The 64,127-nt window shown below is 41.8% G+C and overlaps 2 protein-coding genes and 3 non-coding genes across 6 annotated transcripts in view; 4 read left to right on the top strand and 1 right to left on the bottom strand.

Annotated features, from left to right (window-relative positions):
- Window positions 1-3,966: 3,966 nt before the first annotated feature.
- On the bottom strand, window positions 3,967-31,023 carry dennd3a (DENN/MADD domain containing 3a). 2 transcript variants are annotated; one of them, XM_071911550.2, is made up of 30 exons: window positions 30,912-31,023; window positions 27,199-27,299; window positions 25,698-25,853; window positions 25,314-25,449; window positions 24,545-24,660; window positions 24,246-24,376; window positions 23,994-24,105; window positions 23,650-23,769; window positions 22,814-22,912; window positions 22,464-22,583; window positions 21,243-21,358; window positions 20,700-20,855; window positions 20,315-20,411; window positions 20,118-20,221; window positions 18,961-19,163; window positions 18,696-18,855; window positions 17,833-17,989; window positions 17,267-17,489; window positions 15,212-15,291; window positions 14,646-14,825; window positions 14,055-14,225; window positions 13,036-13,165; window positions 12,502-12,609; window positions 10,114-10,214; window positions 7,957-8,111; window positions 7,638-7,704; window positions 7,082-7,154; window positions 6,671-6,789; window positions 6,322-6,459; window positions 3,967-6,141 (listed from the first exon to the last, which is right to left on the bottom strand). In XM_071911550.2, exons 2-30 carry the CDS (start codon window positions 27,277-27,279, stop codon window positions 5,947-5,949), a joined length of 3,804 nt encoding a protein of 1,267 aa, XP_071767651.1. In that variant the 5' UTR covers window positions 27,280-27,299; window positions 30,912-31,023; the 3' UTR covers window positions 3,967-5,946. The 2 variants fall into 2 exon arrangements, with proteins under 2 accessions (XP_071767651.1, XP_078146531.1); XM_078290405.1 differs by lacking the exon at window positions 30,912-31,023 and having other exon boundaries at window positions 27,199-27,373.
- A 14,626-nt stretch (window positions 31,024-45,649) lies between these two features.
- trnah-gug (transfer RNA histidin (anticodon GUG)) lies at window positions 45,650-45,721 on the top strand. Its single transcript has one exon. It is a non-coding gene; the product is annotated as a tRNA-His (tRNA).
- Window positions 45,722-46,714: 993 nt separating this feature from the next.
- Window positions 46,715-46,786, top strand: trnah-gug (transfer RNA histidin (anticodon GUG)). The gene has a single exon. It is a non-coding gene; the product is annotated as a tRNA-His (tRNA).
- Window positions 46,787-47,535: 749 nt separating this feature from the next.
- Window positions 47,536-47,607, top strand: trnah-gug (transfer RNA histidin (anticodon GUG)). Its single transcript has one exon. It is a non-coding gene; the product is annotated as a tRNA-His (tRNA).
- A 1,576-nt stretch (window positions 47,608-49,183) lies between these two features.
- Window positions 49,184-64,127, top strand: part of ptk2aa (protein tyrosine kinase 2aa) — a 70,052-nt gene continuing 55,108 nt past the window's right edge. Inside the window, exon 1 of the mRNA XM_078290453.1 lies at window positions 49,184-49,358. The gene's annotated coding sequence lies outside the window, so the exon portion shown is untranslated. The remainder of the gene's footprint in view (window positions 49,359-64,127) is intronic.

Genomic DNA, 64,127 nt, shown 5'->3' with positions numbered 1-64,127 from the left:
AATTTTAAACTCATGCGACACTTTCTAATTAGAGCAACCTAATTATGCAACCTGCCGTGTCAGAGGGAAACTGTCTGCACCTTCAGCCTCTCTCTCTCTCCTCCTCTCTCCTCCTCTCTCTCTCTGTCTGTCTCTATTTCTAACTTCTCCGCTGCTCCATGTACGGACTTCACCGTGACAGTCCCCATGCAGGACAAAACACATCTTTGCTGCATGCTTGCCACATTAAGGACGATGTTCCAGCCTGTTACTGTTATGACACACACTGGCACACACTACTGTAAATGCTCTCTCTCTCTCTCTACCCCTCTCTCTCTCTCTCTCTCTCTCTCTCTCTCTCCCTGCAGCCGCAACCTGAGATGTTGTGTGTTCGCCTGCCAGAAGCCGAGTAACAGCAGGTCGACATTTCACGCCGTATCGTCCTCGGCATTTCACCGTGCACCGTGCTCACCTCGCCGGGTTATTTCAGTCCGTGGGACGCCGGGAGCTGTCGCGGTGTCTTTTCGCAGTCGCGGACGTGAACGTTTCCAGGTCGGTGCGGGAGCTTTTGTTTTGGTGCATAGGTTTCTCTGGCGGTCCTGCAGCTGCAGCCGGGGCTTTAAGTACGCCTTTAAAGGAATATCTGTCGGGAGAGGGAGAAACCCAGCGCTGGCTTCCGCCGACGTCAGGGGCGCGCGATTTGCATAAAGGGGCGGGGCCTCGAGGTATACAAAGTGAGGAGGTTTAGTTTTTAAAGGGGAAAGGCAGTGTAGGCGTGCCTCACGTTTTGGTGCATATGCATGCAGGAGCTGTTTCCAAGGCCTGCAGGCTGTCAGCTGGGCCGTCTGTATCTGTTGTTTTTGTATCTGTATCTGTTTCTGTGTATGTATCTGTATCTGTATCTCTCTCTCTCTCTCTCTCTCTCTCTCTCTCTCTCTCTCTCTCTCTCTCTCTCTCTCTCTCTCTCTCTGTGTGTGTGTGTGTGTGTGTACACAAACACCCATAATGATTAAAAGCGATGGGTTCTGCAGCCCAGTTCTATTTATGGTGAAGAAATAGAGGATGAACGAATACCGAAACACACACACACACAGAGAGAGAGAGAGAGAGAGAGAGAGAGAGAGAGAGAGAGAGAGAGAGAGAGAGAGAAAGAAATAAAGAGAAAGTGGAGAATTGATGAGAGGAGGGAGGGAGACAGAGAGAGAAGGAAACAGAAGAGAGAGAGTGAGAGAGAAGCGTGACCCGCAGTGCTAAGAATAACACCTTTTGTGCATTCAAATGTCGACTGAGACAACTTGTCTCTGAGGAGGACACACACACACACACATAAACATTCACACACACACACACACACACACACACACACAGGCGATGGCATTGGACAGCTATATCTAGGGTGTTAAGCAGGAAAGCGAGTGCGTCTTCAGTCTAAAGTCAGGCATTAACACATTAAGAATGGGCAACATTTTGATACAACTGAGATGGGCAAATATTGTAATATTTAATCCTAGTATTATCAACATTGACTTTGTATCAGTTGCCTTCCCATCGCTGTTGGAGGCAACATTGTTCATCTACCCAACAAATTACCAGCCTGTCAAAACCCGCAGGAACAGCAAGTGTCATTAAAAATATGATTGTGTAATATTGTGTGGGACAGTGACTACTGGAGGGCAGGGTGTTGCCCAAGGACACTTCAGTAGGACACGTTGTTGTTGTTTGTGACAGTCTGTGTCAGTCCACTTACTGCTCAATAAGCTCCAAATTTACATGGAAACTGCAATTTGCACTTTGCCGATGAAAGGGCATTCAGTTAATTCTTAATAAGGTTAAGACAGGCTTCTCATGTCAAAGGTTTGTCATCGTTTAAATCTGGGGAGAAACATCATCACACCTACTGAATTGACTAGATAGAGTGTGAACTGAACCCAAACCTTTCCTTTAGTGCTTCATTCACATGCTTAATGAGAGATAAATATCCTCCATCAGTACATTATTCATCTCAAGGTGAGGCAGAGTGGATGAGATTCCAGTGGTAAACAAAAGAGCAGCTCCACCACTGAAAACAAAAACATGGGATTGAAGACTTCTTGTCATTCTCTCCTCTGAACTACAGACATTTTTTTATTTTGTTCTCTTTTCAGCAACCAGAAAGGGAACGGTCGGGCCACCAGGTCACTGATGCATAAGTTTTGTGTTTCAGCATGCATATTGAATTCCACTGTGCAAGAACGGTGATATAAAAGGCTGCAGTACCAGTGAAGGACTTCTCAGACAAGAACAATAAACTCTAAAATCTTTTACTCTGCAGTTCTTTTCATTGTACTTTCAGAGTGCAGTGCCTTTGTTCAGGTTTTTCTTCCAGCATTCGCTTCCTGGTGGCAAAAGTTTGTGGATTAAAGGAAACTGGTTAAGAGCTGCAGCAGAGACAGAAAACAACTCAACTTCCACCGGAGCTGAGGCATGAGCAGACCTGCATGGTGAGAGATTAACAAGTACTTATGGCTTTATGTAACAGCAAAACAATGTCCACACACACACACACACACACGCTTGCATGAATACAACAAACACCTCAAAGTGCTTGACTACAATAACAAAAACATGAAAACACAAAATAACACACTCATGCAACCATGCACATACACACACCATGTTTGGTCTGGGCAAAGGGAAGGGGGGATTTGAATGGGGCTTTAATGTAATGATGATAAATGGGAAGATCTCCTTTGCCTTGCCTGGCAGGGAGGTCAGAGGTCAGAGGTCGAGTACAGAGCAGCAGCCCTACAGCTGGTAGGAATTCAGTGCTTTGCTCAAGGACACTTCAGCAGAGCGGATGCTTGCCAATGGGGACTTTTAAAGAGCAAATCAACGCTAAATTATACAGGGCAGGAAATTGCCGCTGCACTGTTCTGATTATCAAAACCAAGAACGGCAAGTCGATACTTGTGTCCTTGTGGAGAACGTTCTTCCCAAGAGAACGATCTTCTAATGAAAGTAAGCACAGAGAAGTTTCCTCTTAAGACACATAGCTGTTCATTTTCCCAGCTGTTAACTGGCTCTGTACTGCAGACTACAGCGCTGCTCGCCGTTGTCGCAATGAATCTTGGGGCTTTCAATTCGTTCTCGTCGGTCCTCAAGGAGGTTGTCTCCATCCGATGCATCCTCGATATTTTGAGGTTGGCAAGGAAACGTCCAGGGTTTCTATCCGTCCTCTGTCCTGTCGTTCTTTTGATTTGGAATGGTGCTTCGGCGGTTACATTTACGTAAACAGTGTCACACAAGAATGCACAAGAACACGAATAACTTTTAACCTTTCAAGCATGTAAGCCCCAATCAGTGATGTCACAGCAGGTGTTTTCCATCATCTGTCAAAGGCAAAACACCTGCTTTGACATCACTGATTGGGGTGAAACGAGAATTGCAACATGCTTGAAAGTTTCAAAGCCAGCAGTGCACCAGCATTTTCCTGCCCTATGTGGTTTAGTGTTGACATGCTCTCGAAACCCAGACCTTCCACTTATTATTGATGAAGTTATTTACTTCGTTGCCCTGCTGCTCAAGGACAGGGAGAGCTGTGACAGGTTTTCAGGGTTGAAAGTCTTGTGTCAACCAGCAACTCCAGTGAAATTGGTATTTTGGATACTAATCTGTAAAACTAAACTTGACCAACTCTTGTCAGTAAGCGCACCGCCACTCTAACTGCTCTTCTTATCAAACACCGCCCTCTTCTGGTGGACGTTGGGAAGTGCACAATGGGCTGGGGTCAATTCACTTTCAGTTCCATCAACACAAAATGTAAATAAAAGCTGTAATTAATTTGCTAATGGTACAACATTTATTCATAGTAATTTTATTCATAACTTTTGCCAAAGTTTTTTTTTTTTGGCTTTGGAAGAAATCCACTTCCTGTGTGAATTGAACCTTTCTCCGGTTGAAAATAAAGGAAACATAACAACTTAGTTTAAAAAGTGTATTCACTGTTTATTGGTGGTTAGAAGTTAGAAACTACCGTTAACGGACTTGGTGACAATATACAGGTTCCAATGAAGTCTTATAAAAGTCAGTAAAAACAACAATATTCATCAAAACATAAAATACATATCAATGGTTGAGTGAACATACTGCATTGCGATCAGTTTAGTTTACAAGAAGAATATATTTAGCTATTTTATGTACAGATTTTTAACAATTATGTGCAGTTCATAAATACAGTAATATAAGACATGTTGAACCTCTGAGTGAAGCTCAGTTGGCATCGTCTCCAACGTGTAGAAAACATCTCATGACCCTGGGAACAAATTATCCCACAAATGTCAAGACACACAGAGGTGTATGGATTTATTGATGAGGTTTTCAAAATTCAAATTCAAAAAAGGAAAAAGGGACTCTGACAGTTTCCTGTAGCTACTGACTGATGCAAAAGATGAGAAAAGTTAGTGTTCTTCACATGTGAAGATTGAAGACCAACACTGATCTCAAGTCTGTCCTGTTTAGTTACTCCCACTGGGATAAAACAAAAGTGTGCATATATTAAATATGAATACAAAGCGGCATATCTAATATAATACTAATGTAATAACTAAATAACTAGTTAGCGATCCTATTCTAATGTACAGAATATAAATATCTCTCTAAATTTCTAAGTAAATGGATAAAGGTATTTTATACCCTGGTATCTTGACTTTTAGTAGATTTTCTTTATTAGTCACATGTCAAGTTGTCCATCGGTTTCCATGAAAGGACTAATTAGCCTTCCTTGTTGAAACCAAGATGGACTACTAGAGGCTAGCTTGGAGCTAGTGGTGCCCCTTGGTAACTAAGATACATGGCAACAATGATAAAATGCTATCACAGGGAAATCCATGGACAAATGTAGAAACTAGTATCTGGTAAAGAAATATCACAGACTGAAATTGAAAATGTCAAACTGAGCCTTTAATCATTGTGACAGTCGTCTTGGCCGTGTGTGTTCATCATCCACAGATTCCAGTTGCTTCCAAAAATAAACTTGTTTCATTTGGCAGGCTCTGAAACGCATGAAACATACTCTGATGTATGTCATGTGCCGCTGGTGTGTCACGAGTTTGAGTCTGGCATCCCAACTTTTTATCACGTCATCTTTTCTCTCCATCGTCTTTCCTGGCACGCTCCACTGTATACAGTCCAATGAAGCAAAAATTCCATCAAAATAAACCATTTAAAAAGGCATCTTCCTACAGTGACAGTGAAATCTGGCATCACAGCGACTTCACTTTCAGGGTATCAGTCCCACGAGGTCGCCACATAATACTAGTCTGAGCAAAAGTAAAATAGGTTATAGAGTAAAATAAAGCTGGGGTGGCCCATATGAAAAATGTATGCACTCCTGGTACAATGAGTAATTTTGGATTAAAAAATATATATATATATCTTGACTTATCTTATTTCAGTCTTCATTGTCCCTCAGATTCCCTAAAAACAATTTGTTAGTACTGTTAGTATTCCTAACTGCGACTCACAACTTCACAGCAGCTGAGAGAAGCCGCTCAGTTGGTGCCACTTCATGTAAACACTCATGTAACTTGTTGCTTCATAAGACTGCCATGTGATTGGCAGCAGAGTCCAAATATCAACGGCTCACATGATCTTCATATCTTTGTGATCGTAATGCTGAGGCAGGCTGAGGTTGCGAGTTCGATCCCCCTATATTCCACCTTCCAGACGGGGATCTTGCCTTCATTTTCCATTGAGTACATAGAGATCCATGGGTTCTCAATGTGGGGTCTGGGGCAGCCACGGGGTCCTTTAAGAGGCCACAGGAGGTCCCATATCATTTAAACAGAACGATAGTAATGAGAGAATGTTATTTCTGCTTAAATATAAATACTAATTTAATGTTTTCCACCATCCCAAGAGTGGTGCATCTTGTCCCAAGACGTCTTCCTATTTATCGAAGTCAATCGTGTTGCGAGTTCGATCCCCTCTCTACTCCACCTTCCAGATGGCGATCTTTGCGTCGTGTTTGGCCGCTCCGCTCAGGACGTACCTATCCTCGGCAGAGCAGAGCGCCGTCACCCTGTCGTTGTGGCCGTGCAGCTCTTTCAGCACCAGGTGGCGCTCTGAGTCCAGTATGTAAATCTTCCCTTTGGTAGAACTGCGGCCCACGCCGCCCACCCACACCTGGAGAGACAGGGGGGTTTAAAAAGAGACAGATAATGTTGTGGTTTCATTTCAAGATGTTGCCAGGATTATGATCATGTGTAAGTGTTTTTTAAAGGTGTTTGTTTCTGTGTTTTTGTTTGTCTGAGTGTGTGTGTGTTGTCAGTGTGTGTCCGTGTGTGTGGGTGTGGGTATACTAACCTGGTTTTTAACTTTAATCATGCAGTAACACCCAGTGCAGTCTTGTAGTGTCACACAATGGAAGGGTCTGGTAGTGTCCTTTAGATGCCAAATACACACCTCCCCGGAGTCTATACACACACTCCATAGCTCCTCCCTCTGATACACACACACACACACACACACACACACACACACACAAGCAGAAACACCCAGAAAGAAAGGGTCCCACACAACACAAGTCAGATGTGCAGACCTACATATGCAAAAAAACACAAACAGTAGTAGTATAAGAGTGAAGAGAGAGTGTGTGGTGTGTGTGTGTGTGTGTGTGTGTGTGTGTGTGTGTGTGTGTGTGTGTGTGCAATACCTCATGTAGCAGCAGTATAGCGCTGAATGTAGCAGCAGATCCTCTTTGTTGCTCAGGGAGACTCAGACGATGTTTCAATGTGCCATTCCTCCATACCTCCATTATGCTGTCCCTGGAGCCTGGAGAGAGAGAGAGAGAGAGAGAGAGAGAGAGAGAGAGAGAGAGAGAGAGAGAGAGAGAGAGAGAGAGAGAGAGAGAGACAGATACAGAGACAGAGAACGAGAGAGAGAGAGAGAGTTCTCCTCAGTTTTGCTACTCAGGAAATCAGAAAGAATCACATCAAGTACAAGAAATGAACAGGTAACTGTGTTGTAACAAAGTACATACTCAAACTACTGTATGTGTGTTTGTGTATGTTATCTGTCAGTGTGTGTGCGCGTGCGGGTGTGTGTGTGTGTGTGAAAAACTTACAGCACCACAGGGTTCCATTATAGTTGTAGACAGACTGCAGACGATCGCAGGACAGGCGGAAGTGCTTCCTCACCTGAGAAACAGACACAGAAGACACACAAATTAAAGAAAATCTGCCAAAATGGGTACAAAACAGGCAGAAACAGGCCAAAAACTAGAAGGAGAGAGAACCAGGGCAGTGAGCTAATCTGACCAATGTGTTCATCTGACAAGCATGAAGGGAGCTCAAATGCAAAAGTTCTTTTTTTTTCTAATAACGGCAGTGACACAAGTTCAATCAATTTTAGGATCATCCCTGTAGAAAGCGGACATTCAACTATTATTTTAAGATGATTTTTAAGGCATTTCTGCTTTTTTGGACAGTATATATTGGGATGACATGTGACAAAAGGTCATGAGTCAGACTGGAATTTGTGAGGTGCATTCCAACGTCCCACCTCATCTTTATTCCAGTCACTCTGTACTGTTTGATCTAATGCTTGACATACAGCAGAAATGCCATAAAAACATCTTTAAACTCAGGATGGTATAAACTAAGCGTTGATTTGAGACTGACCTGTAGTGTGGCGACGTCCCACACCATGACGGTTCCCTCTGCGCTGCAGGAGTACGCCACCTTCTGGCTGAACAACACAACACAGAAAGGGATTTTCATTTACATTTTAGCCCTTTACCTGACACTCTTATTCAGAGTAACAGAGTGAGTGAGCAGGTAGAGAGTCAGTGTCTTGCTGAAAGACGGGACACACGGTTGCTGCGGAGATCAACCTGTCTCCTTTTGTCTTTCCTGATTGACTGACTATGTTTATGTCATTTTTACCTGTCTGCATTTGTGTGTGTGTATGTGTGTGTGTGTGTGTGTGTGTGTGTGTTACCTGTATTTGTCTGTGCCGAGGGCCAGGCCGGTGACCTCAGCTCTGTGCTCGGTCAGCTGTCTGTTACACACCATGGCCACCATGCTGATGATGTAGATGACCGAGTCCTCGGAGCCCATCCAGACCTGGTCCTTATCAACTCCCAGCATGCAGTTCTGAAAGAACAGAGATGGACAACAGACTGAGGAGGTGACGGTACATCTTCACACCAAGCATGCAGAGAGAGGGGCGAGAGAGAGCAAGAGTAACAGACAGAGAGAGAGAGAGAGAGAGAAACAGAGAAAGAGAGAGAGGAGGCCAGAAACTAAGTGACAGAAAGAAAGAGAGAGAGAGACAGAGATATACAGAGAGAGAACGGGAAAGAGAGACAGAGAGTTTTAAGTCAAGAACAACACATTTTCAACATTACACTGATTAGCATAAGGAGGGCTTATGCTAATCAGTGTAATGTTGAAAACGCCTGAACAGAGTAGTAGAGTAGTGAGATGCATCATTTCCACAAGTCTTTCTTCAAAATCTAATCAGGTGTCAGAGATACTGCATGTGACAAATGGGCAGACGTCAATAACAGCAAGAGTCAAATCAGTCCAGTCAGAAGGTGAAACTTCATTCCAATTAAATGAAAAACTTTATTTCCAATGTCAAATAGCAGTTTCTACTTACTGTTGGAACCGACTGAATGGAAAGTGAGTGCTCAGTGAGTATGTGTACAAACTGACAGAGGGGGAATGACAGACAGCTAAAATGACGTTTTACAGACTATTTCTTAGCAAGGGAGCTGTGTTTAATTAGTTTCTTCCAACACCTGCCAATGTGACGGCAGGTTGGCCAAACGATTAGAGAAACCATGCTGTAACCAGAAGTTTGCAGGTTCAACCACCTGTGACCCACCTGGGGAATGGAAGGGGGCAGGTGAAATAGGAAATGAAATGCTCTGTGCAGTACCCAACCTCTCCACTAGGTGGTACCACTGTTCCAATAAAATACAGCTTGGCTACTGTACTGTACAGTTAAGGATCTGCACACAGGGCCCCATTCCAACACCATTACATCCATCCTTCCTACGTCTCTACAGAAAACTTTTTCAGTCCCCAAAAAAATTTAAAAAAAGATAAAAATAGGATTTTCACAGTGGTAGTCTGTGTATTTTTCAAATTATAAACTTAAATAAATGACTAAACAATGTGAAAAATTGCTGTTGTTCGCAACTGCTAGCAATAATGCCCCCCAACTAAAGATTTAGGCTGTACAGGGCACTTTTGAATGTAGGAATGTAGCTTCCCTCCAGAACTTCACTGTTTCAGAGAGCTTTATCTGTTCAGTAGCTATTTTAATCAGCCATCGCAGTTTAAGTCACTGCTGTACTACATACACACACACACACACACAGATAGAGAAGTTAACGTATTTCATGTGACTGTGACCAGCATGCTTAGAGAGGAGGTGAGTGAATTAGCACAGTCCTAAGAAGTGGCTCAAACCTTTACACTCATCCTTAACCTCATTTACTCATAACGTTCCGCTTCAGGAGGCTCAGAGCCCTCCTGTCATACTAAAGCCTCTCAAATCTGAAGTTTTCTTTTGTCTGCTGGAATTCATGTGCTGAGGAAATGCCGTGATCCCAGAGTGCATGATAACTATTCAAAACACATTGTTTAGTTTCTAAAACAAGCGACTGTCATTCTGAAAATAGGGCTGTTTTTCTTAATTCCAGACAAGTTGACTTTGTGGAAATGCGGTACGAGGTTTCCATTCAACAGAAGTGAAGAAGTGAAGATGGGGAATAGGTCGAGTGTTCAGATATAACAAAATAACTGCTGTGGGATCACCAGTTAGCTCACATGAAAAAAATCACCTTCACTAAGACATTAGAAAGTATGAAATTAAAAAAGAAAGACAAACATGCAATATATTATAAATTTGTATGTGTGTGTGTGCATGCGTATCGTGTATGTGTGTGTGACAACTAAGGATTTACACTTGTTTGTGTAAGCCAATATGATTGTGTGCGTAGTTACATAATGTTTACTCACAGTGCATGTGTGTATGTGTGTGCCACTACTGTGTATCTATGTGTGTTCTCACCATTTGCAGCATTCACAGTGTGTGTGTGTTTGAATGTGTCTTTGTGGCGTGTGTGTGTGTGTGTGTTCTTACCACTCTTGCGTTCCCAACTTGTAGACAGGTGTGTGTCAGGGACCAACTGGAGGCATCAAACACCATCACCTTCCCCCCGCTCACAGACACCCATAACTGACCTGGAACACACACACACACACACACACACACGCACACACACACACACACCATTTGTGTTTCCCGGTTATCTCAATACCTTATCACAGACTTGTGACCTACAGTACAGCTGCCAAAGTTTAGTCTCTCGACAGGGCAAGATGAAATGTAAATATCCTCGCTAACTAACTGGTTGGTGAATTATTATTAACTCTGATAGAGACTGCATGTATCACCTACAAGTGAACTTGGAGTATTTCAAATCAATTTCATAACTCTTTGTGCTAATTCAAAAGCATGGAGCAGTGGGAAACCTGTGCTTTTGAAATATTAGTAGTAAGTAATTAATTAGGAGCTTTTTCCCGGAGTGACTAGCAGTTTGGATGGAAACCTTTCATATTTTTCTGCAGCCTGGCTCCACCCTAACTTTACCTAACGGTCGCATTTCCTCCAACGTATTCAGCGCTATTTAAAAACACCACTGGGGGAAAAACTGAAAGTAACATCCTGTATTTCATAGGTGGAGACAGGGAGGAAAGGCGGGAGAGAGGGAGGGAAGGAGGGAGAGAGAGAGGCATGGGAGGGCATTTGGAGGTAGAAAGGGGGAGAGAAAGAGAGAGAGAGAGGGGAGGAGAGGACAGAGGAGAAGGAACGAGGGAGAGGGGGACAGGACAGGAAAGGAGGATGGAGGAGAGAGAGAGAGAGACAGAGAGTGCGGGACAGTGAGAGAGAGAGAGAGAGAGAGAGAGAGAGAAGCGGGAGTGAGCTGGCCATGTGCCAAGGATTCAATTCAGTGACCTACATTCAGACCAGAGAGAGGGAGAGAGAGAGAGAGAGAGAGAGAGAGAGAGAGAGAGAGAGAGAGAGAGAGAGAGAGAGAAATGAATAGCAAGATTTGTTCTTTTCACCAACAGAAACCCCAAAGAGCTGACTCCTACAGAAGAACTGAACAGTACTCTGTATATGTATGCGTGTGTGTTTGTCACTGTGTGTACGTGGACATGCATTTGTGTGTGTGTGTGTGTGTGTGTGTGTGTCTGTGTGTATATCTACTCCTAGTGCCGGGGGTCAGTCTGCCACCAGCCGGGTTTCTAAGTGGTCACAGATGGTCTGTCCACTGAAGCCCCCGGCTGCGTACCATTTTTACAAGTTGTTCCCTTTCAGTCTCCTCGTGCCCTATAACAAAGCATTTTCCCACATAATAAAGTAGGGGATGGAGAATCAGAGGGGGGGAGGGGTTGCCATGCAAAAGCAAACAACAATAACTAAGTTTTATGTGTCATGACTAGTTTATGACTGGTTTAGATCTCATATCAACAACAAGTACAGCCATAAATGCTACTGAACGGTATACAGCTCACTTCTGTACTAACAACACTTTTGACAAGACAAGAGACAATTTTTTCAGTTTTTTTTTAGCACTTTTTGAAGTCATTGATTTTACTTTAACTTAAGTATGCTTTGACTTAAGTATTGTACTTTGCTACATTTTAGAATGGTATCCATTACAGACAACAAACACTGCAGACTCTCCTTAAGCATCGCTTCAAAAACTGATGGTTGTGTAATGGCTTTAGCAGGGAATGATGAGTCAGCAGAGAAGAAAAGAGTCATCTGGCTTTATGTTCTTTACACACTATTTTTTTTTAAAAAGTTGGTTAATCCTAACCCTTAAATTAGATACTTTTTTTTTTTTTTACTTTTTTTAGATTTTGTCACCAGTAATTTCACTTCTGCTTAGGTAAAATTGCAGCAAATTGTTCTAAATGGGACTCTGTCACTTATCCTGTGCTTTCACTTGACGTCACAGCTCCCATTGTCAAAGCTATATTGTGTATTTGTATGAGGAGAGCCTTCCCTCCCAGTATTTTTGGGGATTCTGGCTGACTTCTATTTGTGTTTTCCCATAAAGGAGGGGGCAGAACAGAGGAGGAAGTGGTGTTGAGAAACTTTATTAGTTGTCAGCTTTATGACGCTCTCCCTCTGTCTGAAGGAGCGCGAGTGAGTCGGCGAGAGGTGATGATATAAAACAAAGGTCAAGTGTGTGTGTCTGTCTCTGTGTGAGCATGTTTGTGGTTGTCTGTCTGTGCACATGTCAGTGAGTGTGTGTCTGTGTCACGGTTGAAACCCTGTGTAGTGAAACTGCCCTGCGGCTGCAACAGCCAATCAAATCATAGACAATGACCAATCAGAGAGAGAGACCAACCTGATACTTGTCATCACAGTGATAATAAGAACGCTGAGGAGGTTGCCGGGTTACAGGACATACACGGGAGCGGTGTGTGTGTAGATGAATGTGTGTGTGTGTACCTGGTGTGTATAGAAGTACGTCCACAGCTTGAGGTGCGGTGAGTTCCAGGGAAGGGTTAATTTTGTGTTTCAGCGTCTCTGCGGTTGTCTTGGGAACCATCATAGGCACTAGACACACACAATAAGTATTGTTAAGAGATGTAACTAACCTTAAGCTTCTCCAAGGTGATGAACTCAGGCCAAAAAGTTGCACTAAAAACTCAAAATAGCACGAAAAATCTCCAGACAACTTCTGACTCACCCTGTACTTAGGGCTCATTAACATTTCCATTTCCAGATGATTTCAAACCCTACTAAACTGTGTGTCTGTAGTGGGCACGCTACAACTCAGAAGCAACTCATTAACCCTTTACAGGCCCATTTAAATTGTGTTTCACTGTGTTTCAAACAAAGCTATAGAAACCAAACCAGACCACAGCAAACTAAATTAGTATTACCTTAGCTTAAGAGCAGTGTAGATGGACAAACTAAAGCAAACTAGACATTATATTAATATCTAAACTGACAACAATCATAACCATCATCATCATCTACCTTCCATCTTGATGCGGTCAAAGTGAGCCAGTTTAGAAGCAGCGTAGATGGCCTTGTTGCTCTGCAGGCTGCCTACCACTGCATCCATTAACAAGGCATTGGTCAGAGCCTGCTGCATGTACTGGGGGTCCTACACAGACAGACAGAGAAAGGTCCGTTTACAATAATAACATACTTGATATGCAGCACTTATCTAAAAGCAGACTTGACAAAGTATTTCACAAAAAGGCAGAAAAAAAGAACAGCAGAATATATGTAATATGTATGTAATATATGTAATATGTATGAGATAAAAAAAATTGGGAAACATTTAAAGGGTTAAAAATGTAAAATATGAGAAACAACATAAGAATAAAAAGTAGCCAAATCAAAAACAATTACATAAAAGCAAGTCTATTATTATTAAATGTATATATATTATATATTAAATTATTCTGAATCAATTCTAAATCTAACAAGGTATTGATAAGAGCAGGCAGAGAAACAGAGGTAGACAGAAAGAGTGAAAGGAGAAGGAGAGAGAGAGAGAGAGAGAGAGAGAGCTTGTTTGTTAATTGACCTAATTCAACAGCTTATTCCTTGGTTATTTGCTCTCAGTGTTGCTGTCATGCTGCCAGATGAGTCGACAATATTGCTGCTTATCAAGCTGGTTAGACAGGCTGACCTGTGAATGTACATTCCTAACATACTGGCTTACTGGCATTCAGTCATGTATATAAGAGGAACTGAGAGAGCGTAGGAAAAACAGAGAGAGAAAAAGTGAGAGACACCGAGACCGAGAGAGGGGAGGGGCAGGGAGAGATAAAAGAAGAGAAGCAAGAGACAGAGAGGTTGTACATCATCATCTGGTTTCACAGAGGAAACCCACTGTCTTTGTTAGTGTGTGAGTGTGTGTGTGCACTCTCTCTTTCTGTCTTTCTTTCTCTCTCTCACACTCTTCCTCCTCTCTCTTTTCTAACTGCCCTGTTCTCCTCCACACTCTGATACCGTCATAAACACACACACACACGCCGCCTCACCTTGTGCTGGTCGGCCATGTTGCGTCCGGCCCACATCTCCTTGACCATCAGGTTCCAGAGATCAGTCTCCGTCTTCAGATTGGCCTCGAACGCCTCCTTCCTGCCCCGAACACGCAGCTTCAGACTGGGGATCCGCAGCAGCAGGAAGGGAGCCGAGGAAACCTTCACCTCCTGCAGGGACAGAGACACAGAGAGAGAGAGAGAGAGAGAGAGAGAGAGAGAGAGAGAGAGAGAGAGAGAGAGAGAGAGAGAGAGAGAGAGAGAGAGAGAGAGGAGATATAATATTAGTTATTACATTGATTTGAAATGCCTCCCTCCTGCCACTGACATGCAGCTACAAGGAGGGGATGCTTGCTTATTTGTTTTGTAAGATGAAAAATAAAGAGCAGAGACACACACAAGCACACTACAATGTAATTTTACTTACAAACTAGTAAGACAAATATCTTGAGAACAGAGCTCGTTCTAGACTGTAAAGTTGGTATGAAAGAGAAGAGAAGAGAAGAGAAGAGAAGAGAAGAGAAGAGAAGAGAAGAGAATCCTCTGTACGCCAACAGTACTTTCTTCCATTCTTTATTTCTTTCGTCTCACCTCTATATCTCGGTACTGTGCCACCTCGACGTAACCCGGTCGCCCGTCGGTCAGCAGGAAGAGCCGTCGCTGAGTCATGGCGATCTTCCCCACGCCGCGGCTCGTCTTGACCGAGGACGACAGCTTGAAGACGCACTCGCTGGGCTCGATGTGCTCCGACACGGACACGGGCAGACACACCTGAGAAACACATTCATACGGGTCAGCCGTGGGAAAGCTTTATTGCTGTTGAGAGGAACTAATCAGTGAAATCAGCTGCTGTAGTGCTTGGCTGGAATCAAAAGATCAATATCGAGTAAAAGAACAGACTGTCAGCTTTTGATTATGGGTCTTTATTGACCTCCATGTTAAACTATATTTAAATAATTACAACTTCACAAGACAAGTCCTAATACTTAGTCCTTGAATAAGACCAATTTTACCTCAGTTACCTAATGCCTAGCCCACTGAATTTAACTTTAATTATCTTGTTGAGGTGTGCTTGATTAATCATGGCCGGGATTTGAACTGTAATAAAGGGGTTTGGCATCAAAAAGTGTATTTATGTCCATAGAGTATATACAGACCTCCTGTGCCTCAGCCTCAGTCTCCTTCCAGATGGTGTAGAACACTCTGAATAGATCTGGACCGACTTGTTTCTGATGTCCTGGGACACACACACACACACACCCACAAACACACACACTTTTAAAATGATGATAACGTGTGGGTATGCAATATTGCTCTGTGGGAGTAGGACCAAATGAAAGTTAACCATCTAGGGCAAGCTATATTTTAATCTTCATTTACCCAGAAAAGGCTGACTGAGCAAACTTTTCGGCAACGCCCTGCTTCACACTCACACACGCACATATAAACATCTGGGAGCTGACCAGTCACAGTCTTCCCATTCCACACAATCTAATCTGTCAGCATGCCAGCGGGGTGAGCTGAGCAGTTGGCGGTTGCAGGTCTTACAGTATTGCAACACAGTGACTTCATATAGAGTCTTTCTCTCCCTAACTGATATCCCACTGGTTTACAATTTCGAATGATCCCTCCCTGTGTTATGTCCCGCCCCACATCCTGTTTCAATAGGAAATATGTCAGACTACAGAGGCAAGATGTTCTCAAAATGATGTTTCATGGTGACTTAAGGTACTGTATGACAACGATTCAATACAAAATCTCTGTTCACCAACACACCACACACACACACACACACACACACAGCTCTGACAGTCTTACTCTTTCCCACTCCAAAACAATGTAATCCTCCACACCAGAGAGTTATTCCTGTGAAAACAGACCCACTGCACTGAAGTAGTCTGCATTTGGATTTCTGGAGTTGAAAATATTTTTTGGTTATTTGGTTGTTTTGGCTGTCTCCGCCTCACACTCTGCAGGAGGGAAGGAAGGCATGTGTTTTCGCTACACCCAAACGGGACAAGAGAGCTTCTCTCCGATAACAGAAAATCCCACCTTCCTTGCCAAAGAAAGATTTCCATCTTACGCTTTTGGCTGAAAACTCATCACTTCAAAAACATCCCCTCTCTCTTATCTCCTCCTCCTCTCCTTGCTCAAACACGCTCTTATCTTGAAGCAAAAAACAAAAAATCCCCAACCACTCTTTCCTTACTTCTCACGTCTCCTATTTCTTTCCCTAGCCCTTCTCTCTTACATGATGATTTGAAGTTCACAGGAATGTTGTCAGGGCGCTACGGCTCTGACCCTTTCACTGCTTACTTGCTTGTAATGTTGGCAATCTAGGAAGTGAAGCTTATTCTACTGGTGCACTCAGTTCTGCTCTGGATAAGAGCGTCGGCTAAATGTCTAAAATGTAAATGAAACACTGCCGATGATTAAAGGAGTAATGACCTGAAACAATGGATGCTCACAGCCAGAATGTTTTTGTATGGTGTGGCAGGGCAGGGGGGGGGGTGAAGTTGAATCTACTGTAAAGAAACCAAACCCAACTGGGGCTTATACACAGCTGGGATCAATAGGGAGGTAGCTATTTTCATCATAAGTAATAGGTAGGCCTTGGAATTACCACTAGCCACCAGCCAACTGCTAGTAAATTACCAAATGTTCCCAAAAGTTGCTATAAAGTTGCTTGTCTTCAACTACCTGTTTCTATTCTAAAATCGCCAAGAAATTACCGTAATTTACCTGGTGAACGCACTGGCTACTGTGAACAGTTGATGCAACAGATTATTGTCATGCCCTGGTCATGTGTAACATAGCTTCGAACTTGGCTATGGCAACACAACGGCCCTGCAAGACAAACTCTCCTTCTTCAAGAGGGACTGAGGTAATGATTAACCTGAGGAATGAATGTTTGACTGGAAAAAAGCGGGAAGGAGGGGTATAGTTGAATGTTTGTGTGCATGAGTGTGTGTGTGTGTGTGTGTGTGTGCACTGAGGTGTGGGAGGCAGTGAAAAAAAAAACCTTCAAAGTAAGTCTCAACAGTTCTCACACACATGCACATGTGTGTCTCATGAGGATTTTACAGTATATTATACAGTTTCATGACCCATAGACTTTGATTCAATATTAAAATCCTCACCAAATTTGGACCTCTCATGGGTAAAACACACACACACACACACACACATAAATATATATGTAAACAACCTACCTACAGTCAGAGCATCAAAGAGTCTATGAATGGTTCCTTGGTCTGTTACGATGCCAGACTCCTGGACACATTTCACAAACTCCTCCAGCTGCATGTATTTTTTTGGCAGCTGGAAACGCTTTATGGCACCTTCCTCCTGCTCGTTGCCGTGGCGCGCACGCTCCCGCTCCTGGTCCCTCTTGACCCGACTGATGAGGCGCTTTAGTTCTGGGCGCCTGTCCACCTGTGAGGAGGTTACTAAAATTATTATCACAGTCCTGAACATTATGGTTATCATTACCAGAATCATCAGCATTGTTGATATCATCTTCACCTTCATCATCATCATCATTATTGCCATCTACACCTTCATCATCATAATCACTATCAGTATTCAAGTTCAGTTAGAGATTGGTAATTGTGACCAGAGATAATATAATAGGGTATATAATATATTTGTGGCTCTGGATATAACTACTTTAAGTGCAGCTGGGTAACAGCATTCACATCTTAATATAACAACTCAATGATAAAATACAAGACAGTGTCCTTCTCATCCTGGCTAAGTATCTACAACTCGGCCTGACCTGCAAGTGCTCAGCCTCAGGCAGGGAGTCGACCAGGGATTTGACCATCTGAGAGGGGAAGATATCCGAGTCCGTCTTATAAAGACTCTGGAAGTCCTCCAAGGCATCGAGACGTCTGTTGGACACTGTGTTCACCAAACCACGCAGGTAGTGGTACCTAGACACAGAGAGGGAGAGAGAGAGAGAGAGAGGGAGAGAGGGACTGAAGTTAGAGGGATGAGGTGTCTGACAAGGTACAAGGGTCTGTTTAATGCCTATAGTTGACTGACTTAAGATGTGCAAGTTCATCAGAAAAGACAAGAGATATGCGAGGAACTTAATTCATATTCAGTTAATTTTTTTTGGTGTAGTTCATCTTAGGCCTATCCACACCAGAAAATGGGTTTAGTTTAGTTTTGCTGTCTAACTTAGTTTGGTGGACAATTTCAAAGTGAATCCCAAAATTATATATCAAAGAGTCAAAAACGTATTTGCATTGTGGTCTAAAAACATACAAAGAGACAAAAAAGACATGAACATTCTCATAAAACAGCAATTCAGTAGGAAATCTGATAAGAATAGGCAGCTCTCTCAGAAAAAACTCACTGACAGTATGTAAACATAGAGGTGATGGAAGGCACAAAAGTGTTTTCACAATTACACACTACTCACACACTATCAGACAGCACAACATCAATAATCTTCTGCTGTCAAACTGTGCCAGGAGTATCAATCTATCCACTCGTATTAATATGAAATACTTTGGATTTAAAAATGAAAGGCCTTTCAGCTACACATTTCAAAGATTATTCAGCAGTTTTTTGCATTTGTTTTCAATCAACTGACACTTTTTGCTTTCTGTTCCTCTCCTCTCCTCCCAGTACCTGGCCAGTATAGCAGAGTCGTCGGGTGGCGCAGCGTTAATAGCCTTCCCCAGGGACGCGACCATGTCAGCATAATAGTTCTGGACGTAGTGGTAGGCCAGAGGAGGGGGGAACTCTGGGAGACGGAAAACCTTCACCGCTTTCTGCGGGGACTTCAAACCTGGATGCACACAAAGGAAATTAGTAACTGTCTTTATTGTTTTCCTTCCATCAAGCCACTATCCATCCATCCCTTCCCCCTTTCCATCCCTCCGTCAGTACTGACCGGTGTCAGGAGTCATCTTCCTGAGCGAGGCTGGTCTGTTGGGGTTGATGGCAGGTGTGTCAGTGGCAGGTTGTTCCAGGTTGGGCAGGCTGGCTCCCAGCCTCCTGCTCAGCCTGTTCTCTGGACTGGTGTAGCTGCTGTAGCCGCTCCGGGACAGTTCAGACATGGGAGGACGCCGAGGAGACTCTGTCATAGCACGGTTCCTGGAGAGACGGGGGGTGGGGAGAGAGTGAGAGAAACTTTGTTCAGTGTTTTTTGTAGATGCTAAGGTTCACTCCTGGGTTAATTCCAGGATCAGTTTCAGAAGGTTTAAGCAGTTTAAGAAGGCTGTTGTGTGGATATACATGATATGTGGGCAATTGTGCTGTACTTTTATTTTTGGGGGGCAAAGCTGCGCAATAAAGCCAGATGATGAATTTTCATTGTATTTACAATTTTATAGCTGTGGGGAGGCAACCCCAGATAAATATGAAGTAAACATGGATTCATTATTATAACTGTTTATACATTAGGTGCCACCTCTGCTGGAAAAGAGACACACAATACAGATCCAGTTACTCACTACATGAGTGTCAGTCATCTTTACTTTTCTCAAATTTTTTCCTCTTTTGGCATGACATATTTTTAGCCCCGCGACAGCAGGAGCTCTATGTTGTCAGGCGGTCGGTCGGTTTATGGGTCACGTGGCCAGCAGGGAGTTAGACTGCAGAAGACCCGAGTTCGATTCCCGGCACAGACACTTCCACAAAATTCAACTTTGCGGGCTATTAGACTTTTTTACAGTTTGAAATACTTGCATGTGAAATTGGACTAAACTAAAGCTATTTTTTCTTTCTGGTTTAACTTGGACTACACCTAAACTAAACCTTTTTTCCTTCAGTGGCTGCCTGAGCAGAGTATTTTCTCTTGTAGAAAATTAACACTGATATAGCAGACCTGCTCCAGAGGCTGTTCCAACTCTTTCACACCTCTGTTGAAAGTCCCTCAGAGGGACGTGTGAGGAACCAGATTATGTCTCACATTGTGTGTAACACGGGAATTGACTGACTTAAATGTCAAAACAGACCTACTTGGCCTGAACACTGAGCCACCATTACTTCAACATTAACCCCCCAATCTTACCCGTTTACCTCGGACCCTCAGTGATGACGTCATACCTTTGTGCATGGTTGCGTGTGTTGAGCTCCATGCGGCTGAAGGCATCCAGTTTCCTGCTCAGCCTGTCTCGCAGGAAGGAGTGGAAGATATGGGTGTCTAATACCTGGGGACACACACACCCATGGTCATGCAACAAAAAGAAACATGCAGCACAGGTAGTCAAAGTGTGTGTGTGTGTGTGTGTGTGTGTGTGTACCTTCTTGTAAAAGGGCTGGTCTGCTGGCTCCCTGGTCCGCAGAAACTCCTCACTGTTAAAAACTCTGTGCTCATAGTTTAGGAAGTCCTGGACCCCTCTGACAGAGAAAAAGAGAAAAAGAAAAAAAGAAAAAGAGAGAGTGTTTGAGAGTGAGAGTGAGAGTGAGAGAGAGACAGAGACAGAGACAGAGACAGACAGACAGGCAGAAAGATTAAAAAAAACAACAACTTAAATCCAACTCAGAAATTGAATTCTAATACATTTTAATGTCTGACAAACTCTACCCTAGCAGGCAGTTTATTCCCTAGAATCACCAACTACTTGTAAGGAAAAGATTGCTGTGTACAGGAGACACACACACACACACACACACACACAGCCCTACCTGAAGACATTGACCAGTAGTTCCAGGGTGATGTTTTGTATCTGTGTGTTGAGGCGTCTCTGCCAGTCTCTGCGTTGGCCTCGCAGGTCATTGGCGTCGGTTCCTGCTCCAAGGTGACACAGCTCCAAGTCATAGTGAAGCTGGAGACACTCTGCCCTAGACACACACACACACACACACAAAGTATGTAAGGAGCATCTAACCCAGAAAGACCTTGGATTCCTTTGTAATTCTATTTAGCAGGTATTTAGGGGTTACATTTAATTATGGTTCCACATCTGTCCCTGTTTTGATCCAAGCTGTGGCTCTACTGCAGGTTGCAGTGCTTAAAAGATTATATTACATAGTAAACTCTGTAAATTGTGAACAGCAGGGTGGCGTGGTGAGTAGGGCAGGACTTGGGTTCAAGCCCCGCTTTCGGCAAGCACCCGTCCTTGAGCCTTGAGCGGTCCTTGAGTGGTTCTTGACTGTTTTTTACATCTTGTATTTAACAGTTTCATCCAAGTGAAAAAAAACCCACTAGAATAAGTGTGTGTGTGTTACCTTGATATGAAGCTGTCAGCAGCAGCCAGAGGGATAGTTGGTAGGTCAATGCTTTCAGACCATGACGACTGAATGTTGCCATCATCAATATTCACCAGGATTAGGTCTTCTGTCTCCTACACACACACACACACACACACACACAAACACACACAGTGTTGTAGGTACAATGGATACAATTCAGTACAACTCAGTCCAATAGAGCAGGGCCCAGTCAGTTTGAATAGACAGTTACTGTTAAATGTGAGCTACTGTATGAAAGAATTCTACTATTGCTGCTACTACTGAATCTAGATGAATGCAGTGGAGAATAAAGAGTTATTGTTAAATATGTGAGCTCAGCCAGGACAGTGAATAAAAGACTGCCCATTTGAATCACACACCAGCCATTACACAATACTTGTAGTAAATCTTATGGTGATGATGTGGCTCAGAGTCTTGTCCTCTCTGGCCAAGGGTCAAAACATGACAGGGCGGGGTGGGGTGTGGACCCAATAATTGCTATTGGATATTGATTAGTTGTAGGTTAAATAATGAGGGGTCAAGCATTTTACATTCTAAATGCATGGCACAGAGGTAATCACTGACTACCTCTGTGTCACAAAGTCAAGCGTTTTTATAATGGTTTTTATAATGTGTGTGATTTTGGCATTTTAGCCTGAAGAATTAACATTTTTGTCACTAATATCCATTTTTGTAGTAATGCCAGGGGTTCTGACTAATACCTGTAACACAATCATTACCATCTCATAATCCACATGAGATTACATGCAATGGAAACTATCTTAACTATTCCAGCAAATACTCAAAAAAACTCATAGTACCAATCTGATAATGGAGCAGTTGTCTAGTCTCAGAGCAGCTTTGAAATAGCAATCTAATATTATGCTAGTGAACCTTTTTGTCACCAACAGTCCCTATGGTTGGCGATGTGTAAATATAGTAGAGTAATCTGCTTCCCCACCTTTACATTTTAAAGCATTGGTGTACAGGATGAAATGTGTTTTTAAATTGCCTGTTTTAGCCACAGCTAAGAATCCTTTAAGCCAAAATCCACCCGTTAACAGAAGTCTAACGCTGATCCCATCATCTTGGACAGGTAAGGTCAGTCTGGATTTGCCAATACAACTCGACTCTCTCAGCTAGAAAGCCAAGACTCTGTGATGTTGATGAGAAACAAAACTTGCAGATGCCCCGCTGACAACGAATGGGTGTACTCACAGCGGCGACCTCTTCAAAATGGCTGATGTGACAGCCCATCAGGAAGGCAGTAGGAGCCATGAGGAAGTCCAGCATTCCTCGAGCCAGGACAGGAACATAGGGCTGCTGCCAGCACAGAGGCTGGAAGAGAGGGAATAGCAGGAAGTGAATGGATGGATGGATAGTTGGACAGACAGATGGATTTAATGGATTAAGAAAGGCCGTAGGAGCCATTAGCCATTTCTTAGAAGTACAAAGTGAATCACAGAAGTTGTAAAAATTGTGTAACTATTTACTCCATTCAGCTATAAGGTTTCTATTCCACTGAGCTTTAACTGATGTCTGGGAAAACACCACTTGTCTTCACTGACCTGCAGGTAGAGCAGCAGACTCTCTGCGACCAGAGTGAGTCTGGCCCAGTCAGCTGAGAATAAGACCAGCCTCTGTTCCTGGAGGAGGCAGGACAGGACCTGGAGATGGACGGGGGAAAGTAATGGTCTCAGGAGGGTTAAGAGTATTTTGGCATTTTTTCTATTTTGATATTTCATCATGGACTGTATGTTGTGTGCTATATTACTTCCCACAAGAAGTAGTTTGTCTGAATTGTGCAATATGTGAGTGTAGCAATAATATCCGAGAGGGTATTCTTGACTTGAATTATGGTTAGGACTTGTCTGCGCCTCCTCGTTTCTCTTGCATCACCAACATACCCACAGCCACATTACAAAATGCTTTTTGGCTAAGCAATATTTGCCAGAATAAAAACCAGGAGGAAGTTCACTAACTACTGTAGCTCTCTGGTTATCATAAGAGTTAACATCACAACCAATATAGTGCAGCTAACAGCTTCACTGGGAATTACCGGCACAGTCGGAACACATCTTTGACCAATCAGATTACTTGGCTAAAACTACCCATTGTATAATATTAAATACATTACAGATAAACATTGCAACACTGCGGCAAAGCTTATTCAAACGTTGAAGCATGCATGGACACATAAACCAAACAGTCTACCTAACAGCTGGAATGTTTTTAAATTATACGTATAACAAAGAAACACCAAAACCTAAAACTAATTGAATATAGTTATTGCATGACTTCTTGTTTTTTCTTGCCTCACCATGCCTTTCCATTCTATGTCATGCTTTGTCATGCTAGTTTATGCTATTTGTCATGCTTTGGCAGGATGTGTGTTCTGCATTACCTGCAGCAGTGTTGTGTGTGTGAAACAGAGGAATGGCAGATGCAGGTCGATGTCGATAACGGGTCCGTCCTGATCCTCTCTGGAGGGGAGAACCACCTGGAGAGGACGCAGACTGAACGACTAACACACACACACACACACACGCACACACACACACACACACACTACTGTAAGGATCTAAGAAAAAGGGAAGGTCAGGCAGTCAGACAGACAGAGACAGACAGATACACAAGAGCGATAGACAGAGGAATACAGAAAGATAACTAGAGAGACACACATTACAAATGGAGAGAGAAAGCTAGATAGAGAGGAGAGACAAGACAAGAATAGTGATGTCATCTAACCACATGTAGCTGTCCAGGAGGAGGTATGGGGACCAGCGACAGCTTGGCCGAAAACTCTTTGACCGTCTCCTCAAACTCAGCCTGCCTGCCAGGCCGCAACTGGACCAGGAGACTGAGGGGAGGGAGAGAGAGAGAGACAGAGAGACAGAGAGAGACAGAAAGAGAGACTGGGGTAAAATTTGTCTTTGTTGTTTAACACTTTACCAAGGCCAGGTTATCCGGCAGCTCTGTCTATCTAATAGATGTTATTACCATGACAGGCAGTCTCTCAGGGCGTTGTAATAAGGGAACTTGGAGATGACACAGACAGCAAAAGGTGCGTAGAGGCGGGACTTGGATGAATTCCACCTATGGCCATTCTGGATACTGCTTTCGTGATAGGACTGATGGAGTACACAGCCAATGGGAAACCAGAGTTGAGACAGTGCATACAACAACAAGAAACATGTGTGTATTTATTGGAATTAACAACATGTTTCCTCAGTATTGCAAAACTACCACAAGTATTCAGTATTCTGTGTGTGTGTGTGTGTGTGTGTGTCTGTGTGTACCTGTACAGCTCTGTGGTATTGTACTACAACTCCGTGTGTTCGGTTTCCAAACAGGTCGGTAAAAACCAGGAAGTGATAACAGTCTTCTCTCTGCTCATTGGCTAATTGAAGTCCACCTAGCCAATGAAAATCAAGAAGTCTCAAGATGTGCCACTGAACAGAGCAGAGACATAAACACAGTGAAGTGGGACTATAGACGCCATGTTGCTTCTCCTCCCTAGAACATTGTAAAAATCAGCTGACATAGAAACACCAGTTACTTAGCAATAGCCATAGAGCAGGATGGTGGAGCCAACATGGCTGCCACTGAAAACGGCAGTATCTAAACACTGCTTATCAGTGACTCTGATTCAGAGACAGATTCAGAGACCATCATGCTGGATGCAGTGCTGGAAACATGGAAATAACAGAAGTACATCCCAACATTTAACTGCTTCAAATCCCTATGTTAAAGAGAGAGGTCTTGAAACAGAGAGGCCATCAGAGATGTTATTGTTACCATGGAAATGGAGGTTGAAAACATGGAAACGAAGGTGTTGTTACCAGAACAACAGACATTTGTTTAAAAGGGAAAAATGAAGTAAGGTTACTGGGGAAAAGCCAAGTCTTGTTACCAGAGAAACAGAAGTGATTATACTGGGCAAACAGAGGTTGCCATACCAAGGTAAAGGCAGGTGTGGTTATCAAACAGATGTGCACTTTTTATGATTTCAACTTGTTGTTGCATGACTGAATGTAACATTGTTGTCACCAGGGAAACAAACATTACCGGGGAAACAGAGCTGTGGCAAGGCGATGAGGTCCAGGTCCTTTGGAACACTGATGTCCTCGGTGGTCGACGCTGTTTCAACACGACTGGCTGGTTCTCCATTAGCCGACGCCTCCACAGGGCGATCTCGCCTCTTCTGCAAACAAATAACCAATTATTTTATTTCTAAAGCAGACTGCACACAGAGGCCAGCTAAATATGCTTTGAAATGCCTAGTCCATTATCCAAATGTAAGTTAAAGGCAGCAGACAACAGCCAAATATAATGCATTTTGAAGCTTTACAAGGTTGTTCAGGTTCGTAAAATCTTTCATGCAAGTCAAACCCTCAAAAAAATGCACATCAAATGTTCATACTTGTTTCAAAAGTGAAAAAAATATTAAACCTTCTTGATGAAGCTCTTCCTCCTCTGGACACGGCTGAAAGCTGGACCAATCACCTGGCTGGAGTTGGTCTCCTTGGAAACAAAGGGCGGGGCATGGACCTGCAGTACCTCGGCTTCCAGCAGGGGGAGATCTTTTAACTTACTCTGCTGCTGCAGCTGACAGATTTTGGAAGTATTAGGGTTTATAGTTCTGGCAATGTAGCAGTGACTGTACACATTCGCACACTATACAAAATCAATTCAAACATCGCAGAGAATAAATAAATAGTTTACTTAGCTGTACTATCAACTCACATTCAAATAAATAAAATTTAAGGAAATGTACATGAGGTCAATATTAAGCAGTGAGGAATGAATGCTAAGTGGAAGAAACTCTGGTTTTGTACATATGATGCCTGCCTTGTTGTTGCTATGGTTGCACTGTCAATAACAACATAGTGAACATTAAAGGAGATAAATTCTGTGGTTTTTGCACCTTGTACCTTTGATAAGCCTTTGAAGAATTGCGAAACAAGTGTGCATGAAGAAAAAGTGTTACATTTACGTTTACAAATACCGACGTACGGTAAATCACACAATACTGCATTAATACCAAAGATGATGTTCTTCACTGTGATTATGGGTACAACTGTGATGCAACATATGGTATGGAGTACGGAGCGCTGCTGAGTGCCATCAGTAGAAAAACCATAATCACAGTAAAGAACATCCTTAAGAGAAACAAGATAGTTAGCCAACTAGCATGTTTTATGGGAGTTATCGGAACAGTTTGAATGTGGCTTGGACCAATCAGATTGAGTGAATGAGATAACAATGTTGTATAGGCTAATTACTGTAATTGTATGTGCAACACAACTGTATATTTCCAAGCTATGTACTTCACATTCATAAAAGTGGTCAAATACTTGAACCTGATGTTGTTATTGTATATCTTACAAACTTTATTCATGGTATATAATTTCATAATTATTATCATTAATTGTTTGAATAAGATGTGTTATCTGTGTGACCCCTTTCATACCTGGCATTAACATGCAATTTGTATGTAGAGATTAGTCCAGGTGAAAGAGGCACATTGAGGACAGAGAGTAATCTGATAGCAGTAGTTTCTGTTGTTGTGGACTCAGCTGTATTGTCTGACTTTTTGTAGACCTTTTTCTTCTTGTTTTTATGATAAAAAAGTTTGACTTAGAGGGGCAACAATCATGTGCACATGTAGATGTTCTAACGTCACTACTGAATATGGAGGAACCTTAATTATTTTGTGGTTCATTCCAGATAGTTGAGACACATTTTTAATACCAAGTGCATTATGAATTATGGATAATTCAAAACTAATCCAAGACTCTATCTTGATACAAGAAACATGTCAATGCAAGCTGTAATGGCAGCCTGTGTGTGTCTGTTTGTTTGCATACCTAGTGCATCAATTCTAGTTTGATCATGTAAATGTTTTTGTGTGTGTGTGCGTGTGTGTGTGTGTGTGTGTGTGTGTGTGTACCTGGTATATCTCTCGAAGCTTATCACTGGGGGCTCCCACCACTACACATGCCTCCAGCAGTCCAGACGGGAGCTCTGCCATCACATACAGACACACACACGCTGCCGGGCGGGAGCAGACACGCAGTGAGTATTTAGATCAGATGATAGACAGTAAACCAGGAGATATCATTTGATTTTCAGAGCGACTGTGGTAAAATCTGACAATGTTCTGGCTGACTACAACAGCAGAAGGAGGTGTGGCGGTGGGTCAAATATTTCACATTTTTACCATCCCTCACCACAGATTTCCAAATCAGATGCTGATCCTGTTAGTTTCATTCTTAGTTGAACCAAAACTAGAGCTTCTAAACATATACAGTTTGTGGGAAAAGTTTTAGTTTAGTGATGGTTTCGTTATGACTGCAAAAGCCCTATTATTGAATTTATAAAATATAACATGGACAAAGTAGGGCTAAAACCCAGCAACCATCACCACCAACCTTTTAACTGATAAAATGGGTTTCATTAAAGGCTCTCAACACTACACACACATGCACACACACACACACACACACACAAACTTCTCTTCTCACAGCTTCCTCCAGATGCATGTAGACATACAGAAACACACATACACAAAAGCACACTCCATCAGACTCATGTACATACAAAGGCACAACCACAGACACACCCAAACACTGCTATAAACTTGTACATTTCGATACTGCGTAAGGACTCTGACACACACACACGTGCAGCAGATGTCAGGGTTTGGTCACTGGTGCAGTAAACCGCAGTTTTGTTATCAGCATCAGAAACCCAAACCAAGTCACTGTGACTGTCTGACAGTGAACAAAGAGGAAAACACTAAAGCCACACTTGGTGAGCAAGTCACAGAGGAAGCACTTCATTCTGTTAAAGACCAATGCACTTTAACGACATTGCTTTTGTTTACTATTTTTTTTTCCCCTCACTCATTCACTAAACAAAGCCTTGTCTTTTGATGATGTTATTGCTGCTAGTTGTCGGCACCGGTATTTCGATTGTTGTTGTTTGTTCTGTTCTCACCTAGTTATGTCTGTAAAGTCAGTTTTATATGGAACCAATGAAGAGCTGCTGCTTTAGCTCTGTCCACCCACCTACCCATCTATCCATCTAAACAGGGAGATAAATAAGCAAACATCTGACTGCCATTAGTTCCAGCTACAGGCAAAAGACATGGTACTGTTCACTATTCATTCCTCCTCTCTCTTTTTCTCAACGCTTCTCCTCTTTCATGCCTCCTCTATCAAATCTCCTCCTTCCTTTCTCTCTCATACTCCCTCTCTTCTGTCTCTTTTTTCCTGTCTTTTCCCCCCAGTCTCTCCCCTCTTCTGTCCCTCTCGCTCCGTCTCTTTCCCTGTCCTGCCCTACTATCTGTCTCTCCACCTCTGACACACTTGCTTCCTCTCTCCCTCTGTCTTCAGGCCATTCCGGCCTGTGACGAAACTATCCTGCTGTGTCATGGAAACTCACACACACATTGAACTCATTTATTCCCTAAAACCCCCTCGTTCTGTAAACCCTGTGTGTGTGTGTGTGTGTGTGTGTGTGTGTGTGTGTGTGTAGTCCTTACAAACTGCATTACTGTCCAACTTCATAGGTTGTTGTTTTGGACTGGCAGGACAGTCTCACTCTCTCTCGCTCTCTCTCACACACACACACACACACACACTTTACAGAATGCACATGATGTGTGTGTGAGACAGAGCAAAGAAGAATCCACAAAGAAATTTTCAATGAGTAAAATAATGCCAGAATACACGTCCCATATGATGACAATACTCCTTGTGGAAATGGATACTTATGTGCTCCTTTCTGAATCAGTAAGGAACAGCGCTTGTACCTCATTTCCTTATTCCACACCATTTATAATGATTTTTACCCCATGATGCATAAAAATCAAACTGGAATTCACTAGAAAAACAACCCTGTGTAGCAAATACAACTCATAAACAGAGGAATGAACATCACTGTAGCATCCATTCAAATACCTTAATTAAACAATGTTGATTTGAGTAACACTTGCATATATTCTTGCATACATATATTACACTTGCATATACATATATATTAGTTTTGTGGTGGCAGTCCCTGTGCTGTCCTGGGACAGTGTGACAGAGAGAGAGACAGGCTGTCGAGGAGCTTTAAAAAACTAGTTTGGCCTCATAGTTTTCAGTGAGGAAGCTACTTTGATGCCGCCGACAACAGAGAGGAGGTCGTTGTTTGCAGGGTATGAAGACAGTTTTTGTCAACCGACCACTGTGGCCAGTGAGTCCACAATTTTACCAAATAGTTGGATTTCTTCGCCAAGGAGGTGGTTTTGAGAATAAAAGACTGTTCCAAGAAGGTTCATTCCAAAGTGAGGTTAGTAGAAACAACAAGCTTAAAGGAGAATGCCACCCATTTTAAGAATTCACATTATTCCTGTGCCCCAGGACAGTTCAGTCAATATTTGTGAACTTGCACCTCTCTTTCCTAAACCTATAAAAATCAGAGAGAAAACCCTTTAATTTAACAGAATGTCACTGGGAAGTAAAATCGGGGGCTGCTCCGTAGACAGTGAATGGGCTGCTGACTTTGTGGAGCCATAAGATGCTGAGTTGAGATGTCACACCAAAATGAAGCTCATATTCTAGCATTGCTAATAGATAAACCAGAATTTAAACCTCATTTGGGTGCAAGAACTCACACCAAAATTAACAAAGGGTCAACAAAGGCAGCGCCCCATTCACTGTCTATGGAGCAGAGCCTGATTTTACATCCAAGTGGCATCACATATCCAAGGGTCAGTCCTCAAGTTTCTAGCTATTAGAAAAGGGCGGTGCATGTTCACAAGTATTGACTGAACAGTCCTGGGGCGCAGGAATACATATGTGAATCCTTAAAATGGGTGGCATTCCCCTTTATTAGCCACCAGCCAGCATGTACCAGATTTTGACTGGTGGCTAATGGCAAATTTCAAGCCCCTGGTTGTGAGAAAACTGAAGTCATTCATCACCTGAACCAGCAGACCAAATGAAGGAATGCATGCAGTAGGGCATGGGAGAGTAAACTGTATGAGGATACAGTCTTTGAAATAACGTGCCATTTCTTGCCGTTTTTTTGTATCTTACTTTGCAACACAGCATGTGTCAAAGACTGTGATTTCGATTAACGCTGACACAGCTAACTTAGTGATCTCGCTGCCTTGTTTTCATTTCTCAGGACAGTTGATGTTTTTGGCGGGCGGGTGTAAAAGTAGTGAGTAACAAGGTTGAAAAACTGTGTTTTAGAGTGTATGAAGTTACAATTTTTGGTTTCAACATGAATGAATCCCAAATACATTGGGACGAAACTATTCCAATGTATGGAAAAAGACATCACGTTCACCACTCAATACAAATGATAGCCTATATGTCCACCAATAATAATATGTCCGCCAATAATAATAATATGTCCGCCAATAATGAATAACTTACAGGTTCAAAATGACAGCAAACACTGACTGTTACTTATGCTCGCCAACAAAACCTGGCTTGTTGAACGTGTTAGGCTACCTTCAATCAGTTCAGATCATTTCGCAGTGAGTAACGTTACAGTGTCGTAACGAGTTTCAAACCACGTCAATAATCAAAGCAAATGAAAAATTTGAATGACAAGACGAGTCGAGTAAGACTTCCCGACACATCAACGTTAAAATCAGCAACTGACCTTAAATTACTGGACCATTTCCACCGGCAGATGGTTAACTTTGTCAAACTATAAATCCCTGTTAAACTAAACGCTACGGTAGAGGCTACACACAGTACTGGCTCTACTGTGGGCTGTGATTCAAATACTGTGTCCTGTCCGGAGGTTTACCACTGGTCTCCGTCAAACTCAAACACGCACGTGCACACGCACACGCAAGAAAACAAGTGTGAAGTTGGCAGCGGGAGGTTCAGTTGGGCTTCCTGTATTACCAATTTCAAAATAAAAGTCTTTAAGGGCAAACAGTGCAATGCCGCCACCTAATGTATTTTTGGTATATTACTACATTTCCCAAACTAATGCACAATAATAATAATAATAACTAGAAAATTCTACATTTTCTGAAGAAAATTTAAGTGTGCTTCCTGTCCTAGCAACAGTCCCTTTGACTTGGTGTTTGTACATGCACTAGTGGTAGTAGTTGCAGTAGAACTAGTAGTAGTGATAGAAGTGGTAGCAGTAGTAGCCAGTGTTGGGCAAGTTACTTGGAAAATGTAATGTATTACTCTTTACTTATTACGTCTTTAAAAAGTAATCACATTACTTTACTTATTACTCTACAGGAACAGTAATTAGTTACATTACTTTCTGTTACTCCACCTCCTGAAATTGTAATCCCTTACACTACTTGTTACTGAAAAAAGTATTCACATTACTGCAACGCGTTACTGAGTAACGTGTTACCGCCTAACACTGGTAGTAGCAATGTAGTAGCAGTAGTTGTAGCAGTAGTAGTTGTAGCAGTAGTAGTAGTAGTAGTAGCCTAGTAGGCTAGTAGTAACAATAATAGAACTGTTACCCCTCCATATACAATTAAAATTTAAACAAATCAGACCAGTAATCATTAAAATATCAAGCCCTTCTCTGCAACCAGCATTCCCTACAATGTGATTCCCTGAACCAGCTGGTATCAGACCTCAGCAGCATGTCAACACCAAGACACACACCAACACACACCTAGAGACCAACACACACCTAGAGACCAACACACACCTAGAGACCAACACACACCTAGAGACCAACACACACCTAGAGACCAACACACACCTAGAGACCAACACACACCAAGAGACACAATAAAGTGCCTTGACCTCCACTTAAAACAGCGCTACACATATAAGTGGAATAACAGAATTAAAAACCAGAATAAACTTCAGCGCCATCACACAGTTAACAGAGAAATGAAATTGGCCAAATACCTTAGCATTCATTAAGTTAAAGAAAGAAAGATTTTTAGGAAATATAGAGTTGGGGACCATAACCTGGAAATTGAAAAAAAAAAACCTTCCAGGTTTGGTCTTTAGGTTTCCAGGTTTGAAACAAAACTGGAAAACCAAAGACCAGAGGCTCTGCAGCACTGCAATCTCATGGAAATAGAGACAGAAATACACTTTCTGTTCTCATGTCCAATGACAAGATAAGATAAACCTATGACCCTAAACTGAAATAAATATTCTCTGCTCTCTGTGCTACTATAAACTTATTTTATTATTAATATTGATTGTATATATTTCCAAGCTATCTGAATGAACATGAACAGATAGCAATTGTCGTTGTACAATATGCACTATTATAATATTTTAATATGTATAATATTTGACTTCTTAATATGATTGTTTATTGTTGATGATTATATTCTTGCTAATGCTCTGGTAACAGAAATTGTCTTGCCCTGACAGTAAAGCTTATTTGAATTTGAGAGAGAGAGAGACAGAGAGAGAGAGAGAGAGAGAGAGAGATGGTCCCATACTGAGAGGGTCCGAGGGAAAGATATTCTACTTTACCTCTGTTTGTATCTCTGTAAATACCGGACTCATTTAGGAAGACAGATGGAGAGAGGGAGACAGGAGGAGAGAGAGACTAAGAGAGAGACAGAGAAACAAACAGAGAGAAACAGACAAAGAAACATAAACTGTTTCTGTAACTGTTTTATGAAGCTGCCAGCCTGTGAACCCCTTAAATCTCTCCGATTTTACACAAACGCACTTCTAGGAATAGAGAGAGAGACAGACAGAGAGAAACAGAGAGAGAGAGAGAGAGAGAGACAGAAAATGAAAGAAGGACATACACAAAGATAGAGAGAACGACAGAGAGGGTCAGGATTTTCTTTTACACTTATTAACACAGATATACTATTTGTGAAGCAGCACCTCATAAACCATGGTGATATAAACAACTGGAGAGGTGGTAACCACTCAAAGTGTGTGTGTGTGTGTGTGCATTTAGGTGTGTGTATGTGCATGTGTATGTACATCTGTATGTGTGTGTGTGGCAGTCTGCAGCACATGTCAAACAAACCGCTCTATAGCGCAGAGCTGAGCAGAAATAGTAGTGAATTAATTTAGCTCACTCATAGGAAACTAATAGGGAGCGTTTGATTTATTTTACACTGCGGTGATGTCACCACAGTTAGGGCTGTGCAAAGTGCCTGGCTAATGTTTAATTGAATGTTTCTCGGCTTGTTCAAATATTTGAAGCCGATGTCAGATCTGTCTTGGCCCCGGCTTGTTTAAAATCCTCAAGACAGAAAGGAAGGATATTCCACTTGACTCTTTGGGGATTTAGTGCGTATTTGTCAGAGGTGGAAAGAAATATTTTCAAGGAGATGTGCTGTTAATTCAATAACATTTTATTCAAGCTGGAGGGTACACAGTTTGACTTGTGTTTAAGAAACCCATTTCTGGAAACTGGTGCTATTGTATTTGAGAATGGAGTATTTTGGGGTTGTGAGCTGGTGTTCTGCTCTAGGAGGTGACTCGCCAGTTGCCTGTTTAGCCTTAATTTCCCATCTTGTGGAGTTGAAATGATCATGATGTTGTGCTAGCATGCTGCTACAGAATCTTTATTGACGGTTTTTACATTGGTTCACTATTGGATCCACCAACAACTGAGAGCTGAGGTTTGTATTTGAAACTGTATAGATTTTGTGTCTGCTGCATTGCATCTTCAATGTAAAATAAATGTTACATAAATGAGAAAAAAAATGAATAAAAGTCAATTTTCAGTGTTTCAGTGTAGGGTCAAATCAGGCAATCTGGGACAGTTTTTGCAAATTCAAATTCTGCAACCTACTCTGACATCAAACCAAAATATTAGGTCAAAACGTGAGGCATCTCATCTCTGAAATCACCAAGATGTTGTCTAACCACATCAAAAAGAACAAATGTAGATACCATACTCACAGGAGACGTGACACACATTTTTGTGTTCTTTGTGCCAAAGCAATTTTTCTTGGTTGCATATGGCAATCTTTAATCTTTTTTATTTTCCCTTTTAAGTAAAGCTTATTAGTTATTCATGTAGCCTATTATGCCTATTTAGACTGTTCATGTCTAGCCTTGCTGGACTTCTAGACTCAAGCTTGATTCAGTATCAGTTTGGTTTACTTGAATGATTATATCGTCACTTGCCAAAGATTTGAGTGCTAATTAAGAAACGACTACTTATTTATGTTTCATCTCCTCTTTATATTTTACTGGAAACATAACCCATGAGAAACAAAATGGTGAGCTATGGACCCCAGACTTTTTTTTTGTCATGGAAGAAAGATTACATATAGCCTACAACATAAAATCTGAGAAATAAAATGAGAAATCTACAACTTGCTGAATGTTGTCATTGCAGTGATTCAAGGTTTGAGATAAAGGCCAGGCAGAGAGACAGGCAGACACGTAGGCCCGTTTTGACGGTGTTCCGCCAGCTGAAATAAGAATAAGACTTCCGGTCCGGTTTTTTCAGAATAAGAGCGTAATTTCTAGAACTCCACAACACTCAAATGTTGACTAAAAAAACGTCTTTTTGCGCAAAAAACAAATAATTAAACAACAAAATGCAACTATACAATCTGTACAATGTTTTTCCATGACAAAAATTGTTGTAATCATTTAGTTGAACGTTCCCCTCTACATTTAAACAGAGATTTGGCCTTTTTGGACTACATAGGCTGCACAGATTAAACACTACACAGGTCACCTTTCATTGTAAGTGCACAAGTTCTATGTCAAAACACTCCTACCGACCTGTACTTTCACTGCACACTAACATTTAGATCCAAACTATAAAAAAAAAAGTCATGGCAGGCCCTCAAAGTCAGCCATACTGTAATACTGTGACATTTGTAGAATAAAGTATCTAAGACACACATTCGAAACACACACAATAGTTATAATAATAATAATAATAATAAGTCTTTTTCACACTGTAAAATGTTTATTTACTGGTTTCAATGGCAGGTATGACTGAAAAAAAGAAATGTGACAAATGAGATATGAAATATATACATAAATGGTAAATAAAGCATATAATACTTATAGTAGCCAAGTTGCAAAGTGGCAAAAAAGTGTAGATGTGTCTTGGTCCTGGTTGAACACATCAGCTGCGGTCCCTCTGCATCCTCGCTTGACAATATTCTCCTAGTGCAGAAACACAAGATTCTTTTAGGTAGTTTGTCCAAGAGTAATGAGTTTACATACATCCACTATGTAATCACAGAAGTAACTTCCGCTCTGACAACTCATACATGACTAGGGGTGTCACGATTCTCCAAATCCACGATTCGATTTGACTTTCGATTTTAAGGTCACGATTTGATTTGATTTTCGATTTAAACATTTTTTTTTCAGCACTGACTGCTATGCCATTGTTAGACTATCGAGTCTTGATTTGTAAAGATCAACAGATCATTGGTTTTATGCCCTGACAACTGTCATTTAAATTTTCAAATTCTTCTTTAAAAAGATGGTATCAAGTGTGATATAACTGTCATATTTATTTTTTTTGGAATGTACCACACTAAGGCCATATGGTCAAATTTTTTCTAAGTTTTAAAACATTTGATTCGGAGCAAAAAAAAAATGGAAAACAGAAAAAAAGGCAACGTTTTTGGGGTTTTTTTGCCTTTTTTTCCGTTTTCCATTTTTTTTTTTTTTGCTCCGAATCAAATGTTTTATGGTCACGATTCATCTCGTAGTTGGTTGGCTTGGTTCCAGGCTTAAAACTCTTTATATAAGGATTTTCTGAAACGTCAATGGAGGAATGAATGGGAAATTCACTTCCTGGAACCGGAGCCGTTCAAAAGTGGGCGGTCACTGTTGAGCTTACTTCAGTGTCAACATTCACAGTATGACAACAAAACAGATCCTTCCTATCTTGGCTAACGATAAGCTTTCAAAATACATACAAAACCTCCAGCGCTTCAGCCCACACAGTAATAAGATCAGACAATAATAGTCGCCAAACAAATATGGAATAAGTCGCCAAACTTATATGGATAAAAGTCGCCGCAACCCGGCCAGTCCTCCTACCAACTCTTCGGCGCACTGCCTCCCGGAAAACAGCGTCTGTCTCCGGCGGTGAGAGCAGGTAGGTCCCGCTGTTTAGTGAAGGTGATCTTGTGTCTTGTTTTATCGAGCGATTTCGATCAAAAGACTTCAACTCACAATGTCTTCGTAACTTTCCACTACATACGGCGGGTCAGGTTCTGTCTCACAGCACAATCTGACAGCTTCCAGAAGGTTTTAAAAGCGTGACGCTTAGCCGGCGAAGCCATTTTTAGATCTACCGGTGGAGGACGACTAAACCGGGGAAATCAAACGTCTCAGTGTCACCAGATAGACAGTATTTTCCGGTTCCAGTTCATCGATGACAACTTGAAGTATATATAAAACAAAGCTGATAACTTGATTTTCAGTTTTTGATACATTTTAAACGATTTAAAAATGACGGGCGCTTTTGGGCGCTATAGTGAAATATAGAACGGGCGCTCTCTAGCAGCTAGCTGTGTCGTCATTGAAATGTTGGTTTGTTTTTTCTTCAGACGCGTGCAAGTAGGCAGGGGTGGAGAGAAAAAAAATACTGGGAGAATCGCGAACCTGCTTGTGATTTCGAAGGTTGAAATCGAACGCTCATTTCGACCGATTTTCGATTTAGAATCGAAATCGTGACACCCCTATACATGACACGCTTTCGCTTTTCTATAACTAATAACTGGCAACATCACCAACTCAAAGTTCCACCAATCTTCTGGTGGCTTTGGAACTTAAGGAAGAACACTGACGTCTCAGCCAATCAACTACTTGCAATCAAATATGCTCATTAAATAAAATGGCTCCAACACAAATATTCTGATGCATCTTTGCATGCTACATGTGATTTTGAGCCCACAATTACAACTATCAAAAGTGTTTTGCACTTTCAAACTCTGTTGTGAAGACATAGTCAACGCAATTGGACAAAACCGAAACACCCTTTACAATGTTCCTTTCTGTCAAATACATAAATAACAAGTAATACCAACAAGTTCACAGGTGTCAGTTTGTCTTTGCTCACGTGTGTGTGTGTGTGTGTGTGTGTGTGTGTGTGTGTGTGTGTGTTTGTGTGCGCATGTGTACCTCCAACTAAATATATTGATTTGAATGACTGTATTGATAGGCTACACTGATGGTCATTTGTTGCCACCTAGTGGTTGAATCTGATTCACTGCAGACAGACCAGTGACAGACTCCTTTACCTTCACTTGACTTATTTTCTAGTCAAATACTAGAAATTTAACTAATTAGCAGTACTTTATCATGAATAAAACATTTCACAACTCTGTCCACCTCTGATAGCAAATGATAATAAAAGACACATGAAAACTAATTTAGTGCAAATGATTTTATTGAAGCACGTTTATGGGCAATGTATAGTCATGTTGCATGTTTTTGGAGGAAACCGGAGCACCCGGAGGAGCCCATATTGCATTCATCTTGGAGAAGAAAATTTGTGTAATTTTTGTGATGACCAGAACTTTTCTCTGTGTTGAGAAAAGGACCAAAAGGTTGAAGCTGGTTTCTGATCAGTATCTTCTCATTCAAAAGCGAAGGGGAATAGGGTATTGTTTTTTAAAAACATTTTTAAATGATTTCTTCAAGATGAATGCAATATACAAAAAGATGTTAAGAGGAATCTTCACTTGCCGCATCATTGGTGCGGCAAATGGTGAAAGCTCTGGCCACAGATCTGAAGAACCTGATGATGGGATGTTTAGGCTTCTTTGGAGGCAGGGGAGACAAGCCATTCTCTGTGCCGACCGCTTCATTGCCAGAGACAGATTTTGCATGGCTACAGGTTGGAGCATAACTGCTGCATTTTCTGGCCTTCTTTGATTTGCAGAAGATTTTTCTCAGTCCTCTCATGAACCTGCCAGGTTTTCTTTCAGTCTTTGGGGCATCAGCTGTGGGAGAAGTAGCCAACTGCAGGTGAGCTGTCAAGGCCTGGACAACAGCGTTAACGAAGGCCGGATCCTGAGATGCCATGGCAGCCTGCAGCGCCTTTGCAGAGCCGAACTCCTGACAAAGTTCACTGAACACAGCCTTGTTCATCGTTTTAGCAGTAGCCTTGTATCTGGTAACACTAATAGTGCTATTCCATTCTGCCATTGTCTTCAGTAACAGACAATTGTGTATTTCATCAAAGTGTGCCTGAGAAATTGGTGTCTTGGTTTTGCGAGCAATACGCGCTAGCAGCTTATCAAGCACTCTACGGACCAAGTATTTGGCCTCCTTTCTAGCCCTCTGTTTGGCAATCCTTGTGTTCTTCCCTTCTTTGAAATATCCATAGACAGATAGCACTGCTCTCCCTAAACGGCAGGGTGTTCCTACAAATTCTAAGGAATCCTCTGCACTTAAGGGGCTGCTTTTAACATGTGTCGCTTTAAATGGCCAAGCCAAATCGGCAGCACGCTCTATACGAGGCTCTAGGAGGTTGTTTAATTGCTCAGTGCTGACAGAGCTGCCCTCCAAACTTGCTGACTTTAAGTTATTAACTGATTGTTGATTGGTCAGCAACATCCGCAAGTCACAAGTCCCATGACTCCTGTCAATTATGTTTGAGAAATAATCCCCGATTTCAGTTTCGGCAGGAGACAGCTGATCAACGTCCGTTAGTTCTGTGGAGCTAGTTTGTTGTATTGGCTCCGCCGTGAGCCAAAGGTTCCCCTGCTGCAAGAAACGCCTGACTGCATCTTCTGCCATCGCATAAAGGAATTCTAATGAAACACGTGACTCAGTGACTTCCTCTTTCTTCATGACTTTAAAAAGGACACTGTCAGACAGAGTCTTTCCCGCTAGCTTTTGGGGAATTTGGTAGGTCTCCCTATTTCTCAAGGCAAAGTAGATGCTATCGATGAGCTCTTGTGAAAATCTGATGAGCTCATCACAGGGGATGCCATTCTCCAGCCTTCTGCAGAAAGTTTGTGCTCCTACCTGTCCATCCTCTGACTGGAACATCTCCTCCACCACACTGTCAACATTGTCAATAATAGTCTGCATGCTGTCATTACTTAAATGACAAGACTGATCAACACCTGATAAATGGTCCAATGAATACTGTGAACGTTGAGAGCTCCGATGGGTTGATACCATGGACCGAGAAGACATGGCCAACAGTGGTCTGTGTGACTCACTGGCACTGTCCTCTACAATACCATCTTGTGATGTAAAGTTAACAACCGCAATGGCATTTCTAAGGCCCGTGTGTGGCATATGACACTTGCTCTTAAGTCCCTCCACCATGTGAGAGATGTAATGTTTGGCAAAGTTGGAAAATCTGCTTTTACATCTTAGCTTAGTTTGCACTGACCTTAAGGTACCTGTTTTCTCGCCTCCGGTCTTTGCCTCATCAGATCCGGAAGCAGTCTGGAGGTCTTTGACAATTGTTTGAACACTGTCAGACGCTGCAACATCAGCACACAGAGAGGTGCTGGATGGCAGCACAGCAGATGTGGCCTCTGATTTTGTACTGCCAGCTCTACTAGTAGACGAGCCAAGAGTCAGATTACTCTCACTGGCCCACTTGACAGTGTTACTCACAGCTTTGGTGGCTGTGGTGACAAAGCTGTCTGATGCCAGTTCCTCCATGACTTCTTGTTCCAGAGGAAAAATGGATGCCTGACATGAATCCTGGCTTTGAGCCAATGATAGTACTGGCTCTGCTTTGTCCTCGACATTTGCATTGTCTTCAGTGTTGGCAGTCCAACACTGCTGTCGTGTCAAGCAGCTCTTTAATCTGCCCATGCATTTATTCAATATGGCAGCAACACAATCTACCATATCACGCAGAGCACTGGTGCAAGACATGCAGCCACTTACAAACACCACGGGCACCTCAGTCTGCAAAACAGGGGTCTGGATGGCCACAGACAGGACAGAGTTCACCTTCTGTGCCACCTCTTTCCCAACCAACTGGGTAAGTTCCGCTGAGTTCACAGATCTCTGCACCTGGACCTCTAGTGCGTCAGCAAAACATTCATGAAGCGAATCTCCAAGGCTGGCATGGATGCGTTCCTCAGACACGCTCAAGAAATCGGTGACTGTCTGTGAAGCTACAGTCTGCCCTGTGGGAGAACAGCTCGTGGACCCCCTCTTAGACAGCGGGGAAATGTCACCATACTCCCTGATGTAGCTGTAAGCCAAAGGCATTACAGCATCCAGGAGAGACTTGGAGACCGACTGTACGATGTCTATGCACATGTCGGCGAGCACAGTCCTCATGGCACTGTCGACAGTGCCAGCTGCCATCATTCTCCACTGCTCTGGAGTCAGTTTATCCAACCACTCGGTGACCAGAGGGCGGAGGGCCTCTGGTCTAATTATAGGGATATCCATAATATTGGATCTTGCCTAATCTTGTCCTTTATCCTCGCTTGTCACAAGCAAAGTTACCCACCACCGTTCGCTTGTACTTCGCTTGCGTGGAGTTCCATTTTCGAACGGGGTTATTTATAAACTCTAGGGCCATGGAATGCCTACGTCATAAACGGCACTGTGACGTCATGTTGGATGTTGGCATTTCCCATCGGGATAAATGAATGAGTTTCTTGTCAAAAGCTATAGCTAACCACAGCTCCCTGCTTTGTTTACTCTCTCTCCTATATGACGTGCTTGACATCACAACAACAAAAAACCTATTTCCGGGTGGATAACTGACTCTGACAACTTCGACCGCTCCAGGACCAAGGTAAAAGATCAAGAAAACAGTTTCTGAAATATATTTTAAATGATAATGTAATGTTTTACTTCGCTACGATCGGTTAACGTAACGCAAATGCGGCTGTTATAACGGCCCTTTATCACTACAGCCGTTGCTGTGTAGTAAGTAGCTAGCTGTGTACACAACAGCCCAATTAACATTAACAGTTAGGTCTAGTTAGCCATCTTTACCTCAGTTACCATATCACATCAGATAGCGAGCCATCTATCGACAGATCTACTATCTTTTGGTTTTTGAGAGTTGCTGCCACCTGAGACTAGCAGAGAGAGAGAGAGACTTTTGAATCCAATAAATGAGATTTGTTCTTGTAATCCATCAGTATTGGAGGAGAGTGGAGAATACTGTGCAAGAGACGAGTGGCAGGCAAAATGATGATCATCTAGACCAGCGAGGAAAGCCTGTCAATTCAGGGATGAGAGAGAGAGAGACTGACTAGCAGACAAGAAGAGGCAGGGAAACCAGACAAGAGACAGATAAACCCAGGAGAGAAACTAAGGAAAGGGAGAGCAGTTGTGACAGGGAGACAGTGAGAGAGAGTAAAAATGTCCCAACTGTCTAATTATGCACGTAAACTACAGGCAGTAGATCTGGATATATATGTTCAAGTAGGTGAGCAATTCATTTCATTGCCCGACCCGTACACTTTGAGTGATGGATGGTATGCTGACCCCTCCAAACTACCCCCAATGCAATACATTGACATCCATAACTACTTAATCAACACTCCTGGACCCTGCACTGTTGAGGCTTTGCGAGCCTACAAGTCCTTGGAGGCCTATAATTATTATGTGAGGCATGCGGTCACATTGCTGCCGTTCTGTTTGCGATTGAGGGCTGTAGTAGAGATAGTGGAAATGCTGAGCTTTCCTGCACTGATGTCAAGTGTGTGTGGAAAAGATATGAGAAGAGGAATGTAGTCAGCTGACCTGCAGAGATGTTGGACATTTCTCATCCTAAACATGGGAAAACAGAGACACACGGAAGAAAGAAGCTTGTAAAAAATGTATGACATTTTAAACATAGATAGTGCAGATAAAGCCGATAATGCATATCTTGATATCAGCAACAATTCGTACACAGATAATAAACACATTAGTTGTGCATTTTCCTGTACTACAGACACTGTAATTGATAATATCTGTGTTGTTCCCATCAAACAACGGGTAGGCAAAACGCATACAAGAAAGAGAGTAGGTGATGAGTGGGTCAGACTGCCAAACCTCAAATGACCCCAAGGAAGCAGTGATTGCATGTGATCTATGTGGAAACTGGTATCATTTTAAATGTTTGAAAGTTTCGCAGAGTAGAGAAATTGAATCCCATTAAATGTGCATGCTTATCTAGCACATACAACTATGAGACACGGCCCAAGGGATTTTCTTCATGGAAAATAAAGGGATAGAGCGGGACAGCCAGGGAAATATACAGCTTGATCTCCCTGTTGTTGAGAATGAAATAGATTAAATGCTCGTAAACCAGAGCAGTCTGCCTAATGTGATGGAGAGGGAAATAGACGAAAGGTCTACAAGGCTGCACATATTTGTTATCCCACTTCTGTGAGCCAAAAGTTGAGGAGCCTTTGGTGCGATGGCATTAGTGTTCTTCCTGAAGTTCCAGAGCCACCAGAAAATTGGTGGAACTTTGAGTTGGTGATGTTGCCAGTTACTGTAAAATCCCATTGGGAAGCATAATTGTAGATTTCACCAAGAAAAGAGAATATGGTAACAGCATAGTATTAGATGTTGAAATTATGGATTCACTGTTGCAGTATGAGAAGCAGCTAGTAAAGCTCCTTCATCCACTACAAAGATTCCTAACAATGCAGTACTTTGCACTGCATGGCAGAGGTGTAGGTATTGTGTTTTGTTTCGACCGTTATCATCACTGTCCCAACCTCCTAAAACAAACTGATGGCAGCAGGTATTTTCACTTGTCTGTACTCCAAAGCTGTTCTGTTTGGTGTGAGCCTGAACATCATCACTCAGAGTGAAAAGCGAAGGTGTGTCATGTATGAGTTGTCAGAGTGAAAGTTACTTCTGTGACTACATAGTGGATGTATGTAAACTCATTACTCTTGGACAAACTACCTAAAAGAATCTTGTGTTTCGGCTCTAGGAGAATATTGTCAAGCGAGGATGCAGAGGGACCGCAGCTGATGTGTTCAACCAGGACCAAGACACATCTACACTTTTTTTGGTCACAATTTTTTTTTTCAGTCGCACCTGCTGTTGAAACCAGTAAAATAAAGATTTTACAGTGTGAAAAAGACTTGACTTGAGACTATTGCGTGTGTTTCGAAAGTGTGTCTTACATACTTTATTCTACAAATGACTGTCACAGTGAAAATGTCACATTATTACAGTATGGCTGACATTGAGGGCCTGTCATGACTTTTCTTAAACAGCTTGGACCTAAATGTTAGTGTGCAGTGAAAGTACAGGTCTGCAGGAGTGTTTTGACATAGAACTTGTGCTGTTACAATGAAAGGTAAACTGTACAGTGTCCAATTTAGTCAGAAATATCAGAAAGTGTAATGTATGCAGTGTTTATAGTTAAAAATGGGACATATTATGGCATTTTTCATTTCAGGGGGTGCTACAGCAAATTTTTAAAAATTTAAATGCCCATAACTCAGAGACTATAAATCGTAGAAACGAATGTATTTTGTCCCTGGATTCCTTGGGTCCTCAGGCATCTACTGGTGTAGGACCCGCCCATTTCCGTCTTCAAGATTGTCTGCCATTTTGAGTTATTTCCAAAACTGTTTTTTTTGCTACTCCTACAAATCTTGCCCAATTCTGTCCAAATTTGCCACACAGCACATCTGGACTGTCATTTTTTGGTGGCATTTCGCCCATAGGTGGCACTATAGCAACATCATAACTTTAAATATACATCCATTGTATTTATATCTCAGTCATTGTATACAGTGCAAAATTCATTCAAATTTCAAAATGCTCAGTATGTCACAGGGATCACACCTGCACATTGGTCCACATCACACATTTTCAAGTGCTTGGACCCTGCCAATTGCCGCTTGTGACCTTTGGTAATCCAGAACAAATGTGCTGTAGTTTTATTTTATTCTCACACGTATTCCCCACAAGAGTCCGTAGGCAACAGAAAAGAATAATTACTTCTTCATTTGCTTTATTCACACCTCTGCCTTATTGGCTGACTGTGACTCAGCGGGAACAGAGGGTCGATAGATAAAGTGCTGGGTAAGGTAAATGAAACACACCTTTTTTTTAAAAATCTGTCTAGTGTGCCGCATTAATGTACTGCAGCCCAGCACGGGAGAGAGAGAGACAGAGAGTCAGATTACTAGAACAGGTGCTGCACCACCCCCAACCAGAGAGAGAGAGAGGGAGAGAGATAGAGAGAGGGAGAGAGGGAGAGAGGTTAAATCCTGATTCAGCAGACAGAGAAGAATGTTGCTGTTGTGTGTGTGTGTGTGTGTGTGTGTGTGTGTGTGTGTGTGCGTGTGTGTGTGTGTGTGTGTGTGTGTGTGTGTGTGTGTGTGCGTGCGTGCGCGTGCGTGTGCGTGTGTATACCTCCAGCTAAATATATTGATTTGAATGACTATGTTGATAGGCTACAAGAATCCAGTGAAGGTCATTTGTTGCCACCTAGTGGTTGAATCTGATTCACTGCAGACAGACCAGTGACAGAATCCGGCTCACGGCAGTCCTCTTTGAGAGAGGGGCCGACACGTGGAGGGATGTGTCCCAAACTGAAACCGCTGCTCCTTCCCCACCACTTCCCAGGAGATGAGGAAAGGAAGTAAGACATTTCTGGCAGTTTTTTCTCCTTTGTAATGATCCGAACTACAAGAACAAATTTGATCTCTCCCTAGCAAAATTACGTCAGTGTGAACAGTTGCCAAACTTCAGCATCACTGACAAAATGTCAGTTGTCTGTGGCTTCATTCTGTTACATGCATTCACATATAGGTTCGATATAAAGCGCGTCCTCCTGCGCTCCAAACCGGCCACAAGGCACAGGCGCTCTACAGCCCTGGACAATTATAATAGAAAATCACATCCATAGGTCAGAACCCACAGACAGGGAGTGGAACACTCAATAATGATGATGATGATGATGATGATGATGATGATTTAGTTTAAGTGTCATACACACAAGGTGCCCAGCCCACATGGACTTACATGACACTATCACTTAGTTACATGTACAATATAATAGTAAAAGAAGGAGAAATGATGCGGCAAACTCAGGTATCACACAAACAAAATATTTTGCCTTTTTTCCCATGCTTTACAAATGAAGCGAGCAATATGGAAACTGCCCTCTCTAAAACATAGTTCAAGTTTTTCATAATCATCTAGCCAGAACAAACATAAGCCGGACAATAGAACATAAAATGAATCTCGTTCTCAGTTTCTTCCAAATCACAAAGTAGATATGTTCTCTCATCTTCAGGAGTATTAGCCTACTAAACCTCCATGTTCAATAACAACTCAATAATTACAGCACTATTAAAACGAGTGTTAATGTCCCTTCATAATAAAATATTAGTGTTGTAATTATCGACTGCTCCTGTCCCCGTCTGTGGGTTAGTCCTTGAACCATGACCATGTTTATGTCAATATCATGAGCCCATTCTGTGGTGGTGTTTCTCTATATGAACCTCATACCAGTCCTGGTGGCTAGCCGTGATCGTATAGTGGTTAGTACTCTGTGTTGTGGCCGCAGCAACCCCGGTTCGAATCCGGGTCACGGCAGTCCGTTTTGAGAGAGAAACACAGAGGGAGAGAGAGAAATAACAAGAAACTTCCATATCTGCTGTGTGAAGTACAGCAATGTGCGAACACAGCAGCAAGGTTGGTGAGCTGGTGTGACAGCAACAGGGCATCCAATGGAATAGGCTTACAACCACCGTGAAGACTGTAAATCATCTGTGTAGCCTGTTCCTGCACTGTGCTGGTTTCTGTAGTCTACATAGACGTAGCCTAGGCTATATATATATTTTTTTTACAGCCCAAAAAAATAAAATTCTGTTTGTATTTTTAGTTTTTTAGTTTTTTTTTACCTATTCTTATTCATATATTTGATTGCAATGTTGCAATGTTACACAGCTCTGTTTACACATTTCTTTATTCTAGTTTATCTTTACTTATTGTTATATTTTTTGTTTTTTATTTTCCACTTGCTTTGGCAGTGTAAACGTATGTTTCCCATGCCAGTAAAGCCCCTTTGAATTGAATTGAATTGAATTGAATTGCAGCCGTGAAGCGCTCATTCGGCCAGTAAAGGACAGTTTGAGAGACTGGAGGACGTGTTCCAAATCAAAACTACTGGTGCTTTCCTCCCTTCCCTCACCACCACCTCATCTCCTGCCACTATTACCTTGAGAGATAGGAAAGGAAAGGAGAGGAGCGGGAAATTGGGGCAGCTGCTATAGTTCAGCATCATAGATGAAAGGAAGGGATATATGGCTCCCATGAATCTCGATCAATTTTCTTTCCTTTTTAATGATCAGAACTACAAGAACAAATGGCAAGTGCCTATACTTTGCCACAACCAAATGACCCCAGTGTGAAGTTGCCATAGGCTACTTCATCATCACTTACAAAATGTCAGTCGATTAATTCAGTAACATTATGCATTTAGATGATATCAGCGACTTTTATATAACTGAATCGTGACAGCAGTTTAGATTCTGGATTGGTATTTTATATGCTTGTTCTGCAGGAGGAGACCCGTATAGGTGGCTAGCCGTGATCGTATAGTGGTTAGTACTCTGCGTTGTGGCCGCAGCAACCCCGGTTCGAATCCGGGTCACGGCAGTCCGTTTTGGGAGAGAAACACAGTGGGAGAGAGAAAAACAAGAAACTTCCATATCTGCTGTGTGAAGTACAGCAATGTGCGAACACAGCAGCAAGATTGGTGAGCTGGTGTGACAGCAACAGGGCATCCAATGGAATAGGCTTACAACCACCGTGAAGACTGTAAATCATCTGTGTAGCCTGTTCCTGCACTGTGCTGGTTTCTGTAGTCTACATAGACGTAGCCTAGGCTATATATATGTATTTTTTTACAGCCCAAAAAAATAAAATTCTGTTTGTATTTTTTTTTTTTTACCTATTCTTATTCATATATTTGATTGCAATGTTGCAATGTTACACAGCTCTGTTTACACATTTCTTTATTCTAGTTTATTTTTACTTATTGTTATATTTTTTGTTTTTTAATTTCCACTTGCTTTGGCAATGTAAACGTATGCCAGTAAAGCCCCTTTGAATTGAATTGAATTGAATTGAATTGAATTGCAGCCGTGAAGCGCTCATTCGGCCAGTAAACGTGGACGTGTTCCAAACCAAAACTATATGGATATATGGCTCCCATGAATCTCGATCAATTTTCTCTCCTTTTTAATGATCAGAACTACAAGAACAAATGGTAAGTGCCCATACTTTGCCACAACCAAATGACCCCAGTGCGAAGTTGCCATAGGCTACTTCATCATCACTGACAAAATGTCTGGATTGGTATTTTATATGCTTGTTCGGCAGAAGAAGACTCGTATAGATGGCTAGCCGTGATCGTATAGTGGTTAGTACTCTGCGTTGTGGCCGCAGCAACCCCGGTTCGAATCCGGGTCACGGCAGTCCGTTTTGAGAGAGAGAGAGAGAAGTTGTTCAGACAACAGTCCCGAGTCGTTAAATACTGGTGGCTGCTGCATGCGTGTAATAGGCCTACCAATCTCATGCCGTCTCGTGCGTCACCGGTGGTCTACCCCATCCTTGATTGAGTGTATGAAGAATTCTCTGTCTGTTGTTAAATTACATGAACAATTAGCTTACTTCTAATCGTGTATTTATCTTGAAACAACCGTCACTTATTTTATATGTGAGGTGAATTTGTGCATAGGCTTATTGCTCATAAAATATATATTTTTTAAAAGTGTAGAGGTTTGGGGAAGAGACTTTATTTGCCATAGGCTACCTCTGGACTGTCACGCGGCACGCCATATAATTACAACCTACACTACTTTGAAGCTCGCGCCACACGTAGTCGGAAAATAATCCCAAATGCACTGCAATAACTTGTATTGAACACCAGATGTCCTCGTTGAGACACAAGAGGGCTTTGCTGTTCCCTTAGGCTAAAGCTTTATTTCCCTAAATACAACAGAGAGGCGCTGAGAGTGTATCCTAGTATTGGTATGATTAATAGAGGAGCATAAAATTGTTTAAAAATAGATGCAGCTGTAATAGGCTAACGGATTCAATTCATTATTTAGCTCAAGTGGATTCTCACGTACTGGAAATCCCCTGGCATGCAAAGGTTGCTATTTCCAATTTATAGAAATAATTGATACTGTTGTAGCCTGTGTTCAACCAGCCAGCCAACCAGATAACCAGCCAGTCAGTCTGTCAGTCATTATATTAAAAATTGTCAGTGGTGAAAAGAGTATTAGAATGTTCTCCTCAAGTAGAAGTACTTACTTGGCTGATATTTGCCTTAAGTTAGAAGTAAAAGTACTGGTGTAAAAATCTACTTAAGTAAAAGTTAAAAGTAGCTCATAGAGTTTTAACTAGATTGTTTTTATTGGAAAAGTTGGATATTAAAAATTAAATGCACGAAAAAAGTAAAGTAGCCCACTCTTCTAGCTGACTGACGTTTCACCGTGAATGGCTTCACAACTGGCCAATTTACGATGGTCCAGTTTCTGATGCTTATTCACTCTGTAATGTATGTGATTTCATGTAGCAGTAGTACTTCAATAAAAACGTAAGCTACTCAAGTAAAAGTAAAATTACTGACCTTAAAAAAAGCTATAGGCCTACTCAATTACAGTAACATGAGTAAATGTAATGAGTTACTTCCACCAAATTGAATACCTACTTTTGAAACACCCACTAGGCTATAATCAAGAATGTATTGAATAGACTACTACTACTACTATCCTAATAATAATAGGCTAACATGTAATTTCTATCCACACAGTCATTCATTCATGAGCTAGGTTAGTTCTCTGCTATTTGTCTAGCGCCTGCCGCAAGGCTTTCCTCTGAGGGAGTAGTTTAGTTTGGCCACTGTGTGTGTGCGTGCGTGTGTGTGTGTGTGTGTGTGTGTGTGTGTGTGTGTGTGTGTGTGTGTGTGTGTGTGTCGCTCCTAGCAGCAGCCATATTGGAATGCTGGATGTGGGGAAGGGAAGCAGGAACAGGCGACTGGAGAGAGAGAGAGAGAGCGAGAGAGCGAGGGAGAGAGCGAGAGAGAGAGAGAGAGAACGAAAAAACACTCTCTTACTCCCTGTTCTACAACTGAAATAACGGATTATTAACCGACTATTAACGCGTTATCCCGCCGGTAAAGTCAACACAAACCTCCGGGACGTCTCTTGTACAAGTCAATGTGAGTGATATTGTGTTTTTTTGGTGTTATTTTAAGAGCTAAAACAAATTATGGGATGCGGTTGGTTAAACGTTAACGTTGGCTGTCGTTAGTCGCTTCCTCCCCTAAATATTTAGACCGTTTTATCATTTATTCAATTCATTATATTAGGGAACTGTCGGTTAAGTTAGCTTAGCTTCCCAACGCCATAGCGAGAACGTACTTTTACTTCAGTAACTTACAGTAAATGTGAAGAAGAGAGTGACCTACTGCCACTTACTCGTCGCCACAGTCACATGGATTGAATGTAGTGTGGAGTAACGTTAACTCTTACCTACGGTAAATAAGTACCGGATTAGCCTACATTTTGCTCCTCATTGACTGCATGTAAATCTCAGTTTCAAAGTGTTTGTTTTGTTCCCAGTGTCATGGGTTTGGTACTGTTTTGTGTCCTTAGTTTGTGTTTGTAACCTTGGCCTCCTTAGCCAACTCGCTTGTTAACTCGTAATATGTATTTTCTATAAACCAACAACAAGGTTAATGGAGCAGCTTGGTAGTTGACCAGATAAAAGTTTTCTTATTTTCTCATTTGCTTTGTATGGAGACTCCCATACACCTTACTCTATGTAGCCCAACTATCATGTAGCCAGGTTAATTTACTTAAGCTTAATTTACCTGTATGTAACCCACTGCACTTATTTTACTGTCCTTCACTGTTGCTTAGTTACTAGACACTCAAGGTGTATTATGCAGAGATATCCACAAATTGAATCATATACATTAATATGGATATGCCTGGCCGTGGGCCTACATTAACACAAACAGCCAAAAGATGTTGCTGCAAATCATTTGCATTTACTTGCATCTTGAATGCGAACATTATAAAACCTTGGAGGGAATCTTGACCTCACACCGTGGTACTGCTGGTCAAAAACAGGTTTTTCCTTAATCCTTGAGTATATACATAACAGTTATATGGAAATACATACACACTAAAAAGTTTGATTTCACTGTCAAATACAACTTAGTATATTTCAGAAACAGGCTCCAAGTCCAGCATTTGCCCAACTGCGCAAGCGCTGTGGTGTGAACCTGCTTTGCCTCTTCTTCAGACTCAGATTGCAGCAACATCTTGAGGCTATCGAGGCCAGGTGACCACATTGGTCCGTATTTTTTGTAAGTCAAAAGTTGAAACCATTTGAACTTTTTTCGGACTGCACTATATGTCATTATGCGTTAACTGTTCACTAGCCTATCAGAGATGGCAAAGGTGGAGCTCGCCTTTTCGCTCTCAATTTTCAAAATGGATAAGCACTCCTCCTACACAGCTTCCCAGAGTTGTATGACATGCACCCACAGCCTAGAGCGTTTTCTTGAACGAGAATGGAAATAGCAAGGAGCTTGCGCTTATCGAGATTCATGTTTCTGTGTTTACGCTTTTTTTTAAAAACGCCATGCCTCCGCTTCGCATTACAATTGGACAAAGAACAGAGAGTGATGGATCCATATGAACTTCTGCACTTCATCTGTTTCTGTCTGGTTGCTGCCTAAGGCCTACAAAAGCCTAATCTACGCAGCATTAACACTTTTTCAATTATGTTTGCGATTCTGAGAACTAAGCTTGAAGCATTAGCTTACATACTGATCTGATCCATAACCATTACCTTAGGGGTGGAAGGTTTCGTAAAAGTCTTGGTTTGGTGGGCACCTCTGTATCACAGTCACAATTTGGTACGTTTTTGTTCATTTTTCCCTTTTTTACAGTTCAATTAGATTATCAATTCATATAGACTCCATTTTTGCTGAAAAAAGCAAAATTGGGTGGTTGTGGGGGGGCTGTGATGTTGAACTCTTACTGAAAATCACATCATCTGAACAAGCTAGGGTTAGGGTTATAGCCTGTTACTAATTGGTTAAAAGTAGGCAGTTTTTTTTTTATGTTCCTGCTCATATGTTGCTTGTTCCTGACACAGAGTAAGCACTCAGTTGTAAAAACAAATCTTTTGACACAACTGTTAAAGTGCAAATTATTTGAAAACATGTATTCACAGAGCTTTCTGCAGATTAAACTGGTATTTCTGAATTGGCAAGCCAATAAACAAGGCTAGCACTGCTAATTAGCTTATCCACTTGAGAAACTCGCTTTTAGTTCCACTCTGGCTGCATTCATTCAGCTCGCCTACCATGACCAAATATTATACCACTTGCAGAATTATTATTTTCAGTGGTGTATGAAAGTAACTTTGTATGGGCAGAGATCACTTTACATGGCTGTTTCACCAATTTATAAAAATGAATGCACACAGCCTGCAAGTGGGTGAGATACAAGGTTGGAGTGATTCAAATCACTAGCCACGATTAAAAGGAAACTCATCCCATCGATGTGTCTTGAACCAAGAGGGACAGAGTGCAGGCTCAGCCCACTAATTGGGCATCATGGGACCAAATTGAATACAATATAATAAGTTTTCTCCTTTAGAGAGATGCCATAACCTTCAGCGTGTGAAAACGGTAGAAAATGAAGTTGTTTTGCTTTGATTTCTGACATTTGGCATCTGGCTCTGTATCAGATTTTAGTCACAGGGAAATTCTGTGATATGGATCCAGACCAGCACCAGCAATGGTATTTTTGCATTCATGTAGGGATGTGAATTAGATAGACACACATAGGGTTGGAGACAGAGAGTGACCCACTGTACAGAGAGGAGAACTGCATGAGAAAAATAAGATAGCCCACACCTTTCTTTTTTTTTTAGAATATTTTATTTTTGGTTTTTCAAAAAGTATACAAAACATACAGGCACACAATGACAATACAAAAACGTTCACAGTACATTACAGATGTATCAAAAATAATTTAACAGACAAATGAGAGATAACAGATAAAAGAGATAGGTTAGCCTTAACCACAGTAGAATGTTCTTTTACAACACTAGTGTGGTGAGAACAGAGAGACCATGCAGATGATCATTCAATCATGTGAGATGGGAGATTCTCCATGTAGTCGATAAAAGGTTGCCATATTTTATAGAAAAGATGTATCTTATTCCTTAGAGAATAGGTTATCTTTTCCAGAGGTATGCAGCTGTTCACTTCTGAGAGCCACAATCCAACTGGCAATGGGAGATCTGACTTCCATTTCGTTGCAATACATTTTTTGGCAATGACCAGCAGGATTTCTGTAAGCTTGATGGAATAACTATGTGTAAGATTAGAATTTGAGAAGTTGCCCAAAAGGCATATCTCAGGATCCATTGGAAAAGTAACTCCATGAATTGTGGATAAAGCATCACAGACATCCTGCCAGAAACCTTGTAGTTTACTACACTGCCAAGTGGAATGAAGGAAAGTGCCCTCTACCAGACCACATCTAAAACAGAGGGGTGAGAGGTTGGGGTTGAACCCATGTAGCTTGGAGGGGGTGAAATAAATCTGTTGCAGAAAATTAAACTGAATCAATCTATATCTTGAATTTAGTGTACATGTAACACCATCGCTACATAGGTCTTCCCACAGTTCTGGATCAATCTCTATACCTAAATCCCTCTCCCACCTAAGTCTAGATCTTTCCGGTTCACGGATTGACAGAAAAGGTAACAGGGCATCATAAACCTTAGAGATGGTTCTAACCATTGGTTGACCATCATGAAAAAGGACTTCAATGGGTGACATCTTGGGTAGCTTCCACTGTCCTTGAAGATTAACCCTTATAAAATTTCTTAACTGTAGGTATTTAAAAAAATCTTTGTCAGGTAGATATTTCTGCTTTAATTGCTGAAAGGACATAAAAATTCCATCCATATAACAATGCTCCACGTGAGTGATACCCTTTTCAGGCCAAGACTCAAAGTTTCTATTCTGGTACAAGATAGGAATAAGCCTATTTCCCCACAAGGGAGTCTTGGGGGACAGAAAACCATCTCGCCCAAACATCTTATGTATCTTGAACCAAATTTGGACTGAGTGAACTATGAAAGGGTTACAGGTACTAGTTCTGATCGACTTTCCATCCCATTTGTATAAGATATCAAACAGAATGATCTCATTAATTTCTAGTCTCTCAATGTTCAACCATGAGGTTTGGGGGTCCCCATCAAACAGTTGAGCCAAAAATCTAGATTGTGCGGCCAAATAGTACAGTCTAAAATTAGGAAGTTTCAATCCTCCTTTTGCGTAATCTAGGGTAAGTTTGTCTAAAGCGATCCTTGGGGATTTACCTCGCCAAATAAACCGTCTGATCAGCTTGTTGAGTGAAGAAAAAAATGCAGAGGGGACATGAATTGGAAGGGATTGAAACATATACAAAAATCTAGGCAAAACATTCATTTTTATAACATTAATTCGGCCTAGTAAAGTAAGAGGGAGGTTCATCCACTTATTCAAGTCATCTTCCACTCTCTGCAACAAACTCAACAGGTTAAGCCTATATAAGTTCTTTAGATTCTTATCCACCAATATACCCAGGTATTTAAGCCTGCTGGATGACCACTTAAAGGGAAAATTGTGTTGAGTAGTACCATAGTTAAACTCTAACAGGGGTAGTATTTCACTCTTGTCGAGGTTAATCTTATAACCAGAAAAGGAGCTGTACAAGTTCAACATATCTACTAAATGAGAGAGGGAGCTCTTAACATTTGTTAAAAAAAGAAGAATATCGTCGGCAAAAAGTGATATTTTGTGTGTGAGAGGTCCGATTTTGAAGCCGCATATATTAGGGTCTACTCTGATAGCCTCAGCCAGAGGTTCTAGGGTGAGTGTAAAGAGGGCAGGACTAAGCGGGCATCCCTGTCTGTTGCCCCTAAAGATAGGGAAATAGTCTGAAGTAATCCCATTAACTGCAATCCTAGCTTTGGGGGACCTATACAATGATTTTATTAAATCGACAAATTGACTATCAAAACCAAATTTTTCGAGAACTCTAAAGAGATAAGGCCATTCTAGCCGGTCAAAAGCCTTTTCGGCGTCGAGGGAGAGTGCAATGCTGGGTATGTTATTTTTCTGTGCAAAATGGATAATATTAAAAAAACGTCTTAGGTTATTAGAGGAAAGCCTGTTAATTATAAATCCAGTTTGGTCAGAATTAACAAGACAGGGAAGAAATATTTCCAACCTCTTGAAGATCATTTTGGTTACTAGTTTATAGTCAGTATTCAAAAGGGAAATTGGCCTATAAGAGGCACACTTTAGTGGGTCTTTCCCTGTTTTGTGAATAACTGATAGCCTACACCTTTCTGAGTCTACTCTTCCTCTTGGCTAGTCTACAAGCAGGCTAATACAGGCGTGGCAGTGGTGTGTGTGTGTGTGTGTGTGTGTGTGTGTGTAAATTGCAGAGCAGTCCAGGAGGCCTGTATTTATAGTAACACTTGACTACACTCAGAGATCTTACAGGAGTAGGCTACTACATGACAGGATCTCTACTCTGCTCTCCTCTGTTCTGTTTTCTTCTTTTTTTCTCCATTCTGCGGGGTTGTGCCATGTTTTGCTCTGTTTTGTTGTGATTTTTCTATTGTTGTAGCCTATTTTCTGTCCTGCTGTCTATTTATTCTACCCTACTTTGTTCTGTTCTGCTCTTTTCTGTTCTTATCCACTCGGTTGTATGTCTCCACTCATAAATATTTGGATTACTATTCTATTCTCCTCTGTTATAGACAAATAGAGAGAGAGTAGGCAGACAGAAAAATTGAGAGAAAGAGACTACTCTAGTGTCAGTAGATTGCAGTGTGTGGTGTGACTCATAATGACTCTAACTACTGATGATACCAATCAGTGTGTGTATGGAGGTATGTATGGGTCCTGAATGAGTGTGTGTGTGTCCTTAATGTGTGTGTGTGTGTGTGTGTGTGTGTGTGTGTGTCAAGGGGAATTCATGCTTCCAAATGAAGTGGTTTGTTTGGGTGGAAAAGAACATCTACTTTTTCCTGTGCAGGCTGAGCAATTTTTTTTCTAACTTGTTTGCCTTTTTCCTGGTAAACACAGCGGCATTTTTTTCAGTGAATGGCTACTTCGTACCTACCGTTGGTTTACATCCATGCATTGGAAAACCTGTCCATTCAGCTGTGTGGAGGAAGGGTCATGCTATTCTAACAATTCTAACAAATGTGTTATTGCTAAAATCAGACTACTTACATTTTTCATCTCAATTCATCTCACAAAGAAAAAAAATGTATGAAGAGTTTAACCGAGGAAACCATATTCTTTTATTTAGACTAGTAACTTCATTTGGAAGCATGAATCACCCATTGTGCTTGCGTGTGTGTGTATCTGTATATGTGTGTGTGCTTGTGCATGCGGGACTGTATGTGTCCTAATTGGGTGCTTGTGTGCGTCCTGAATGCATATGCGTGTCTGTGTGTGTCTGCTCTGTAAATTCTGCTTCTATTGAAGTTATCCCCCTTCATCCTCCTGCATGTGGTTTCAGCTGTGAAGGAAAAGGAGTGTATATGCATGGTGTGCGTGTGTGTGTGTGTGTGTGTTTGGAGACAGGAAGGCTGAATGAAGGTCCATTCCTTTTGCTTCTGGATTGGTTGCATTCAGGAAGCAACCCCCGCACTGCTCCATTCACACACATACACATGTGTGCACACAGGCATACAACACACACACACACACACACAGCACTTACTGTACATCCTAAAACATGCTGTGTCCCTCAGGAGCTGAAAGGAAAACGCCTTTTTCCTCCAGCGATACCACTCAGATCTCTCTGCATGTTTGTGTATGAAAGTGTGTGTTTGTGTGTGTGTGTGTGTACGTGTTTGTGTGTGCATGCCTGTATGTGTATTGCTGCCCTGGGATAATGACTATATTTACCCAACAAAACTCAGGTTTTGTCAGTTGGAAATATCTGTTGTTTGTACAACTTACACTTGGCTTACCTATGTGTGTGTGTGTGTGTGTGTCTGCTTGCAGTCGTTTGTGTGTGTGTGTTTGCTGGTGGAAAAAGACAATAAGACAATAACACCGGATGGTGGACACCTGTCACCTGCACTGGTGTGTGTGTGCATGTGTGTGTTGGTGTGTGTTGGTTGCTGCAGCAGTCATAGGAGCGTCACTAATATGTGTGTCCGTACAACCATTCTTGTGTAATGGCGCAGTGATTGATATTCTCTCAAACCATTTTCTCCACCAACCCCAACACCCCTGATGTTGTTTTAATCAATGAACAGAGAGAAACGTTCATCCTGTAGATAGGTAGCCAATTTGTTTTGATACTGTATTGATTTCTGTATGGAAATTGTCTTTTTGCTTGCCTCCTCCACAGGGAGGTCAGAGGTCAGGGTCAGCTCTACTGGAGCTGGTAGGGATTCAGTTAGCTGTTGAGATATGGCTGAAATCAATATCATGATAATCATAAGGATTTGTTTCGATATCGATATATATCACAATATGGCTTACGTATGCAAAATCACAACAATATCATCATGATTCCACTGAAAGATGCTAAATGATGCCTAATATTGAGTTATTGCCCAGCTCTAGATTCTTGCTCGAGGACACTTCAACAGGGCGGATGTTTGCTGTCATATCAGAGGTCTTGGGTATGTTTATAAGCTGATGATCCTGATATTTGTCAGCCTTGGACAAGTTCTTACTGTTAGCAGCTTAACTGTAGACTAATCCAAAAGGGCCAAACAGCTCGGGAAATTGTGTACCATATTGAACCTCTGTAGTATTTGAATCCCACGTAAATTCAAATGTAATTTAGTTGGATGCATATACAGCATTTAAAAAGTGTGTGTATGTTATGTCTGCCGGTGTGAGTGTGTGTAGTTTAATTCTTCGTCCTCTGTCGAAGTAGCTGGCCACGCACTGTTCAGTATTGTATTTATTCTGCACTGGTATCAAAACGTCTACAGGAGCTTTATAGAAGGCAGTGTATTTTAGTTTTTGGTGCTCTATTGTTTGGTCTGTGATAAATAGAGAACTGGCAGGTTTTCTGCACTGCCTGAATGAATCTGAATTGTTTTGTGTTCCCTGTCTTTCTTGGTTTAATACAGTTGTTTAAGTGTGTGTGTGTGTGTGTGTGTGTGTGTTGGTAGACAGAGCAGTGGGGCGCATAGCGTGCTTGCTGTGTGTAAGAACTGAAATTTGCTACAATGGCAGGAAATGACATCATAGTTAATGACTTGTCCGTCCTCAGGGCATACACACATTCACACACACACACACACACACACACTCAGTAGTACTAGCTACCTAAGGTCAAGCACAGCTTCGATGCAGAGTGTTAGTGATGAATGGATCTGGAACACAAGGATTCCCTCTGGTAGCGGCTGTGTGTGTGTGTGTGTGTGTGTGTGTGTGTGTGTGTGTAAGGAGCAGCCTCAGTAGAATGATGACTGTCCTCTTGTTTCTTCTATGTTTTCTCTGAGTTTTGATGATGCAGTGTATTGTGTTGTAGAAATGGACAAATACAACTGTAGATATTGTAAATAAGGTACACCCCCCCCCCCTCTCTCTCTCTCTGTGATGTTGGAGGACAGTCAGGGTAATTACATAGCAGTGAGTCAGAGAGGGAGAGAAAGAAAGAAGTAATTGTTAGGCTTTGTCATACTGACATACAGCGAGAAGGAGGTGGGAGGAGGAGAGAGCTGGGTGGAGAGAAGACAGAAAGAGAGAGATGAGACTAGAAGAGAGAGAGAGAGAGAGAGAGAGAGATGGGAGGAGATAGAGAGAGAGATGGGCGGAGAGAGAGAGGGGCCCAAAACGTACTGTGTTCCCAGCTTGAAACCTAAACATAAAAATTGTATGTTCACATTGTCCCAGGTACGTATGGGAATCGGTCTGTGGCTGTCCATCTGTCCATCAGACGTGATATCTCAGCCTCAGGTCTGATGGTGGCAAAACTTGAGGGTGTGATTGGCCTTACGGAGGCGCTATAACTAAATTAATTAAAATTTGAAAGACCATAACTGCTACACGACTAGTCTGATTTTAACGAAACTTGGAAAATAATACGGGCGCTAAAATTAAAAAATCTAAACGTTTAACACAAACATGATATCTCAGACATCACTGGTCCAATTCTGACAAAACTTGGAGGGATGAAGCATTTTGACACTCTGGTCTGGTGTTTGAAGACAGTACACTGATTGGCCTGATGGAGGACCTGCAATTCAAGGTCAACCTTTCAAACTAATCCCTACAGCACATGTACAATTGACACAAAACTTGCTGTACAAATACAGCCATCCTTACAAATGACACTAATCATTCTTACAAATTTAGTTTACTGTAACAGCATTGGGTAACATACTTTAAAATGATTAGGCCTAGCCCAAACAAAAACTAGCCTACATCATGCGTGGGGGATGATTTACTGTTACCTTGTTTTTAAAAAAAATTTTATATGATACTTTTTTGGATCCCCATAGGAAAATCGTCTTTTTGTTTGCCCCTCCTCTACGGAGGACAGACACGCGGATAGACACTGACAATCAGAATGACATTCAGATGTTTCTACACTACTACAGTCATTTAAGCTTGAGGGATTTTTCTCATATCGGTTGACGCCACACAGGATCCTGAGCCCCGATCTAGAAGGTTTTCTATGGGAGTGCACCTTACTGACCAAAAATTTGAGTTTGCAAATTTGATGTGAATTGTGATACTTGTAGACAGATTTTTGTACATAATTTTGCCCAAAATGTCACGTAACGTATGTTATGACTTAGGATTTACTCAGTCATAACGAAAGATTTTTCTCTGACATGCAGCTTGATGTTTAGGCCAGATACTGCAGTGTTTAGTGACAAGGTAGAGCTATGGTGTCAGCGATATCTCATGCTAGTTTAGAGTCTCTAGTTTAGAAAGTGTGGAAAGTGGATTTGGTAATTTCAAGTCTTGAAAACTTTTGGATCTGGACACAAAGGCTTTCACAAGTTGCACAGGACAGGTACTTTTCTAAGTTCTCTCTCTGTGTATGTATGTGTGTGCGTGTGTTTGTGTGTGTGAGTGTGTAAGAGAGACAGACAGACAGAGAGAGAGAGGAGAGTGGAGAGACAAAGGCAGCCATTGGTGTCTGCTTGGCCAATCATATGACCTCATCTCTTCTCAAGACACACACACACACACACACAAACACACAACCATAGGAGATCACAGACACACAGAGAGAGATTACCAATAAAACACCTGGATACGAGCCATAGGCATGACATCACACACACACGTACACATACACATGCACAGACTGGTGTGCTACCATAAACTAGTGTCTGCACTTTATTGAGAGGTGGGTATTGTACCACGGTGTGTGTCAGTGTGTGTGTGTGTCTGTCTGTACGATTAGTCATCAGCAGGCGCGTTGCATTGACAAAGGTTCATTGAAGAATGGATATGAAGAACGGTCTTTAAGCTGTCTGTCTGTCTGTCTGTGTTTCTCTGTCTATCTGTCTTCCTCCCTCTCTCTCTTTGTCTGTTTGAATGTTGTTTCTGTTTTTTTGACCTGTTCCTAATCTAATTGTTGGCCACAGTGGCTGCAAGCACCAGAAAACTGTGAGTAAGCTGAATAACAACATCATGACTGAGTTCCTGCTGACCTTAGCATAAGCTGATATTAAAGCTGTCACTTTTAAAAATCTCGTAAGTCCAGTTCTAGCATTTTTTGCTTGTTTGTTTGGTGTTTGAAACTTGTATATGCTGAGTAATTTCCAGCATCCTAGAGAAGTTTGTCTACAACCATTATGGAGGTTATTTTCTACTCTAAAAATTACTTTGGGCTTACTTTTCTGTCTGGGTGAAGAAGTTTCCTTCCCTGAGTGTAACATATGTATTGAACAAGAACATCTTCCATTTTTCTCATTCGATAAAAGTTGTATTTTTGAACAGACAAGCAGGGTTTTCCCTTGAAATGTTGTTAGACCTGGAGTCAGCTCATGGCAAATATGATGTTCCATCAGGCTATACAAAATTTGTAAACAGCATAAACAGCATTCTTCATTTGACTTAGAAATAGCCAGCCAACCCAAGCCATGTTAGTAATCTTATATACTTTATTTTTCAGATGTCCAGGCCAGGTAGGGGGTCAGTTTAACCCAGGTAGGTCCTTTGGCCGTTATACACTGAAGGAAACCGGGGCTGAATTTTGCATTCGGCAGCAGTGAGAGGCTTATTTCTCTGAATAGATGACACATTATCTCTGCCTTTACAGAATGCATTGCCCAGACAGCAGCAGTAACACTAGAGGGTGATGTTAACACACCAACTCATCTAGCAGGGATACTGAGAGAGAGAGAGAGAACTGACAGACCTGCCTTACTTACAGTACTTGGTCTGTGTGTGTGCGTGCTGGTGTGTGTGTGTGTGTGTGTGTGTGTGTGTGTGTGTGTGTGTGTGACATCTTGGCCTACTAATCCACTGGCACATTAATCTGCTTTACTCCTGAGCATCTCCCGTCTTGTCTGTCTGCCTGTTTGCCTGTTTGTGTGTGTGTGTGAGAGAGAGAGAGAGAGACAGAGAGACAGAGAAAGAGATTATCTCTGCCATGGTTCATTCACAGACTTTGTGTGGAGTGTGAAGTGTGACCAATAGACTGTGACATACATATCCAGGACCAGTGACAGCACCCAGGGGTGATTTTCTCAGAATCCGGGCACATGTTCTGGTTCATACCTGTTGGCGCTACAGTGAAAGAAAGTTAATTTGGATGGAAAAGCGAATTCATTTCTGCCTTTGGGACAGAGATTTTCATTTTGTCAAATGCTGACTGAGACTTCTACGATCGTAGGCGCTACTGCTGGCAGGGTCGAGATAACGTTCTTCAGAAACACAATTTTTAACTGTTGTTTTATTTTGACAGCCAACACTGTCTCCCATCTAGGCTATAGAAAGTGTTTCATGACTCTGGGACCAAGCCAAACCTTTTATAATGCATTAAAAAATGTCAGAAATATGAGGGCTTATTTTGCTAGATATTGTGATCGCGATTATTAGTCCTGATTATTAGTCATGATGATTTTAGGAACAAAATTATTTTACTGCATGTTTGGCATCTTATATCAAAATCTTCAGCAGAAACTAAAGCAGGCATTCAAAACAAAATTAAACTAAATAAAATATTTCAATATTGCAGAATTCTGCGATTTTAAAACTAAGTTTGCAGTATACACTGACAAATGATCAGTGATGTAATGATGAACAGGCGGTGGTTAAACTATGACCTCTAGTGGGTGATTATCATAAGGCAAACGACCACGGTTATAACCCAAAAATAGGCCTATATTTTCAGACAAGCATTAGCCTAATTTATGCTTTTTTCCCCTTAAAAGCTCCTATTCTCATATAACTTACATCAGTTTGATTGTACTTATTATCATGTATGTTCTAATTGTCATATTGAAAGATTTCTGTCGGCCTAATAGGGTGAGTAAACTCTATTTACTGAAAATAAAAAGGTGTGTAAACTGAGTTTAAGTGGGTTTACCCTCCACTACATCTCTGCATATGATTGTGTGGCCCTAACAAATACATGGCAGTCAATCGAGCAATTAAGTATTTTTATCCATTTTCTGGAAAGTTTTATTTTTTATTTTGGATATAGAAGGTTTCTGCTGAACAAAGATGAGTTGAGAAAATTGTATGATGAGTTATTGAGGATCTCTGTAGGGGTTCCTTCTGTCAGAGGAGCCAAAGGCAACACACACACACTTACACACACATGCTCGCCCACACACACACACACACACGCACACACACACACACACACACATGCACGCACACATTTGAATGACCCATTCTCTCTTCTCCCTCTCTCTTTCTGTCATTTTCCCGCTCAGCTGTGGCTTTCCCCCCCTTCTCTATAATTTTTCTCCGCTCTTTCTCCCTCTTCTGTTCTCCCTGCTGTTCCATTACTGTCTCTCTTTTTACTCCTCTCTCCTCCCTCTGTTTCTGTGTTCCTCTCTCTCTCACCCGGTTGTTCCATCACCTCTTTTTTTTTCTGTCTCTCCTCTGTTTCTCCCTCTTTCTCTCTCTCTCTCTCTCTCTCTCTCTCTCTCCCCCCTCCCTGCATCTGGCTCTTTCTCTTCCCCCCCTCCCTCTCCTGGGAGACAAAGACACCCCCCCTTCCTCCTCCTCCTCCTCTTCTCCCATTCTGTCTCCCTCCCCCTCTTTCTGTCATAGGAAGCTGTCTCTTGCTTGTATACCCCCCCCCCCCTCTCTCTCTTTTACTCCCACTCGTGCTGTTCTGTATCTGTGTGTGTGGGTAACAGTAGTAGTTGTAGTAGTAGAGGGAGAAGGAGGAGGAAGAGGAGGAGGGAGGAAGAGGCTGGGCTGTGAGCTTAATCCGACATTAGCCATCATTACTGAGTTAGCTGCCACATCGCTAGCCCAAGACCAGAGAAGACTTGGATGTTGGCTTTCCTTCTTTAGCTGTCCGTCTGTCTTCATTTTCTGTTTTTTTTTTTTTTTTTTGAGGGAGGGGGATTACACTGATCCCTTTTCTCTTCTCTTCTCTTCTCTTCTCTTCTCTTTTCTTCTCTTCTCTTCTCTTTTCTTCTCTTGTCTTCTCTTCTCTTCTCTTCTCTCTGGCTAGGAGTTTAAATGGAAGGACTGTACCATGGTAAGGATTTCATCATACAGTAGAGTGTGTGTGACTGTAGTTTGTGTGTTTTTGTATATGTGTGTGTGAGTGCAGAAATCGCATCATGTGTGCATGAGTGTTTGAAAACGTGTGAGTGAGCATATGTGTAGTTGTCCTGTGGTCTCCAAAATTAGCTAAAGCTGCATGCAGAAGTGTGTGTGTGTGTGTGTGTGTGTGTAAACATATGTATTGGAAAGGATTAATTGTTTCTATGAAAGAGCAGTTGTGACTGTCCTTACTTGAAACATTGTTGAGTTTAGTGTTTTGGTGTTGATGATGATGATGATGATGCGGAGGGGGAGGAAGGTGGTGAAACAGAACTGACAGTGAGTGTCGATACACACGCACATATATGTGCATGCGTGTACATGAAGACTGATTGAAACCAGCATTTATCTTCTTAACTGAAGATCTATTCTATTCTATTCTATTCTGTTCACAATCTGTCACCCTTATGATGGAGGAGTGTGTGTGTTTGTATGTGTGTGTGTGTAGCTAAAATGTGAGAGGACAGAGATGTATGTGTATTTGTGTGTGGGAGGCTGCAACTTACTGTGTGCGTGTGTGTGTGTGGTGGTGAGGGTAAGTTGTGTGTGTGTGTGTGTGTGGGAGGTAGCGGTGTGTGTGAGGGAGAGATATGATATGTGTCAAATGTGTGGGTTGTGTTTGAATACGAGTGTGCATGCTAATGTGGTGTGTTCTTCCACGTGTCTTCTGTGTGTATTTGTGTGTGTGTCTGTGTGTGTGTATGTGTGTGTGTGTGTGTGTGTGTGTGTGTGAATATAGGCATGCAATAACAATCCCCCCTGCGGCACCACTTGGTTTCTAGGTTAGATCATCTATATTTCAGTGTGTTTTAATATTTCGATCTTACTTCATTATTGATGTAAACTTGCTAAACAAGAAGCTTAACTATCATGTCTAACGCACACACACACACCTGAATTTCCCCAAGGGGATCAATAAAGTACTATCTTATCTTATCTTATCTTATCTTACACACACACACACACACACACGCAGAGTTCAACCTGTCTGTCTGTTTGCCTATGTCTATTATATTAGATCCTTCATTGATGCTTAATTTACTTAACAGCAAACAAAAACACACACATAGCAAGTCCTTGCCAGTGGCATATTGGCCTTGTGGTGAGACAGACTGTCCTGTAATCAAAAGGTCACAGGTTTCATCTCTGCAACAGTCAGTGTGT

This window comes from Centroberyx gerrardi, chromosome 19 (genome assembly GCF_048128805.1).
Source record: "Centroberyx gerrardi isolate f3 chromosome 19, fCenGer3.hap1.cur.20231027, whole genome shotgun sequence".
NCBI classification, from domain to species: domain Eukaryota; kingdom Metazoa; phylum Chordata; class Actinopteri; order Beryciformes; family Berycidae; genus Centroberyx; species Centroberyx gerrardi.
Note: the sequence above shows the minus strand (reverse complement) of the source record. Positions and strands in the feature narration are given on the sequence as shown.

Bases quoted from the DNA above. Each gene is read 5' to 3' on its own strand.
- dennd3a (XM_071911550.2), bottom strand. From the start codon at position 27,279: ATGGCAGAGCTCCCGTCTGGACTGCTGGAGGCATGTGTAGTGGTGGGA. The intron at 25,450-25,697 runs GTTTAATATTTT...ATTTGTTTGCAG, and splicing joins GGAAGAGCTTCATCAAGAAG to AAGAGGCGAGATCGCCCTGT. The intron at 6,790-7,081 runs GTAAGTTTTTCA...CTCTCTCTCCAG, and splicing joins TAATGGAACCCTGTGGTGCT to GCTCCAGGGACAGCATAATG.